This window comes from Sus scrofa, chromosome 5 (genome assembly GCF_054392235.1).
Source record: "Sus scrofa isolate SSC_HxYL_T2T_F1_AM1 chromosome 5, Sscrofa_HxYL_maternal_Yorkshire_Landrace_v2.0, whole genome shotgun sequence".
Lineage (NCBI taxonomy): Eukaryota > Metazoa > Chordata > Mammalia > Artiodactyla > Suidae > Sus > Sus scrofa.
The window spans coordinates 49,231,780-49,303,868 of NC_139387.1; the positions used below are offsets into that span (position 1 = coordinate 49,231,780).

Sequence of the window (72,089 nt, forward strand, 5' to 3'; positions counted from 1 at the left end):
CGGGTGGTAAAGCCGTGATTTTAAACTAGGAAATATGTAGTTTCAAGGTCACAACAAGAATTCTATGTTTATATTATATTTCAGTTCCCTTACCTGAAAACACACCTATTTCCAATTAAAAGGCAATGAGGGAGTTCCCGTCGTGGCGCAGTGGTTAACGAATCCGACTAGGAACCATGAGGTTGCGGGTTCGGTCCCTGCCCTTGCTCAGTGGGTTAACGATCCGGCGTTGCCGTGAGCTGTGGTGTAGGTTGCAGACGCGGCTCGGATCCCACGTTGCTGTGGCTCTGGCGTAGGCCGGTGGCTACAGCTCCGATTCGACCCCTAGCCTGGGAACCTCCATATGCCGCGGGAGCGGCCCAAGAAATAGCAACAACAACAACAACAACAACAACAACAAAAGACAAAAGACAAAATAAATAAATAAATAAAAGGCAATGAGGAGTTTCCATCATGGCACAGGGGAAACAAATCCGATTAGGAACCATGAGGTTGTGGGTTGGATTCCTGGCCTTGCTCTAGTGGGTTAAGGCATTACTGTGAGCTGTGGTCACAGACATAGCTTGGATCTGATGTTGCTGTGGCTGTGGCATAGGCCAGCAGCTGTAGCTCTGATTCGACTCCTAGACCAGGAACCTCCATATGCCACGAGTGCAGCTCTAAAAAAAAAAAAAAAAAAAAAAAAAAAAAGGCAGTGATCCCTTCTAGAGGAGAATGGTATTTAGAGACTACAATCTGGGCACTAGGTATGCTCAATGGCAGTGGAATATTATTGCTTCCAGGCCAATCCTGTGAACAAAATTTGGAAGTCATACAGTTTTTAAATCATTGTTCCCAAAGGTTAGGTTCTTGTTTTGTTGTGAAAGGAATTCAGAAATGAGAAGGAAATTGAGAAAGAAAAGTGAGGATTTATTTAAATGAGACACACCTCTTAAAGTGAGGTGGGCAGAGAAGTGAGCAGCTCCCCTGCATTTTTCTGGCACAGCAGTTATGAAGGGCAACTAACTGCATGGGCAGAATATTCACTGGGAAGGTGGGATTTCAGGGTCATATTCCCTTTTTTTTTTTTTTTTTTTTTTGTCTTTTTGCTATTTCTTTGGGCCACTTCTGCGGCATATGGAGGTTCCCAGGCTAGGGGTCCAGTTGGAGCTGTAGCCACCGGCCTACGCCAGAGCCACAGCAACTCGGGATCCGAGCCGCGTCTGCAACCTACACCGGCAACGCCGGATCGTTAACCCACTGAGCAAGGGCAGGGACCGAACCCGCAACCTCATGGTTCCTAGTTGGATTCGTTAACCACTGCACCACGACGGGAACTCCCATATTCCTTATTTTTCGTTTCAGTTCCACCTTTCCAAAAGGAGGAGGGATTTTTGTCTTTATTTAGCTTATATTGAAAGTGTCATGGCATCGGTGCATGATGGGTACTTCTTGTGAGCAAAGCTAATTTTATTATAATGAGGGCATAATAAGTAACAGGGTGCATTTGGCCACTGGAGATTGGTGCCCTTTTCCACCTTTCTTTGTCTGCCTCCAGGGCACTTATGCCCCCAAAATGTTTGGTTTCCTATCAGTCTGGAGGTTTCCTGCTTTTCTATGTCTGCTCATGGGCACCCACTGTTTGCATGATGTGTGGTTTCCTGCCATCTGGTCCCATGCTCCCCTTCTCTGCTCTTACCTAACCATCTGCCTGCTGAAACATCGTGAGCTGATATTGACATTGCCTGTTCAAATTTAACACTATGGGAGTTCCTGTTGTAGCACAGTGGAAACGAATCTGACTAGCATCCATGAGGATTCAGGGTCTATCCTTTGGCCTTGCTCGGTGGGTTTGGGATCCCAAGTTGCTGTGGCTGTGGTGTAGGCCAGCAGCTGTAGCTTAGATTCAACCCCTAGCCTGGGAACTTCCATGTGCCACAGGTGAAGCCCTAAGAAGAAAAGGAAAAAGAAAAAAAAAAAAAAAAAAAAAAAAAGACCGGGACACCAAACACAATGGATGAATTTTATTTGGATTCTGAGTAGGAGAAACAAACCAAAAAACAGCAGTAAAAGGCTGTGGGTACACTTGGGGGAAATTTGAATATAGTATTGTAGATTTAAAGTTAATATTCTTGGGAGTTCCCGTCGTGGCGCAGTGGTTAACGAATCCGACTAGGAACCATGAGGTTGCGGGTTCAGTCCCTGCCCTTGCTCAGTGGGTTAACGATCCAGCGTTGCCGTGAGCTGTGGTGTAGGTTGCAGACACAGCTCGGATTCCGTGTTGCTATGGCTCTGGCGTAGGCCGGTGGCTACAGCTCCGATTCGACCCCTAGCCTGGGAACCTCCATATGCCGCAGAAGTGGCCCAAAGAAATAGCAAAAAGACAAAAAAATAAATAAATAAAGTTAATTTTCTTGCCAGGGTAACAGATTATGTTTATGAGGGAGACTGCCCTTATTCCTTAGCAAAGCTTGCTAGGATATTTAGAGATGATGCATCATGGTATCTGCAACTTAGTTTCAAATAGTTAAATGGAAAAGCATTAAATACACCCAGATACAATAGAAAAGTAAATCATTTCCTTTTAAGTGGAAAATGGCTGATTTCAGGACTAAGGCAGGGAAATGTCCAATAAAAACAAATCTGGATTTAGAGAGGGAGGAGGGACTCAACTGAAAAGAAAATCTAGTGCAATGGGAGAACACTATGATATCAAAAATCTAAAAGCATTTTAAAATCAAATAGAAAAACCGTTTTCTTTTGTAGGGTGAAGGAATGGAAGCAAGATAAGCAGAATCTTTTAAGGGGAAGTTGGATAAGCAAGAGAAAAGACCAGTGAGGTCTAACAGGATGAGGGTCTGGCTGAGGTCAGCTGGTTCTCTGGAGAACTTGTGTGTGCTTGCTTAGGCTCAGGGCAAGCAGAGTTCAGGAGCCTGGAGGAGGAAGATGAAGCCTGAGCCAAGTCTGGTTGAGACAAAACAGAGGGTAAAAAATGGGCAATTGTCAGTATTTGGTCAGGAAGTACAAAATGTCCTTAGAATGTCTTATTGTGACCCTAAAGTTAGATATCCTAGTTTGGGGGTTATTTTTGGCCACATCCATGGCATGCAGAAATTCCGGGGTCAGGATTGAAACCTGTGCTGAAGCAGTGACCTAAGCCACAACAGTAACAACACCAGATCCTTGACCCACTGTGCCACAAGGGCAGCATACATCTTACTTATTCTAGAGTCCACCACTTGCAAAGCAAAGCCTGAGACAATGGTAGAACAAAAAAATTACACTCACAGACATTAAAACAAATATGGACAAAGTTAACAGTGAACAAATCCATGTGAATATAGATATTCATTGTATTATTTCAATTTTCCTGTGTGTTTGAAAGTTTTTTGTAACAAGACGTTGGGAGAAACACACCCCAAAAGACATACTTTGCAAAACAAAATTCAAGTGCTTAAAAATAAATCTAACAAAAGATATACACAGGGAGTTCCCGTCGTGGCGCAGTGGTTGGCGAGTCCGACTGGGAGCCATGGGGTTGCAGGTTCGGTCCCTGCCCGTGCTCAGTGGGTTGACGATCCGGCGTTGCCGTGAGCTGTGGTGTGGGTTGCGGATGCGGCTCTGGCGTAGGCTGGCGGCTTGGCTCCGGTGCGACCCCTAGCCTGGGGGCCTCCATGTGCCTCGGGAGCGGCCCAAAGAAATAGAAAAAAAAGGACAAAAAAAAAAAAAAAAGATATGCACATCTTTTCTGGAGAAAATTATAAGTGCTTTTTGAGGTACATGAGGGAAAACCTTAATAAGTGGAGACATACCATGATTTGGATAAGAAGGCTCAATATCTAGAACATGATGAAAGATAATATAGAAAGGGGATGTATGTATATATTTGACTGGGTCACTTTGCTGTACAGCAGAAATTGGCACAACACTGTAAATCAACTATACTTCAATAAAATATTTAAGCAAATTTTAAAAAGGATTGATATCTCTAAAGTCTTCTAAGATTAACTTATAACTTGACTAAATGATTCTAAAATTATTATTGAAGAACAAAAGGTCAACCACAGTCAAATATTCTGCTTTAAAAAAAAAAGTAGTATTAGCTATGAGATTGAAAAAAAAAATCAATGCAACGGAAATGAGAGCGCAGAAAAATTTCCTTGTGTGTATAGAAATATGACTTATGAGAAAACTACACATCAGTGGAGAAGGAATGACTCGAGTAAGTGGTATTGAAATAAAAAGGGATGAAAGGTAAAGTAAAGCCTTAAATATAAGAGACAAAACTACAAAACTTTTGGAAAACAAAAGAAAAAAATATTTTATGACTTTAAAGTAGGCAAACGTGGAGTTCCCATCATGGCGCAGTGGAAACGAATCTGACTAGGAACCATGAGGTTGGGAGTTCAATCCCTGGCCTCGCTCAGTGGGTTAAGGATCCGGTGTTGCCCTCGGCTGTGGTGTAGGTCACATATGCAGCTCAGATCTGGTGTTGCTGTGGTTCTGGCATAGGCCGGTGGCTACAGCTCCGATTTGACCCCTAGCCTGGGCACTTCTACATGCCGCAGGTGCAGCCCTAAAAAGGACAAAAGACAAAATAAATAAATAAATAAAATAGGCAAATGTTTCTTAATACATAGAAAGCATTTGACAGAGGAAACACTGACAAATTTGAAACATTAAAATTAAGAACCTCTTTATTGAAAGGCACTGTACAGTAAGTGAAAGATAATCCGTAAACAAAAACGAAATATTAGAAATCAATCTAACTGAAAAGATGAAATATCCAGAATACTTAAAACATTTCTACAAATAAAAAAGAAAAAAAATACATGAAAAAAAAACGGTAAAAGGCTTTTCATAGGATAGGAACAATAAATATGTAGGAAAAAAATACAACCTCATTAGAAGTGAAGGCATGCAAATTAAAGACACAGTGAGGGAGTTCCTGCTGTGGCGCAGGGGAAACAAATCCAACTAGGAACCATGAGGTTGTGAGTTCGATCCCTGGCCTCGCTCAGTGGGTTGGGGATCCGGCATTGCCGTGCTGTGGTGTAGGTTGCAGACGCGGCTCAGATCTGGCATTGCTATGGCTCTGGTGTAAGCCGGCAGCAACGCTCTGATTAGACTCCTAGCTTGGGAACCTCCACATGCTGCAGGTGCAGCCCTAAAAGGACAAAAAACAAAAACCACAGTGAGATAGTATTTCTTAGGCACTGGACTTGCAAAATAATTTTAAATTTGATGATACCCTGTGTTAACAAGGATGTAAAATAATGAGAACCTTCATTTAAAGCTGGTGGAAATTGGTACAAGCACTAAATGAATGGTTTTGCATCACAGAGTAAAGCTGAACATGGGCAAAAATTGGAGCCCAGTAACTCTCTACCTAGATCAGAACCTCAGGATGCCTGTATGGGCATCAGGAGACAATTCAAGAATACCTTTAGGGCCGCACCTGTGACATATGGAAGTTCCCAAGTTAGGGGTCAAATGGGAGCCACAGCTGCTAGCCTATGCTATCACCATGGCAATGCTGGATCCCTATTGCCATGGCAATGCTGGATCCCCAATGCCCTGAGTGAGGCCAGGGATCAAGCCTGGGTCCTCAAGGATACTAGTCAGTTTCAGTTTTGTTACCCACTGAGCTAAAATGGGAACTCCCAAGACAGGAATACTTTTAACAACCTGGTTTGTGATGATAGTCCCCATCTAAAAACTGCCTTATGTCAATACACAATTGTTAAATTGTGGTATATTCATCATTAAAATAAAGGAGAACATTCTGGAAGAACTGTAGATACTCACATCATAGATAAATCCCAGAAACATTGTTACATGAAAGAAACAGATCTCAGAATAATATATGTGGTATGATTCAGTTTATATTATGCTTAAAAACAGGTAAAAAGGAGCAACATAGTATATAGAAATGTGTACACATACTATAAAAAAATGAAAAATAAGGTAACATGAAATTCAAGGTAGAGGAGTATACAATCTGAATGAGACACAGAGGAGGCCTTTAAATAGAATGACCATGTGATCAATTTGCCTGGGAAAGTCTTTTTTTTTTTTTTGTCTTTTTAAGGCCACACCTGCGGCATATGGAGGTTCCTAGGTAAGGGGTCCAATCGGAGCTGGAGCTGCCGACCTGCACCACAGCCACAGCGACATCGAATTGAACCCATACCTTGAAGCAACCAGAGCTGCTGTGGTCAGATTCTTAACCCACTGCACCACAGTGAGAGCTCCCAAAATATTCTTTTCCATTATGGTTTATCATAGGATATTGAATATAGTTCTCTGCTCTATACAGTAGGACCTTGTTGTTTATCCCTAAGTTTATGAAGGTAGAATGGACAACACGCTTGGTTTTCTTTTCTCCATCAGGGCTTGGATAAAGGCTACTCAGGTGTAAGAAAAAAGAAAGTGGAGCACTGGGTTCATCTGGAGCTGGAGCCAGAAAGACGCAAAAGAGGACAGAGGGATGAGGAATTAAATACTTGCAAGAAGTCATAGCAGTGATTAATCATGGGGTCTCACCTAGATGGAAGTCAGTATAATCAGAAGAGGACATGAATAAGGGCAAAATATGGAATATTCGTATCAGTAGAGTATAGTTCCCAGTGAGCTGAAAATGTTTGAGTGAGAATACTTATGTGGTGAATATTTATCTTTTTGAATATGGACTCAGGCCTGTGGTAGATACTGAGCAATCAGTGTTGAGTCGAAATAGATACAGTTTACCCCCTTATGGATTTTATATTCTAGTGGAGGACCCAGTTAGTAATCAAATAGTCACATAAATAAACAGAAAATTGTACCTGAAATAAGGAATCAGATAAAAAGGACTGAGAATATGACATTAAGGAATGCTATAATAGGGCATCTGGCTTAAAGAAGTCAAGGAAGGCTTCTCTGAGGAAGTGACAACTGATTTGCTGCTAAAGGATGAATAGGAGGTTACTAAGTGAAATGATAGACTATGTGTATTTGTGCATGAGCTGAGAAGCTGAGTGAGATCATGTTAGGCGAAATGTAATAAAGAGATTGTGCTTGGCAAGTGAGATGTTTGAGATTTTGGAGGCGAGAAAATTACAGGTGATGACAAGCTCCCAAGCAGCATTGTCCAACAGAAATAGATGTGAACCACACATACAATTTTCAATTTTCTATGGAAAAAAAAAAGGTAAAAAGAAACAGGTGAAATTGATTGAAATTAATTTTAATAATTTATTTTGTTATTAAATATGTCCAAAACATTGTCATCTCAACAAATAATCTTTTTTTTTTTTCTCTTTAGGGCTGCACCTGCGGCATATGGAAGTTCCCAAGCTAGGGGTCAAATCGGAGCTGCAGCTACTGACCTATACCATAGCCACAGCAGCACAGGATCAGAGCTGGATCTGTAACCTACACCACAGTTCATGACAATGCCAGATCTGTAACCACCGATGGAGGCCAAGAATCAGACTCGCTTCCTCACCAACGCTATGTCAAGATCTTAACCCACTGAGCCACAATGGGAACTCCAGTAATCAATTTTTTGAAATGAGTATATCTCAGTAATTGTCAGCATGGACTCTAATAAAGCTGGGTTTAAATCTTTGCTTTCCTAGTTGCTATGTCTGTCTAGTGCCAGCCAAATAGATAATTTAGTCCTCACAACAACCCTACGAGGAATATAGTATTATCCACATTTCACAGATGAAGAAACTGAGGCATAGAGACTAAATAAGTGGCCAAGGGTCAATAGAGTGTCAAGCCAGGAATGAACAGGTCAGTCTGGCTTCTGGGCCCCTCCTAACAACTACTGTCTATGGTCTTCATACAGAATTCAGTGTGGCATCTAAGCAGAGATGCCCAGGAGGCTGTTAAGAATATGGATCCAGGGCAAGGGATGTAAATTGTGAAGTTATCAGCCAGTAACAAGTTTATATGAGTTTCAATTCAGTAGGTTGCCTATATGAAAAACATTTTTTTCCCTCTCATCAGTGCTTTCAGTCATGCCCTGTTGAATTCCCTTTTTAAAATCTTTTAACAACCATCCTGGAGGGATTCCATGATTTTCCATTTGGATTCCTCACTTTCAGTTATGAAAACAGTCCAGTTTGATTGAAAGCTGCAATCACTCGAAGTTCCCATTGTGGCTCAGTGGAAGTGAATCTGACTAGCATCCATGAGGACGAAGGTTTGATACCTGGCCTTGCTCAGTGGGTTGAGGATCCGGCATTGCTGTGAGCTGTGGTATTGGTTGCAGACATGGCTTGGATCCCGCGTTGCTGTGACTGTGGTGTAGACCAGCATCTACAGCTCCGATTGGACCCCTAGCCTGGGAACCTCCATATACTGCGGGCATGACCCTAGAAAGACCAAAAAAAAAAAAGAAAGGAAACTGCAACCATGTAACTAATTCAAAACTTACCTGTCCTTCATTTCTTGCCAGAGCTATGACTTAGGGAACTGAAGATGCTCCTGAAGGTGGTGGCAGTGTGGGCAAGGTTTAGCCAGCATGGTTATTGGGCCTCCACCACACAGACCTGAATCCTGGTTTTCCTCTGACCTCACCCACTCACCCCAGCCTGCTTCCACATAACCTGTCCTCTACCTTTTTACTGCTGGGATCCTCTCCCCTGAGCAACAGTCTTTGTGGCCGAGAAAACGTGTATCACAGCCATGCCAAACAGCGAGAGTTGTGACCACTTGAAGGCTGCCCTTCACTCTGGCACCGATGTCTCTAAGCAAAAGTTTAATTGAAGGGGAAATGCCAGCATCCGTGTTTCAGACACCCGTCTCTCAGTGTTTCTATTGGAGGCTTCTCCCTACACTTAGGTGTGTGAAGGATTAAAGCACCACATGGCTAAGTGTAACTCTGATTCCCCTCCCCTCACTTCACCCCTCCTCAGGTCTCTTTTCCATAGATTGGAGTGAGGGATGGGATGAAAGCTGGTATGAGTGAGGCTCATTCTGCTGTTCATAAGCCCAGGGGTGGAATCAAGCCCCAAAGATGGGTGGCTGTCTTTTTTTTTTTTTTTTTTTTTTGTCTTTTTGCCATTTCTTGAGCCACTCCCGCGGCATATGGAGGGTCCCGGGCTAGGGGTCGAATCAGAGCTGTAGCCGCCAGCCTATGCCAGAGCCACAGCAACGCAGGATCCGAGCCGCGTCTGCAACCTACACCACAGCTCATGGCAATGCTGGATCGTTAATCCACTGAGCATAGGGCAGGGATCGAACCCGCAACCTCATGGTTCCTAGTCGGATTCGTTAACCACTGCGCCACACAGGAACTCCCTGGGTGGCTGTCTTTAAAATATCTCTTTCTTGGTTTTCCTTTGTTTCAGCTTTCAATGCCAGTCCCTGATTCTTGATTAATCAGGAAAAGTCATTTTCAGCATTTTTTTGGGGGGGGGGTCATTTTTAGGGCCTCACCCTCAGCATATAGAGGTTCCCAGGTGAGGGGTTGAATTGGAGCTGCAGCTGCCAGCCTATGCCACAGCTCACAGCAGTGCCAGATCCTTAACCCACTGAGCAAGGCCAGGGATCGAACTTGAATCCTCATGGATACTGGTCGGATTTGTTTCCACTGAGCCACAACGGGAACACCTCAGCATCTTGTTATAGATGTACAGATGCTAAGTGAAGCCATGAGAGTTGGTCAAAACCTAAAAAATTGCAAAGAAAATTGAAAAGGAGCTTTACTTGTGGCCTTTATCAGGTCAGTTATTAATTGGATTAAGATTTTATTTTATTGTTTTTCTGTTTTTTTAAATTGAAGTCTAGTTGATTTACAATCTGGTGCCAATTTCTGTTGTACAGCAAAATAACTCAGTCATACATATATACATATTCTTTTTTCATCTTCTTCTAATATGGTTATACCCTAGGGGATTAGATGTAGTTCCCTATGCTATACGGTAGGACCACGTTGATGGATTAAGACTTCTAAAACGTGCTTATGCATTGGCAGGGATGGTGAAATATTAAATAGCTATTGTCGAGTCTTATCTCACAATATCCCATGCTGGCTAAATGTATCCAGAGTTGCCATGCAGCACGTGTCATTAAGTGTAAGAGGTCCTGTGTTGGGCTGATGTGTATGAGGAAGAAAGAAACAATTAGAAGATCTGTATTAACAAACACTAAAATGAAGGCATTCCAGCAGGGGAAAAAAAGTTGTCTTAAACAAACCAAACAAGCTGACACTTGTTTTTCATCTCTCAGAGGGGCATCAAAGGCAGGTAGGTGGGGCCAATGCACAGATGTCTTCCATCATGCCAGAAGACCCAACTGAGGAAAAGCCTGGTTTGTAAAGCCCTTCTCCTACTGGAATCTGGGTTCTTGTTCATGGAGTTGAAGGAAGATGAGCCTCAAGAATACACACAGGTGGCAAACAAGCAAAAGATTTCATTATAGAAAAGCAAACAGCTCTCAGCACAGACACTGAGTGGGGGAAGAAAGGAATTTCCCCCTCCTATTTTCTATAGAGGTGTTTATTTCTTAAGGATGGGGGTACCAATGTGGGGTCCAGACATCATTTCTTTTTCCCAATGGCCTTGTCCAGTCACCTGTATCAGGCCTTATCCAATAGAGATGGATATGCCCCATAAGTTTTATGGCTACTTTGTTCTTCTTTTCCCTTAGACTGGGAGTCGCCATTCCTCTCATTCCTTCCCTATCAGTCAAGGGGTGAGTGAGAGGTTAACGTCCACCTAGACGTAAAGCAGATATACTTTCTATAGAAAGCAAGGCCTGTGAGAATGTTATTTCCTGGAATTCCCAAATCATAGATATTAATCAACAACCACATCAAAGAATGCATCGAAGCCCATGTTTCTACCCTAACTACCTAAATCATTATTCATTACTCTGCCTCACTTCTAGGTTGAATAAAGCTTGAGAGTCAGCAAGAGCGACCCACTGAAATCCTTCTGGAAAGGGTCATGTTACCGTATTCACTGTTTCCTGTTTCAAAGGGTCTCCCAATGCAGCATGGCACCTCATTTCCAGTGGTCTTCAAACTGGGATATGGACCTGTGGGCACTTAAAGAATTCCCATTATGTTTATAGACCATGAATAGTTTTAAAAGAACCAATTTTTGAGTCTCAGCTTTCATGGGTACTCGCATAAAACTGACCTGCCTGGGAACATATCTGTGGTCTGCTAGTATTCCAATCGCCCTTCTTCCTGTGCAAAAATGCATCTCTCTCATCCACCCCAAAATGGGTGTGGCGTGTGGACTGTAGGAGAGGGAGGGGTGGGGACTGTAAAAACTCTCTCCGAAGCACAAAATAAAGGGACCATTCAGTCTTATTTCATCCAGATACCTAAATGACCAACTCTTGCCTCAACTGATTCGCTATTTATCAATGGTTGCATAGAAAATTTCCACAAAACTTAGTAGCTGAAAACAACAATAAACACAAGCTCCCCGGGTCCTTACTCAGTCATGATGAGATGGGACTCTACAACAGACTGCACCACCAAGCTTTGTGCAAGCACTCTTGGCTTCAGGAGAGACTGAAGCAGAAGTTCCCAGGAATGTTTCTTTCCCTCTGGTTATCTAATCAAGTGAGATGATCTAACTAGTTAAGGTAGTTGAAAATCATCAGTAAAGATACTGACCTTGGGGTTTGCCTGGGGAGATTTAGGTTTTAAACAGCACATCATAAATTCCACTGCCCTTATATTAGCTGAGTGGAAGAAAAAAAAAATCCAGTCCTCCTCAAAGCTATAAATCAACCCATTGTCTGTCCACACATTCCTAGGAAGTGGCCTTCCTTTCAAGAGTCCTTGGTGCAAATTCAATAAACTGAGGGGTTTATACACATTAGGAAAATATCCAGACACATGTGACTCAGGCTTATTTGGAGAACACTCATTAAAGACAGAAAGTGCTCTTAGTGCTTCTTATATAGGTATCCAGTAAGTTTGTTGAGAGAGAAGAGGAAGGAAGAAAAATAAAAAGCAATCATTGTGGGGCCCATTTCCCTTTTTGCTTCCACTCTTTTCCTCTACTAATCATTTTTACTTCCTCATCTATGTTGTGGTTCCACTCTCAGCTGTTTAAACTTCCCTTTCCTAAAAGGGCCAATGTAACCCTGGTATCTGGTCCAAACTTAACCTCCTGATAACTATAATTTTTGTTTCCTCATTCTGACCCTGATTAGATGTTTATGTTTTTTATTCCTGCATGTTTTAGATGACTTTCCTAATGAGTCATCTTTCAGGTCATCCCAAAGAGAAGTTGAACTCCCTGCTCTAGGCCATAGAATAGACTCGATATGTCATTTCCAATTAAAAATAAGGTTCTGGAGTTCCCGTCGTGGCGCAGTGGTTAACGAATCCGACTAGGAACCATGAGGTTGCGGGTTCGGTCCCTGCCCTTGCTCAGTGGGTTAACGATCCGGCGTTGCCGTGAGCTGTGATGTAGGTTGCAGACGCGGCTGGGATCCCGCTGATGTAGGTTGCAGACGCGGCTGGGATCCCGCGTTGCTGTGGCTCTGGCGTAGGCTGGTGGCTACAGCTCCGATTCAACCCCTAGCCTGGGAACCTCCATATGCCGCGGGAGCGGCCCAAGAAATAGCAACAATAACAACAACAACAACAACAACAACAAAAGACAAAAGACAAAAAAATAAAAAAATAAGGTTCCCTGGTGGCTCAACAGGTTAAGGATCCGACATTGTCATTGCTGTGGCTCATTGTCATCCCTGGTCCCAGAACTTCTGCATACTATGGGCAAGGCCAGAAAATAAATAAAGTAAAATAAAATAAAATAAAATAAAACACAATTTGTATCTAAGTTTTACTCATGACTATTTTTCCAAAGCAAATAGATTGAAACTTCTATGTAAACTTTACTATATGTGGTCTTTTTTTTTTTTTTCCCCTGCGCTTGTGGTATGTAGAAGTTTCAAACCCATGGCACAGCAGTGACCCAAGACACTGCAGTGACAATGCCAGATCCTTAACCCGCTGCACCATAAGAGAACTCCATTATGTTGTCCTTTTCATGATTAATTCTATTCACTTCCTTATTTTCTTTGCAGTCTGAGTTTTCTCCTCAATATGTCTCTCAATTTGAGGGCAAATTGCATTTTAGTGTGTAAATCTTATTGATATATAAGATTCTAGAATGATGGAGGAGTTCCCGCCGCGGCTCAGTGGTAACAAACCTGACTAGTATCCATGAGGACACAGATTCAACTCCTGGCCTCTCTCAGTGGGTTAAGGATCTGGTATTGCCGGGTGAGCGTGGTGTAGGTTGCAGACACAGCTCAGATCCCACTTCGCTGTGGCGGTGGTGTAGGCCGGCAGCTATAGCTCCTATTTGACTAGCAGCCCTAAAAAGACTAATAATAATAATAAAATAGAACGATGGAAATTCATGTTAAGGAGCCACCTTTGAGGTAACTCAACACATAAGGTCCAGTTGCTCAGTCCTCACATGGCCAAGGCCTCCTGGAACCATGATTGATTTTGGCCAATCTGTAGAATGTGGTCCTCAGAATGTTCTTTATGTCATTACTTTATGGATAATTTTATTGTTTATACCTGGTGCAATGGACCATGCCACGTGAGCTTATCAATTTTTTTTTGCACAAAATCCAGACTGACCAGGTGTAGAACTGATTTCATTGAAATGGTTTCATTGTTGAGGTCCCCCGAGTTATGGTTGCTGTTGCCAGTCACAGAGCAGGGTATGCCTATGTGACCAGTCCCTCATAAGAATCCTAAAGGGATTGCTCTGAGCAGAGACATTCTTTTTTTTTTTTTTTTTTTTTTTGTCTTTTGTCTTTTTGTTGTTGTTGTTGTTATTGTTGCTATTTCTTGGGCCGCTCCCGCGGCATATGGAGGTTCCCAGGCTAGGGGTCGAATCGGAGCTGTAGCCACCGGCCTACGCCAGAGCCACAGCAACGCGGGATCCGAGCCGTGTCTGCAACCTACACCACAGCTCACAGCAACGCCAGATCGTTAACCCATTGAGCAAGGGTATGGACCGAACCCGCAACCTCATGGTTCTCAGTCGGATTCGTTAACCACTGCGCCACGACGGGAACTCCAGAGCAGAGACATTCTACTTCTGTCCCAGTAGATTGCCTCTAGAGAAGAAGCATAGCTGATGCGGCTCCAGATGAGGAAGGACTCGGAATATGTCTTGGACCTCTCCAGACACCACCCGGGGATGACTTTTTCCTATGGCTTTTGCTCTATAGCTTATGCCGTAGTAAATTGCAGCTGTGAGTTTAACTTGTTAGCGAGTCTTGTAAGTCTTCTGGCAAATCAAAAACGTGGGCTGATCTTAGCACTCCCCCAAACACCCACCTATATATTGCCTTTTTAATGTCTCTGCGAACTAGTTATCCTATTTAAATAGGTTCAGTAATGGTGAATTCACTATTTCTTGGTGGCACATGAATTTAGAAATCATTTGATGTTAACAACCTTACAATGCAATATTACCAACTAAACAATGAAAAGTACAATGATAACCAAGAAGCTATTCTCTCAGAACCCAATTGTTTTGCAGAACTCAGAAAAGCCTCAAGTTGGTAATTGTGATTTTTCATCCGAGATTTTATCTGAAAATATGAAAGAGAAAAAGTCCACCTCATATAGCAATCATGAAAAGACAAATAAAAATGTGAAAAAAAAAAAAGCAGAAACTGACAGAACATTGTAAATCAGCTATAATAAAAAAAAATTTTTTTTAATGTGGAAAAAATAGAACTCTCACACAATGCTGGTGGGAATGTCAAATGGCCCAGCCACTGAAAACAGTTTGGTAGTTCTTCAAACAGTTCAGTTACCACATAACCCAGCAATTCCACTCCTAGATCTATACCCAAGAGAAATGAAAACATATGTCTAAACAAAACCCTGTGCACAAACATTCATAGCAGTATTATTCGTCATAGCCAATAAGTAGAAACAACTCAAATACCCATTAACTGATGAATGCATAAATGAGTATAGATGGTACAATGGAATATTAATCAGTAATAAAAAGAAATGAAATACTGATACATATTACAGCATGGATGGTCCTTGAAAACATGCTCAGTGAAAGAGGCCAATCACAAAGGATTGCATAGTATGATTCCATTTATATGAAATATCTAGAAGAGATAAACCTACAGAAATAGCAGATTGATGGTTGCCTAGGGCTTCGGGTAAGGGGGTGAGTGGGCAGAATAGGAGTGACTGCTAGTAGGTACAGGAAATCTATTTAAGGTGATGAAAATGTTCAGCTGTAGCAATGTCTTAACCCACTGTGCTGGGCTAGGGATCCAACATGCATCCCAGCACTCTAGAGATGCCACCAATCCTGTTGCATCAAAGTGGGAACTCCAAATGTTCTAAAATTAATTATAGTGATGCATACACAATTTTGTGAATATACTAAAAACCATTGAATTGTCCACTTTAAATGGGTGAGTTCTGTGGCATGTGAATCATATCTCAATAAAGATGTTATTTTTAAAAGGGCGATCATTGAAACTTTCAATTCATTATTTCTAGACTAGAAAATATTATTATTATGGAGTTCCCATAATGGTTCAGTGGTTAATGAATCTGACTAGCATCCATGAGGATGCAAGTTCAATTCCTGGCCTCGCTCAGTGGGTTAAAGATCTAGCGTTGCTGTGAGCTGTGGTGTAGGTCGAAGACAGGGCTCAGATCTTGCATTGCTGTGGCTGTGGTGTAGGCCAGCAGCTATAGCTCCGATTTGACCCCTAGCCTGGGAACCTCCATATGCCAGGGATGCAGCCCTTAAAAAAAAAATTATTATTGTACTGCACTGTGTATTATGAACAGTTTACAAGCATGAATTACTCTTGTAATAAAATATTTTTAAATTGTATGGTGCTAGAATTGCTTGCTAGTTGTTCATTTTAGCTAGATTAAGACTGATGGAGACACTTTTTAAAAATAAATCAGGAATTTCCGTCGCGGTGCAGTGGTTAACGAATCCAACTAAGAATCATGAGGTTGCAGGTTCGATCCCTGGCCTTGCTCAGTGGGTTAAGGATCCGGCGTTGCCGTGAGCTGTAGTGTAGGTCGCAGACACGGCTCGGATCCTGTGTTGCTGTGGCTCTGGCAAAGGCCTGTGGCTATAGCTCCGATTCGACTCCTAGCCTGGGAATCTCATATGCTGGGGGAGCGGCCCAAGAAATGGCAAAAAGACCGAAAAAAAAAAAAATTAAATAAAAATAAATCAAGCAAAGTCACAGGTTTTCCTCCCACAACATGTATGACAGAAAAGAGGAAAAAGTGAGCAGTTTGATAAGAATGTATATTTTTAAGCATGTAAAGAGGTCAGTTACAACGTTACCAACAGGGCAACAAATTATTAAGTAGAGCAACCAATCAGAATTATAAACTTCAAAGAGCTTGCATAGCACATCTGCATATTTCTAGGAGTATCTGGAGTCATGGCACCAACACTTGGCCAAGTTCTGGGAGCTAAACTCTTGGAGTTAACACAGTCACTGGTTAATGAGGTTGTCTTGTGTTCCTGAGGCACTGAGAGAGATATATCAGATTGTTAGTCTTGTTAACATATATATCAAAATTTATTATCATGTGCATCTGCCTCTAGGAGGTCTGCACCAAGGATGGTCATGTAGCATGTAGGAGGAATGTGTCTGCATAATCAGATTTCCTATAAGAACTCTGGGCCCTGAGACTGAAGCAGATTTGCCCAGGCAGAGACATCTTGTGGGCAGGCATTCCTGTAATTCACTACTAGACTGAAAGCACTTCTCTCTCTTTTTTTGGCCTCGCCCATGGCACATGGAAGTTCCTGGACCAGGGACCAAACCCACACCACAGCAGTGATCCGAGCTGCTGCAGGGACAATGCTTGTTCCTTAACCTGCTGAGCCACCAGGGAACTCCCAAAGATTATTTTTAAGGACATAGCAACTAAATTTCTAAGTCTCAGTAGTTTTACAAGACTCTTTTTTTTTAAATTGTACTTCTAAGGACAGATTTATAATAACAAGAAATAGAACATGTTGGAAATATTTATAAATATTCACACCATCTCCATATTGCACAGAAAAAAAAGACAGGTATTTTTGTGAATATCTACTATTTAATATTATACAAAAAACGGATATTTTAAACAAGTTTACATCAAAGAAATTTATCTCTTTGCCTGTGCTACTGGGGAGAGGGGCATGTTCTTTATATTTCTGAGACCACTTTTGTTATTTAGAATGGCTTTTATTAACAAAGCCAAACCATGGATCTCCATTAGTTAGCATTGTAAGCAAAAGGCAGGCCTAAAAACATTTATTGGCAAAATGCAGTAAAGAATTAATAAGATCTTACAGTAAGAATGAAATGAGTAGCAATTAACAATACTTTTCCACATTGTGTGATTACATGTTTAAAATATGACAATAAAAGAACTACCACTAGAATGTTACTCTATGCAAGTTTATAGCAATGTGCGTAAACATCTCCTAAAATCTGCTTTTTTTTTTTTTTTTTTTTTTTTTTTTTTAAGGGCTGCACAGACAGCATATGGAAGTTCCCAGGCTTGGAGTCGAATCAGAGCTGCAGCTGCCAGCCTAAGCCACAGCCACAGCAATGTGGGATCCGAGCCACACCTGTGACCTACACCACAGCTTATGGCAATACCAGCATTACTGAGATATAATTGACATTGTTCTTCGTATATATATATATATATATATATGTATTTGGTCTTTTTAGGGCTGCACCTGCAGCATATGGAGGTTCCCAGGCTAGGAGTCTAATCGGAGCTGTAGCTGCCAGCCTACACCACAGCCACAGCAATGCAGGATCCGAGCCACATCTGCTACCTACACCACAGCTCACTGCAACACCGGATCCTTAACCCACTGAGCAAGGCCAGGGATCGAACCTGCATCCTAGTGGTTATTAATCAGATTCATTTCCTGAATGGGAAACTTCTCTTCCTATTTATATTGAGGACATATGTTTTGTTACCAGGTCAACTAGCCTGCTCCTGTAGCACTGACTCAGGGTTGAAAGTTTTTCTTTAAAAATTTATTTCCAATAGCCAGAGGTCCTTGGCCTTTAAAATATCATACAAAACCTAGAAGAGAGCTTTTTAAATGATAAATTTGTCCACAAAGACAAGTTATTCATGGCATAAGGAAAGGACTTATTAACAAAGTCAAAAGACCAATGAAAAACACCTGTGAAATAAGAATACTTGGAAGAGTTCTCATTGTGGATCAGCAGAAAAAAATCTGACTAGCATCCATGAGGACACAGGTTCCATCCCTGGCCTCACTCAGTGGGTTAAGGATCTGGTGTCGCTGTGAGCTGTGGTGTAGTTTGCAAATGCAGCTCGGATCTGATGTTGCTGTGGCATAGGCCAGCAGCTACAGCTCTGATTCAATTCCTAGCCTGGGAAACTCCATCCATGGGCGCAGCCCTAAAAAGACAACAACAACGAAAAGAATACTTGGAAACACCAAGATACATTAAGGTGATGGGGTGTAATATCAGCAAGAAAAGACTAGAATATAATTGTACTCAAAATTGCTAATTTATAATTTTTTTTTTTGGCTTTTTGTCTTTTTAGGGCCACACCCATGGCATATGGAGTTTCCCAGACTAGGGGTCTAAACAGAGCTGTAGCCGCCGGCCTACGCCACAGCCACAGCAACTTGCGATCCGAGCCATGTCTTCGAACTACACTACAGCTCATGACAACACCGGATCCTTAACCCACTGCACAAGGCCAGGGATTGAACCCACAACCTCATGGTTCCTAGTCAGATTTGTTAACCACTGCGCCACGATGGGAACTCCTTAATTGATAAATTTTTTACCATCCAAAGAAATTTGGCAATAAAAACAAAGGTCAGAAGAGGTAAGTAAAGGATAGCAAGAGAGCAAGATTTTGGCACTGACTGTTCAGAGTCCCGAGAAACTGACTATGGTTGGGCCATAGTTAAATACTATTGTAGGATAAGGATAGTTTACGTTATTTTGGCACTGACTATTCATAGTCCCGAGAAACTGACTCTGGTTGGGCCATAGTTAAATACTATTGTAGGATAAGGATAGTTTACGTCATTATAGTTTGGAACAGCAATTTATTTGTTTGTATAACTATAAATTTCCCATTGCCCTAAATCCATTCTTCCCTAAGTAATTTCTGATTGTATAGATGCTTCCCAGTTATGTAAACAGAGGACACAAAAAAATATATGATTTTCACTCTGAATTTTTCTTTCTTGGATTTTCTGGTAAGTTTCAAGGTATTCATGGAGTTTGACCAATTCTGGATTTGTAAACTATTTAAAACTTCCACATCTGTGAGCTGAGGACCAAACTGTACGCCGATGACCCTAATTAGCAACTTTATGTTTTGAGTTCTGATACAAACTTGTTTCAATTAGCCTGTGTTTCATAACAAACCACCTCCCACAATTAGTAGCTTAAAACATCATCCATTTATTGCACACAATTCTGTTGGTCATAATTTGGTCTAGAATCATCTCAGTAGTTCTTCTACTGGTCTGGCTTGGAACCACTCATGTGGCTACAGGAATCTGTCCAAAACAGTCTCCTTCACGTAGCTGGCACTTGCATTGGCTGTCAACTGGTGCACCTCTGTACATGGCCTCATCCTCCAGTAAGCTAAGCTAGGCTTTTTTACATGGTAGTCTCAGGGCACAATTCTTAGAGAGCAAGAGCAGAAGTACAAGCCCTTTGGAGGCTGAAATTTGGAAGTCATAGATCATCACTTCTACATTTTATTGTGTAAAGTAAGTCATAAGATTAACCCAAGACTCAAGGAGTAGGCGTGATGGTTCATTTTCTAAGTCAGCTTGACTGGACTAAAGAATGCCCAGAAAGCTGGCAGAACTTAAATTCTGAGCGTGTCTGTAAGGATGTCTCCAGAAAAGATTAGCATTTGGATCAGTAAACTGAATGAAGATCATTCTCACCAACTGGGCATCATCCAATCCCTGGAGGGCCTGGCTAGAACAAAAACGAAGGATGAATTTACTCTGACTGTTTGAGCTGAGAGATCCAACTTTTCCTGCCCCAAGACATTGGCATTCCTGGTTCTTGGATGTTCAAACTTAGATAGGGATTTACACCATCAGCCTCCTGATTCTCAGGCCTTCAGACTTGGACTAAATTACACCACTGGCTTTCCTGGTTCTCCAGCTTGCGGATGGTGGACCCTGGGACTTCTTGATCTCTGTAGCATGTGAGCTATTTCATACCTATGTTTATTATCTATATTTATGTCTCTAATTATATTTATCTTATTGGTTCTGTTTCTTTGGAGAACCCTGACTAACATATTGGGGAAACAGACTCCACCACTTTTCAGGAGGATCTACAAATGATTTGTAACTCAATGAATTTTATTACATTTATAGTTGTACAATGATCAGCACAACCCAGTTTTATAGCATCTCCATCCCAAACCCCCAGTCCATCCCCTCCCTTCCCAACCTGACTCTTTTGTTAACCATAAATAAGTTTTTCAAAGTCTGTGAGTCAGTTTTTATTCTGTAAATAAGTTCACTGTATCCTTTTTTTTTTAGATTCTATATATAAGTGATAGCATATGATGTTGGTGTCTCACTGACTAACTTCACTCAGCATGATAATTTCTAGGTCCATCCATGTTGCTATAAATGCCATTATTTCATTCCTTTTAATGGCTGAGTAACATTCCATTGTGTATGTGTACCACATCTTCTTTATCTATTCCTTTGTCGATGGACATTTAGGTTGTTTCCATGTCTTGGCTATTGTATACAGTGCTGCCATGAACACTGGAGTACGCATATATTTTTGAGTCATGGTTTTCTCTGGATAGACGCCCAGGAGTGGGATTGCTGGATCAAATGGTAGTTCTATTCTTAGTTTTTTGAGGAATCTCCATACTGTTTTCCATAGTGGCTTCACCAATTTATATTGCCACAAATAGTGTAAGAGAGTTGCCTCTTCTCCACACCCTCTCAAGCATTTATTGAGTCTATTTCTGTTCTGTAGATAGGTTCATCTGTGCCATGTGTTAGATTGCACACATAAATTATATCATATTATATTTGTCTTTTTCTGACTTACTTCACTTAGTATGATAATCTCTAGTTGCACCATGTTGCTGCAAATAGCATTATTTCATTCTTTTTTATGGCTGAGTAATATTTCATTGCATTTATGTACCACATCTTAATCCATCCACTGTTGATGGTCATTTAAGTTGTTTCTATATCTTGGCTTTTGTGAATAGTGCTACTATAAACATTGGGTGTATGTATCTTTTTGAATTATAGTTTTGTCCAGATATATCCCCAGGAGTGAGATTGCCTTATCATATGGCAGTTCTGTTTTCAGTTTTCTGAGGAAACTCCATACTGTTTTCCATAGTGGTTGCACCAACTCATGTTCCCACTAATGGTGTGGGAGGATTCCCTTTTCTCTGCACCCTCTCCAGCATTTGTTATTTGTACACTTATTAATGATAGCCGTTTTTACCAGTGTGAGGTAGTACTCACTGTAATTTTGATTTGCATTTCTCTGATAATTAGGGATGTTGAGCATCTTTTTGTGGCCATCCATCTGTCTCTTTGGAGAAATGTCTCTGTAGGTCTTCTACCCTGAAGAGTTTTCATATCAATTTATCATTTCTCAATAAAATCTGTAGAAGAAAAATAGTTTACAACTTAATTCAAATATTGGTTTGCTACTTGTCAGCTATGTGATCTTAGGGTTAGGGTTTCCTCATCTATAAAGTGTAGAAAATACTACTTAGAATTTCCTGTGTGGTGCAGTGGGTTAAGGATCCATTAACGTTACAGCTGTGATGTCGGCATGGGTTTGATCCCTGGCCGAGGATCTTCCACATGTTGCTGGTGGGTCCAAAATGAAAAAAGAAAAAGAAAGAAAAAAAATACTGCTTATTGCATAAAATTGTTGTAAAGGCTAAAATATTTTATGTAAACTACTTAGCAGAGTGATTACCACTCATTTATGTAATCAGTTTTTATAGGAGTCCTTCAATTTTTTTAGTAGTGTGCTAGGAAGACATAAGCAAAACAGATAGTATCCCTAATCTAACAGAGATTACTGTCTAGTCTAGAGCAGATGTCAGTAAACTTTTTTTGGTAAAGGGCCAGAATGTAAATACTGTAGGGCCTATACCAGCAATACATAAATGATTGGGTGCTGATGTGTTCCAATGAAAGTTTATTTATAGACTTGAGCTACACTTGGCCCATGGGCCATAGTTTGCTGATCCCCAGTCTAGAGGAATCAGGCCAACAAATAAATTACAAATTTTTATAAGAGCTATAAAGGAAAAAATATAGGCACTAGGAAATTATATAACAGTGACCTCAACTTACCTAGAATATCAGGAATATTAAAGCTGAAGAAGTTACATTTACACTAAAACTCGAAAAAAAGAGAACTATTAACAAAATATAAGGTGGCAGGGAACTTTACAGGCAGAACAGATAGGATATGCTAAGGTACTGAAGAAGAAATTTACGTAGCAGTTTTTCTTTTCTTTTCTTTTTCTTTCTTCTTTTTTTTTTAATTTATTTTTATTTATTTATTTTTTGGCTGCCCAGCAGAATATGGGGGCCCCTGATCCTCAATTGCGACCTACACCACAGCTATGGCAACTTCAAATCCTATAACACACAGTGCTGGGCAAGGATCTAACCTGCATCCTGGTGCTGCAGAGATGCCACTGATCCCACAGCACCCCAGTGGGAACTCCATGCATAGCAATATTTAAGAGCTCAAATAAGAGTTCCCAAGTGGCTCAGTGGAAACAAACCCAACTAGTATCCATAAGGATACAGGTTTGATCCCTGGCCTCTCTCAGTGGGTTAAGGATCCAGTGTTGCCATGAGCTGTGGAGTAGGTCACAGACGAAGCTCAGATCCTTCGTTGTATTGCTGTGGCTGTGGCATAGCCAGCAGCTGCAACTCCGATTCAACCCCTGGCTTGGGAACTTCCACATGCTGAAGGTGCGGCCCTAAAGCAAAAAATAAAAAGTAAATTAATTAGTTAAATAAAAAATTAAAAATAATGGCCCAGGATTGAGGAAGGAAATCAAAGGATGCTGGAGGGATAATGCTTTGAAACATTTGGAGAGACAGCCAAAGTCCAGATCATGTAGCCTTAGAGTCCTTGATGAGAAATTTGGATTTTATTTGAAATCTACTGAAAATCCATTGCAAAGTTTGAAAGGAGTGCATTAAACTTATATGTTGAAAAGATTATTCTGGGTGCAGTGTGATCACTGCAATAGAGGAGATAGAGTTTGAAAGGCAAGTTGAAAGGCAAGTTAAAATGCACTAAACCAGGAGCGAGACTATGGCAGTAGCTAAAACAGTATGGCAACAATGCAGATGGAGGGAATGAACAGATCAGAGACACCTTTAAAAGTTAAAATGGGAGTTCCCTTGTGGCTCAATGATAACGAACCCTGACTAGTACCCATGAGGATGCAGGTTTGATCCTTGGCCTTGCTCAGTGGGTTAAGGGTCTGGATTTGCCATGACCTATGGTGTAGGTTGCAGACAAGGCTCATATCTGGCATTGCTGTGGCTGTGGGTGTAGCCCAGTGGCTACAGCTCCGATGTGACCCCTCGCCTAGGAACCTCCATATGCCACAGGGGTGTAGCCCAAGAAAGCAAAAATAAATAAATAAATAAATAAATAAACATTAAAATGGATTGGATTTGGTGATTGATTCGATATGAGCATTAAAGGGAAAAGATGATCCCCATTTTCCTGAAAGAGGAACTCAGGTGAATGGTGATGCCATTCACTGGGCTCTCCAAGCATAAATGTTAAATATGCTGTTGAAAATAGGAGCTCAGAGGAGGTGCCATAAAACTGGTGTTGTATTTGTCCATAGACCGACAGAAGGGGATAAACTGATTAAGGAGATGAAGAAGAAATGAATGACGAGGTAAGTAGAAACCCAGGAGAGCATAATGCCACAGACTGCTGCTGAGACACATTGACGATGAGGCTTGAAAAGCAACCACTTCATTTAAAGGCAAGGAGTCGCTGATGTCATGGATAATCTTGGTTGTGAGTCATTTTGGAGGAGAGGATGAAGCCAGATTGCAGCAGCAGAGGATTAAGTGGCAGAGGATTATGAGGTGATGGAGTATAGATTGTTGGGAGACATGTTTCTACAATCTTTTTGTAGCCTCTTTCCTTCTATTTTCTATGCTGAAAACTCCATCTTGTCCTGCTTTACTTTACCCCATATTCCTGCTTGAAAAAAAACAGTCGCAGTGCTGGCATATAACTTAAGCTTAAGAACAAAGACCAAAAGGCATAAATTATTTATGTGGTCAGCTGAATGAGGACATAATGCGTTGGTCTAGACATGCCAGACCTGTGCAGATTGGCACGCCACCATTTGCACAGCATGGTATGTCCTGTTAAAACAAGAGAAAGAGGAAACTCATGGCCCCAGGGGGTTTATGAGCAGTCATTAGCAGAATATGCATCAGCAAGGAGAACAAGGTGCAAATTTAGGCACACTGGGTTGCTGCAGATAGGCATGCCCTCTGCGGAAGCACAATGATGATTCTCTAGATGCTATGCATAGACAGCTGATGCCAAGCTTCCTCAAATGCTAATGATTTTTAAATGCCTAAAGGTCAGAATAAAAGCTTAACCAGCTACTAGCTATGTGAATTTTAAAATAATAAAAGAACTTTTAAAATAATAAAAGAACTATCTATATCTGGCACCTACAACCCCCTCCTCACTTGATGAAATCCTAAAGAGCACAATAAAAGCAGTGTGGTTTCTTGAGGCTGCGCTCTTGGTCTCTGAGACCTTGAGGTGTCGTGCCTCCCCCCCCCCACCCGCCCCGTTCCCACTTTAAATTAAGATAAATGTCTTTGTGTCTTGTTTTATGTTAACTTTTTCTTAAGTTTCACAGCACCCACTCTTCAGACCTCACCTGCTGAGCTGGTGTTGGCAATAGATGACTTTGAAAACTAGATATAAAAGAAGGCAGAGCCCACAGAGTAATCTCTTAGTAAATGTGACTATTTTTTAGAGTCATTTAATTGTATATGTACTGGGGGATTTTTCATTTAAGTATCAATTTCCTTGCTTAATCCACACTAATTTTTAATGTTAATTCTACTTTAAAAATATGCAATACAACCAAATTGTTCCAGCTACAAAAAGAACAAATGGTGCAGTGAAATACATACTTCCCACCTGTCCTTCAACCCCCAGTTTCTTTCCCAGAGGAACCAATGGTGTGAGTTTAGCTACCTTAATTCTTTTTTTTTGTTTTCTTTAATTTTTCAAAAAGTTTTATTGAAGTATAGTTGATTTTACAAGGTGGTAGTAATTGCTGTACAACAAAGTGATTCAGTTATACACATATCCAGTCTCTTTCAGATTCTTTTCCCACATAGAATATCACAGAATATCGGGCAGAGTTCTCTGTGCTATACGGCAGGTCCCTATTGGACATTCATTCTATATACCTCAGTGTGCAGATACCAATTCCAAACCCCCAGGCCATCCCTCGCCCCCTACCTTATTCTTTTTAACAGCTTACATGGCAAGTATTCAATTTTTTGCTCTCTTTTTTTTTTTTTTTTTTGCTCTTTTTTTGCTCTTTCTTGGTCTTGGGCCGCTCCCGCAGCATATGGAGGTTCCCAGGCTAGGGGTCCAATCGGAGCTGTAGCCACCGGCCTACACCAGAGCCACAGAAACTCGGGATCCGAGCCGCGTCTGCAACCTACACCACAGCTCACGGCAACGCCAGATCGTTAACCCACTGAGCAAGGGCAGGGATCGAACCCGCAACCTCATGGTTCCTAGTCGGATTCGTTAACCACTGCGCCACGACGGGAACTCCCAAGTATTCAATTTTATATGTTATGGCACTTTATTTAACCAGTATCCTAGTGGTGGACATTTAGCATGCTAGCTCTTTTCCTGTTACAAATAATGAAGCAATGTTGTCACTGTAAGGCGAGTGCAGAGGAAAGGAGAATGAGCCGGGTGGGCAGGCAAAGAGAAGGAAATTTATTAAGGGAAAGGAGAGGGTGACTGACCCTTGAGAAGAGCCAGCCACTTGCCTTTCTAACAGGTCCTTCTTATACCCTTCTGACAGATCCTTCTTATACCCTGCGGATAGGAAATTGGATCCCCTGAAGGGAGAGTGGTTAGTTTATCTTTAGCTGCAGCTGGACTCTGGTGGTCAGGTAGTCATGAGAAAGTTGGAGGTGTCCCATGGTAGGGGGACATAATCTTTCTCATCATCTTGAGAAAGCTGGAGGTGTGCAGGGTCCCACGGTAGGCGGGTCTTGTAGTCTTGGGAAAGTAGGTACCAGCGGTGAAAACAGGGTGTCGCTTGAGCAAGGCGGTCAGTCTCACGGGTCACTGTGACCTCATATTTTATTTGTGAGGTCAGCACAATAAGCCATTTTAACAATGAGCCCCCATGTAGGCCCTAACAGTCATCTCATGCATGTGTGTCTTGGGTCTGTCTCCCTAGAAGTAGAGATGCTGATGGAGATTCTTGTGCAAAGGACTTGTTAGGAGAACATTCTTAGGGAAAAACCTATGAAAGTGAGGGAAGCAGGACATAGAAGGGGAAGAAGTGAAGCAAGAATGTGGTTTCAGGGGGTCTAGATATACCTGTTCTTACAGGGAGCTCTGGAGCATAAACTCAAGCAGAATCTTTCTGCCTTTAGGCTAGGGATCAGAACAAAGTACCCCAACATAGATAGTCACTGGCTCTGGGCTACCCTGGGGTTGGGGGAGTATGGAAGCAGCACAGGACTCCAGGCATGTCAGGTCCAGGTGGCTCTCATATCTCAGGGCAGCCTTAAGGGGATGGGCCCAGCAAAATGGTAACAAAGATTCCCCAGGGAACTAGGTGGAGGCACCAACAGGTTCTGCAAGGAGAGGTGAGTATAATTGTAGGATAAATTACTAGAGGTAAAATTGCTAGATGGGGGCAAACATTGCTAGTTGTCTGCTCAAACAATATCTACTCCCTACCCCCAACCCAATCCTTCTTCCTAATAGAACCCTGATTTTATTTGAAGTTGCTCTGTGCCCAATTAAAAACACTTTCTGGAATTCTCACTGTGGTACAGTGGGTTAAGAATCTACTGTAGCAGCTCCAGTGGTTGTGGAGGCACAGGTTTGTTCCTTGGCTTGGCTCGGTGGGTTAAAGGATCAGGCATTGCTGCAGTTGCAGTATAGGTTACACCTGTGGCTCAGATTCAGTCCCTGGCCCAGGAACTTCCATATGCCACAGATGTGGCCATAAAAAGATTAAACAAAACAAAACAAAAAACACTTTTCCATCCTCCTTGGCATCTAGGCTGGTCATGTGACATGTTTTTACACACTAAGATGAAGGTAGTAGTTTCTGAGGACAGTGTCCCTTCCTGAATAAAAGAAATCCTTTACTTCACATCCTTCTTTCTATGAGGAGTGTATATAAATGTGAGTCTGGAGGTGCAGCAGCCATCTTGTGACCATGAGACAGAAAACAGGAAAGTAAAGGCCTGTGTACTAAATGTCAACACAAGCCGTGAACAAAAATACGATGCTGCCCTGTACCCAGGCCTCAGTGTAGTAGTATCGGTAATAATTATTATACAAATTGAGATTCATGTATATGGTATTTTACAAATTACAATAAACTTTACCTCACTTCATTCTTTAAGTCCCTTCACCTCTGTGGGATAGATATTTGTACTCTTAAAAGTCTACCACACTATTAAGATCATGTAATTCATCGATAGCTAATTTTAAGTTAATTTGCTCTCTTTCTAATGATTCTTTGCCCTAAATATATGGGACTTTAAAATTTGGGGACATGGGATATGTCTTGCAGCATAGAATATTTGCAGAATGTGCTTCATACCCCCAAATTGAAGTTATAGAGTCTCAGAGAAGTCCCAAAAGTCAAAGAAAAGATGCATTAAAAGGGAGGAGTTATCTTATTGTGCAGCTGGTTAAGGATCTGGCATTGTCATTGCAGTGGCTCTGGTCACTGCTGTGATTTGGATTTGAATCATGGCCCAGGAAACGTCCACATACCACAGGCCCGGTCATTAAAAAAAAAAAAAAGGAAATGGTGAAGAAAGGATGTCCATGTTTGCCCATTCTGAAATTTTGCACTGTTGTCTTTCAGAAAATAAGTGTTCCCTGAATTTCTGTGTTCCTGAAAAATCCTAGTGTCTTGAACATGGATACTGGTCTACTGTGAAGATGAGAAGTTTTGCTTTTATGTCCTCCAGGAATATTTGTTCTTTACAGCCTTGATTGCCAAGCCTTTTGCTGCCATTAATAGGGTAATAAAACTTCTATATCTTACCTAGAGTCAAAGCCTTGCATTCCAGGATAGGGGAATTTTCCTCCTCCCTAGAGAGACCTTGGGAAGGATTTCGAGAACTAGCTCCTTACGTGTGTACATATTAAAAGACGCAAAAATTCTGGTTGTAATTTCAGAGAGGTTGATTTTATCTTCTCTATACAATTTAGAGAATTTAGTTTCCAAAGAGTAAGATTCCAATACTCTTGCCCTTCCATTCCTAAGGAAAATTAGTTTACATCAGGACAAAGATTTCTCCCTTTCTTCAGGAAAAGGAACAAGAAATGGTTTTCTCTTTTTATATAAACCCCTAGATTCATATTTCAGAGTCTTTCAATTACAGTTTGATCCCTCCATACATGTAGGCTTAGCCCCCAAGCTCTCACTGTGTCACCTGAGGGGTGTTATGCCTGAGGGACAAAAAGTGCAATGTTTTTCTGGCCCTGTGAATAAATAAAGTTCTGATCTCTGATCCAGAGACCTGGTGTTTCTACTAGGGTCTCTCTCTCCACCTCTCCCCAGTCCTCCTCCCCTTTCTAGCTCTCTGCAAGTAGGGGATTATCTCAGACCCCTCAGTTTCTGACTTGACATCTTCCTATAAGAAACTAGTTAATTACTTTAAGAGGGATTTCAACCAATATTAAGTTTCTAATTTGCATATAATATCACTTATGTATTAACTGCCTAAAATGGAGCAAATCTAAAAACTTGGAATCATTGAGAAAATCCTACTCTAAAAACCTATTGGTTTGTATACTTAAAAAAAATGTCAGTGCTGGACTTCCCATTGTGGCTCAGTGGGTTAAGAAACTGACATAGTGTCCATGAGGTTGTGGGTTCAATCCCTGACCTTGCTCAGTGGGTTAAGGATCCGGTATTGCCCTGAGCTGTGGCATAGGTCACAGATGCAGCTTGGATCCAGCATTGCTGAGGTTGTGGCGTAGGTCTCAGCTGCAGCTCTGATTGACCCCTAGCCTGGGAACTTCTATATGCAGTCATAATAAAAGAAATATATATGTATATCAAGCCATAGAAGACAAAATCTGAGGAACTGTTCCAGATTAAACAAGACTGAAGAGACACAGGGACTAGAACTACACGAAATGTGTGAAAAGGAAGTATTGTTATAGGGGCTATTGGAACAATTGGCAAGATTTGCATATGGACTATGTACTGATAATAATAGTGTATCAATGTTAGATTTCCTGCACTTGGTAAGCACTGTGGTTTTGTAAGAGAATATTTTTTTCTTAAACAATAGATGCTAAATTATTTAGGTGTAATAATAGGTCAGGATATCTGTAACTGAGTTTCAAAGGGAGAGAAAAAGAGGAAAGCAAATAGTGGAGTTACCGCTGTGGCACAAGTAGTTAAGGATCTAAATGCAATGACTTGGGTTGCTATGGAGTTGTGGGTTCTATCCCCAGCTTGGCACAGAGGATTAAAGGATCTGGTGTGGCTGCAGCTGTGGTTCAGATTTGATCCCTGGCTGGGGACATGCATATGCTGTGTGCATGGTCAAAGAAAAGAAAATAGGATCATATTTACTGATAACTGATGATTTAGGTTAAGGGGGTTCCAGGGTTCATGGTACTTTTCTTTCAACTTTTCTCTAATTAAATTTTTTTTCAAAATTTTTATTCTGAAAAAAATAAAAGGAAGAGTATTCCCATGAAGAAAAATTGAAGTGTGGTAGGTCTTGAGCTAACTATAGCCCTGGAGATAGAGTAATGGACATGATGTATTCCTAGGCCTCAAAAATACAACAGTCTAGGGAAAGAGATAAGCAAGTACATTTACATCATGTAACAAAGTAAAAAAGTGTATTATTTTAGAGTGTGATTATGACCATTTTCTTTCCTTAGCTTGGATGTCATCACTCTTTTGATTCCCCTCTTATCTCACTGGCTGCTACTTCTCTGTATTCTTTGCTAATTCCTATATATCTCCCAAGACTCTAAGTTCTCCTTGTGCCACAAAACTCACTCTTTGGACCTCGTCCCATCTCTGTCTTCTCTTCTCCTTAGATGGGCTTAACTAGTTGTAAGGTTTTAAAGTTCCTCTACAAGCTGATAATCCCCCAGTTGATACATCCAACCCTGAGCCTTCCTCTGAAATCCTGCGTATTCAACATATCCACTTGAACATCAGCTTGGCATCAAAATCTCAACTTATCTAAAAATAAACTTCCAGTTTCCTCCCAAACCTCTTCCTTCTCTTCCCATCTCAGTGAAGAACATCTTTTTCTTATGTGTTTAGAGCAGAAATTCTAGAGTGGCCTTTGACATCTCTCTTCCAAACTATATCTGAATCCTTTAACAAGTTTTATTGGCTTTAAATTAAAAATGTAATATATCCATAATCTGACCATTTTGTATCACTTCACTGCTACCAGTCTGTTTCCAGTCATCACCATTTCCTGTGCAGATTATTGCAATAACTTCCCAGCTAACCTCTCTGCAACTATTCTTCCTACTATTATAATGCAAACCAGATCATGTTACACTTTGCCTCCAAACCTCCCATGACATTCTATTTCACTCAGGATCTTAAAACCAAAACCTAGGTCTAATCATCCTGACCTCATCTCCTTATAGTCTTCCCCTTGGTCCCTCAGCTCCAGCCACACTGGCTTGCTTTCTGTTCCCTGAATGCAAGCATGCTTCCACCTCAGGACATTTGCCCTTACTCTTCCTTCTGTTTGGAAGACTCTTCATACGGCTTCCTCCCTCACATTCTTCAGGTCTTTATTCAGATGTCACCTTCATTGTGAAGTTTCTCTGACCACCCTATATACTATTTTGTATTTCTGCCTCCCATCACCAGACTGCCTATTCCCTTTGTTCTATCGTATTCTTTCTCCAAGGCACCTATTACCATTTGATATATTATTTATTTATTTGCAGTCCTTTGTGTTTCCCAACTGAATATAAATTTCTTGAGAGCAAAAATTGAGTTTTATTCAATATTTATCCCTAGACCTAGTCCAATGACTGCCATTTGCTAGGTGCTCAATGAACACTTGTCAAATACATGAATAAATGTATGTAGTAAACACACATAGAATTGAAAATAATAACTTTATCTGGTTAAAAGATTTGGAAAATTGAGAACAAGGTCATGTAGATGTTGGTATTTGGAGGACCTTCAGTTCTATGGGGAAATTGCCCTGCTCAGCAATGTGGAGGAAGGAAGTTGAATAGCTGGCTCTCAGACCATGAGACAAGAGAATGGAAACCAAGTTGTGTTTCAGACTTGATACTACCAGATCTCCACTAAGCCAAGGATACACTGGCTAATTGGCTACAAGTGTTCTAATTGATCTAAGGGGTGCATGAATTCCACAAAACAGATCCCCAGGCATGTACTGGTTGTTATAGAATTGGGCTTCCTCATGCCCATGGCATGCAGAAGTTTCTGGGGGGAAGAAATCAAACCACATCACAGCAGTGACGTCACTGGATCTTTAACCGCTAGGCCACTGAAGAACTTCATAAAAATAATATTAAAATGAGAAATGAACAGTCAACAAAGGCTGAAAAACATTGATCTAATTAGTGCCACCCTGGAGGAAGATCTGGAGATGTTTGAGTTGTAGCCAAAGGATAAGATAACCTGAGTGCAGAGTTTAGGTAAACTGAGGCTTGGGCTCCAGGACTGGGGACTGAATACCAGGGAACTTTTCTCTGACTGGCTTGGCGATTGGGGTTTGTGTTTATGAATTTGATGTTTCACTCACCAACACTGATTCATTTTATTAAACAAAGTGTTACTGAACTAGTTTCATTTGACTCCCAGCAAGCTGATCACTGAGATGTTGACATTTGCAGCAAAGAAAAGATTTACTTACAAGGCAGCCAAGCAATGAGACAGGAGAACAAGTCTCAAGCCCACCTCCATCAAGATAAGGTTTAGGGATATTTGTAGGATAAAAAGGCAGCATGGTCTGAGGCATCGGGTAAGGTGGTGAGATAGGTGGTGGTCTGCACAAGTATAGTTGAACTTCATGGCTCTTATTAGGATGCATGTTCAGAAAGTGGCTGCATCACTATGTTCTGAGGGTAGAGTTTTGACCTTCTGATGTCAAAAAGTCATCGATCGAACACTCACGTAAGCTCAGTTGACTGGTCAGTGGTCTTGACTGGTCTGAATCAGGTAAGAACTAGCTCTAAGTTGCTGAAAAACGACTTAGGCAACTGTTGCCATAGTGACCCATATGTCAGAGGTGTTATCTAGCAGGGGTGGTTAAGAGTCTTAAGATATATTGTCTAAGCTAAGTGAAGCTTGAGGGGTATGCAGATTGTAAGAACAACCAAAGGGAGCTTGATCAGTGCAGGCAGGTTACAACTTACGTTTATTAGACAAGCAAATTATTATTCTCATTATAGAATATTAGATTAATGGATCTAGCATTCAGTTTCAAGAAAGAAAAAATTTTTGGAAGGAAGTAGAGTTTATTCTCTAAGTAGTTGGTGTGCCCTGGCGAGGGGATGGAGTGCCCATGGCCTCTTACTGTTTGGTTTGCTTTCTTGGCCTCTCACCACAGTTGAAAAGAGACTACCTTAATAGGGAGAGCAACATAAATTCACAATTAATACACAGTGCAACAGTGTTCTAATGTACCAAAAAACCTCAGGTTGGTATAGTAGCAATTTTTAGTATTAAAAATGTATATTTCTATGGTACTTTACAAATTCAGGTGTGCACCATACATTCTCAATTCTCACAACCACCCCATTAGCTAGTGTCAATTCTCCCATTTTGCAATGAAGAAATTGAGACTCAAGCAGGTTAGGATGACTTGCTCAAAGTCATTCAATTTTGATCTAAACCTAGAGAGAAGATGTGTCCTAGTGTGTCCAGGAGAGTCCCAGTTTATACCTGTAGTCCTCATATAATTATTATTATAATTTTTTGCCACACCTACAGCATGCAGAAAAGTTCCCGGGCCAGGAATCGAACCTGCACCACAGCAGTGACAACACCAGATCTTTAACCCACTGCACCACCAGGGAATTCCGTTGTATAATTATTAATAGCTCTTCTTTCACTCTACAATGTCTCTTAGTTGAACAAGAAATTATACGGTCATTCTGCTAAAACTTACTTATTTCATTTACTCAATTCCAATCTTTCACTTCATTACTGATTTATTTCTCTACTTCTGGCAATTCAGAGTGGTTATAACAGCCTAAAGGGCTGGCTTCAGACTATGAAATCAATTCCATGAAAAAGGGCATTTCAAATTGCAAACAAGTCAATGAGTCATTTTTAAAATGAAAATTACCAGTATAGTAGTTCTATTACTTCCTAGGCATGTGGCTTTTGGAAAGTTAATGTGGAAAAAAACAGCCAGAGCAACATTAGCATGAAAGTTTACTTTCAAAATGTCAGGCCTTGGAGTTCCCACTGTGGTATGGTAGGTTAAGAATCTGACAGCTCTGGTCACTTTGGAGGCTCGGGTTCTATCCTTTGCCCAGCATAGTGGGTTAAAGGATCTGATGTGGCCACAGCTGGGGCTCAGATTCAATCCCCAGCATAGAACTTTCCATATGCCATGAGTGTGGCCATATAAATTAATTAATTAATTAATTAATTAATAAGTCAGGCCTGAGAAGGCTCTTGAAAGAGCTAAGGAATGGTCCATCTTGGAGAAAGAAGGAGCAAGAGTTTTATAGAATTTTAGCTAGGATGGAGGAGGGGATTGTCAGCCAAAATTCAGCTAGTTTGGGGACTATTTGGTCAGAAAAGCTTCTTAGAAGTGGAGAGAACTGTTGCAGATTAGTAGCTCTTGTTTTGGAGACTTGGATTTATCAAGATGAGTGGGAGGAACAGTTAGCAACTAAGATGCCATGCAAGAACCAATGGGAGGCATGACTTTAGGCAGAGACATGGTGGGGCCATGTGGAAAATTCTCAGGACTTCAGGGTTCTTTACATTAATTAGCCTCTACGTGCCTCATTAGCAGATGAGGATGCTAATAGTCTAGAGGGTGGTTCTGAGGATTGAATGTACTCAATACATAAATGTTCAATAAATTGCAGCAGTTATTATTTCTTTAAGTTCCCTCCTCCACCCCACTCATGTTCCTAAGGTAATAGCTAAGGGCATGGATTCTGAAGCCTAGCTGGCTGAGTTAGATTCCTGCCTCTACCATTTATTAGCTTTGTGACAACTAACCAAAAGGACCCTCAAATTATAAAAGACAAAAAGGCAGATTTCCTGGGGTCTTAGAATTGCAATTCAAGGATCACAGATTCAAGAGGAACCCATAATAGTTCCTCCCACTGGCGGGAAATGGGTAAACATTTTTATGGGAAAAAAGGCAAAGTTCATACAGGTTTATATGTTGTTTACCAAGAGTTTGGATCAGAAGGTAAACTCATTCCATACATACAGTTGGGTTATGGATCACATCTCGTCCTTAGTTCAAAGTAGTTCTCAGCAGAAGTTCCTGTCATGGCTCAGTGGTTAACGAATCTGACTAGGAACCACGAGGTTGTGGGTTCGATCCCTGGCCTTGCTCAGTGGGTTAAAGATCCAGCATTGCCGTGAGCTGTGGTGAAGGTCGAAGACACGGCTCGGATCCTGCATTGCTGTGGCTCTGTTGTTGGCCGGCAGCTATAGCTCCAAGTTAGGCCCCTAGCCTGGGAACCTCCATATGCTGTGGGAGCGGGCCTAGAAAGGGCAAAAAAAAAAAGAAAGACAAAGTAGTTCTCAGCATTATTCTTTCCAGTTCAAAGTCTAGTTCCCAGCATTATTCTTTCCTTTTGGCAACTCAGGAACTATTTAGCAGCTAATTCAGAGTGTTCAGCAAAAGTCCAGCACAGGTGCAAATGTGGAGGTCCTCAGGTCACGTTTCAGTCATTCCTGACATAGTTTTTTTTTTTTTACAGTTTTTTGTTTGTTTGGTTTTTGTTTTTGTTTTTGTCATGTCCATGGCATGTGGAAGTTCCAGGACCAGGGATCAAACCCTTGTCACAGCTGTAACCAAAGCCAGAGCAGTGGCAATGCCAGATCCTTATCCCGCTGAGCCACGAGGAAACTCTTGACATAGCTCTTTTGACAGTGACTTTAAGCAGGCTACTTAGCTAGTCTGTACCTCAGTTTCCTCATCTGCAAAATGAAACCATGATAGTACATACCTATCAAATCACTGAGAAGAATAAATGTGTTATTAAAGATAGGAGTTTCTCCTGTTGTGGCTCAGAAGTTAATGAACCCGACTAGTATCCATGAGGATGCGGGTTCGATCCCTGACCTCGCTCAGTGGGTTAAGGATCCGGCGTTGCTGTGAGCTGTGGTGTAGATCGCAGATGCAGCTCACATCCCATATTGCTGTGGCTGTGGTGTAGCCCGGCACCTGCAGTTCTGATTTGACCCCTAGCCTGGGAATCTCCGTATGCCATGGGTGCAGCCCTAAAAAGCAAAAAAAAAAAAAAAAAAAAAAAAGTAGATATGATAGCATCTGACACATGTCAAGTGCTTAATAAATGTTATTATTTTCTTCCTTCACTTACCTCTGGCTTTTAAAAGAGGGTAGAATGGAAATTAGGATGAAGATAAATATTTCCTGGAAAAGTTTATGGCAGTGCCATCTCCAGAATTTTTATGTAGTTGGACTTGGGCTGACAATTTGTTTGGAAAGGGGACAAGAAGGGCTTGGATTAGCATTAGTGCCTGTGTAATTTTAATGAAATTTCCCACTTACATCCTTTGATGTGGACAAAAGACTTTTTTCTCAAAGAATTAGCACAACCTCAGTTCCCATCACGTTGTGCTGTTCACCACTTCTCTCACCCCAACCAAGCTTCCATCCCTAACCACCAGCTTTCTCAATGCTTTCTTATATTTGCATTGCAAGGTCACCATTTTCTACTGTGATTACTATAGATCAATAAACATAACACAGTGTGCTAAAGAAGCGTTTCTTTGTACTTTACATAAGTTTGAGAAAATATCAATTGTTTACGACCAAGGATGAAAACTCCAACAGACATTCAGGGTGAAAGCTAGACAGGGTGCAGAGAGATTACAGAAGCAAGGAACCTCCCAAACTGTACTTGGCTCTCACCCACTCAACAGATTGGAACATAGAGTGGCAACGTGGTAGTTTGAAGGAGCTTTATATATTACAAATTATTCAGAGATGTTACTATATTTTCCCTAGGAAGGGAAAAATCTTCCTTTTCTGGCTTTTTGAAAGTAATGTAGATTTCTTCACATGTCATAAGTATTAATGACCAGTCCAACAGCTTTTCTTTAGGTCTAAGACTAAAAGAATAGTGATGACCTCCCATCTACTGTTTAGTAGTTTCATTCCCTGCATTCCCAAAATTTCCATTATTTTCTTGTAGGAACTGTTCAGATTCTGTTTAAAGCAAAGGCTCTAGCAATACTGACATTTTCTATCATACATATCAATGCTCTACCCATTTTTACTTTCTCTTTGCAACAGCAAAAGTGCTTTGTAGAGATATGTGATGCTAATAATCACGGTCTGCAGAGGCTGGCCATTTTCCCCTATGCTATGGACAAGGAAATCGGCCCCTTCTGAAATCAACAGAACTGACACATTTCTAAAAGTTGAAAAGTCACCTAACAAAAAAATATTCTTCATGTTTTTACTCCATGGAACAAATATTTGGTGCCGAGGCCAGCTCAGCAGGATGGGGCTGAAGAATGGGTGCTGTGGAACTTAAGGAAAAAACCAACCCAAAACAAAATGCGAACACAAAGCAAAACACAGAGATAGTAAAGGTGGGAACCTGGGGGACTCAAGGTCTCTAGGACCAAGAGCCCCACCTCAAGAAACCACACCACTTTCATATTACTCTTTTGATGAGATCACGTGAGGAGGGGCTATGGGTGGATGATCAAGCAAGAAGATTGGAAAAACATGTCTCGCAACAACTTGGAAATCTAACACTTCTACAAAGTTAAATTATCATTTCTAAATTTAAGGTTTATACCTTACATTCATCAGATTAAAGGACCCTTTTGCATCCCGAGATAATGTACATAATTCATTTAGTTTATTTCTTGTATTTATTGTCGTATTGCAAGCGTTTTAACATTTCATTTTGCTCCTCTATATTTGTGTATCTTAAATTGAACGTGTTACTCTTACACTATGAAAAGAAGATAATTAAAAATGAGTGAGAAAAATAAATATACATGTAGGATGTACACAGTGTCAAATAAATAATGATGTAGACAATAAGGGCAGAAAGAGGGGTAAAAAAGGATGAAACCAAAAAGGGCTTCATGAACGAGGTAGGATCAACACAGGCCTTAAAGAACAGAAGGGATGTAGGTTAAGAGGAGAGGGAAAGGAGAGCAGAAGGACCAGATGAAGGAGGAATGCAACAAAGAATTGAGAAGATTATCTTAAGAGGAAAATAAGTTTGCCTCAAATACAATGTTTAGGCAAAGAAGAAAACTTTAGGGTTACAGGATCCACATTATAAAGGGCTCGGAATTGGTATTTAAGGAAGTTTACACTTTATTCTGCAAAACTCAGAGACAAAAAACTCAAAGAACTGACTAGAGTTTTAACTTACATTTGCAAAGGAGACACCTAATCAAGAAAAAAATCATTTGTGTAGGAAGCCACAAGGTCGGGTGATAACTCAGATGGTTTTATGGTAGGAGACAATTCTGATTGGGTAACTTTTGGGTCCATTTTGTTAAAAAGAGAAACAAGATGTTTCTGTCTTTTGAATTAAAAAAAAAAAAACACTTTATGGCTAATCTTGGAATTCATGGCTTTTAGAATATTCTTGTCTTTCATGGCTTAGCACGTAAGGCTTTTAGGAAAGTCAGCCTTTTCCAGGCTCTGGTACAAGATGGGCTTGATTAGCTATTATGGTGGACAGGGTTAGATGAGTTATTGGTTTTCTTTCTCAAATTGTACAGTCTAGAGGGTAGAACCTCAAATGTCCATAAGCTTTAGCAGGACTGCTAGCTAGAATAGTGGTGATTGTAGAGGTTGTATGTTGTACAATTCTAGGGGGTGCTATGGGCACAGTGCCCCTGGAGTTATACAATGTAAAATCAGTTCAACCATACTTAAAAACCTAGAGGCCAAGCAGGTAACACAAATCAGTAAAGCATATGGCCCATCTAAATGTTTCCAGCTAATTAAAAATCATTGTTCAGAACACTGGAGAGTTGTAACACAACACATTTGGAGACTGCATCCAGCATTGGAGCTCCAGTTTGGGACCTCTGCTACAGACTATAGAGTTAGTATTTTTGAGAAGAGTAATGATGCATTAAAGATGTTTGTAAAATAGATTTTGGAGAAAAAGGACTAGAAAGAAGGAGACTAGTCAAAAACCTACTTCAGTAATCTAGGGAGTTCCCATCAAGTCTCAGCAGAAACGAATCTGACTAGCATCCATGAGGACGTGGGTTTGATCCCTGGCCGTTCTCAGTGGGTTAAGGATCCGGCATTGCCATGAGCTGTGGTGTTCATAGCAGATATGGCTTGGATCCCAAGTTGCTGTGGCTGTGGCATAAGCCAGTGGCTACAGCTCCGATTCAACCCCTAGCCTGGGAACTTCAATATGCCATGGCTGCAGCCCTGAAAAAATAATAGTAATAATCTAGAGATGAGGAAACAGGGGCCTGGGCCATGGCCATGGTAATAGGAATAGAAAGGAAAGAATTAGTATGATTTGATTCAGAATCAAATCAATTCAGATAATTTCCAAAAATAAAAAGAGAGAAGGGGTTCCAAGTAGTGCAAAGTTTTGAACTTGAGTCCTTAGAAATATACTTGGAAGGGGAGTTCCTGCTGTGACACAGTGGGTTAATGATCTGGCTCATCTCTGTGGAGGTGCCAGTTTGATTCCCAGATGGTGAGGTGAGTTGAGGATCCAGCATTGCTGCAGCTCTGGCGTGTGGCTTAGATTCATTCCCTGGTCAGGGAACTTCCACATGCCACAGGTGTGATTGAAAAAGAAAAGAGAAGAAAGAGAAAGAAAGAAAGAAGGAAAAGAAAAAAGGAAGAAGGAAAGAAAGAAAGAAAGAAAGAAAGAAAGAAAGAAAGAAAGAAAGAAGGAAGGAAGAAAGGAAAGAAGGAAGGAAGGAAGGAAAGAAAGAAAGAAAGAAAGAAAGAAAGAAAGAAAGAAAGAAAGAAAGAAAGAAAGAAAGAAAAGGAAGGAAGGAAGGAAAAAAAAGAAAGAAAGAAAGAAAGAAAGAAGGAAGGAAGGAAGGAAAAAAAATAAAGAAAGAAAGAAAGAGAAGGAAAGAAGGAAAGAAAGAAGGAAAGAAGGAAAGAAAGAAGGAAGGAAAGAAAGAAAGAAAGAAAGAAAGAAAGAAAGAAAGAAAGAAAGAAAGAAAGAAAGGAAAAAGAAAGAAAAATATACTTGGAGGAAAAATATTTACTTCTGAAACAAATTCAGATGTTTTCTAAAAAGATTTTTAGATTTTTAGATCCGAAGTATATTTTTACATCCAAAAAATTGTTTTGAAAGATTGTATGTTATAGTATTGCTTATAATTTAAAATGTGGAAAAAGGCAGACAAGAGGGAGAAGAAAATTGGAAAAACTATGCAAAATAACAGCAATTATTTATGATTACAAGCTATAAAATTCTCCTCTTTATACATATATAGACTATCCAAAATTTCTACAATGAATTTATTATGCTTATAATCAGAAAAAAAAAAAAAACTTGTTCACAGATTGTTCATAGAACAAATAATCCAAAATTTTGTATGAAAACATAAAAGACCCGGAATTGCTAAAGCAATCCTAAGGAAAAAAAAAAAAAAAAAAAAAGCAAAGCAAGAGGCATAACTCTCCTACACTTCAGACAATACTACAAAGCCACAGTAATCAAAACATTTTGGTATTTGGTGCAAAACCAGACAAATGGGTCAATGGAACAGCATAGAGAGCCCAGAAATAAACCTACACGTCTACTGTCAATTAATCTTCAGCAAAGGAGGCAAGAACATAAAATGGGAAAAAGAGACTCTTCAGCAAGTGGTGCTAGGAAAATTGGACAGCTTCATGTAAATCAATGAAATTAGAACACACCCTTACATCGTGCACAAAAATAAACTCACAATGGCTTAAAAATTTAAACATAAGACATGACAAAAGAAAACTCCCAGAAGAGAACATAGGCAAGACATTCTTTGATATAAATTGTACAAATGTTTTATTAGGTCAGTCTCCCAAGGCAGTAGAAATAAAAACAAAAACAAATACAAACAAGTGGGACCTAATCAAACTTATAAGCTTTTGCACAGCAAAGGATGCCATAAAAAAAAAAAATTGGAAAGACAAACTTCAGAATGGGAGTATCTGCAAATTATGCACCTGAAAAGGGCTTAATCTCCAAAATATGCAAACAGCTCATACACCTCATACAGGTCAGAATGGTCATCATTAATAAGTCTACAAATAACAAACGCTGGAGAGCATGTAGAGGAAAGGGAACCCTCCTACGCTGCTGGTGGGAACATAAGTTGGTACAACCACTATGGAAAACAGAATGCAAGTTCCTCAGAAAACTAAAAATAGAACTACCATATGATCCAGCAGTTTCATTCCTGGGCATATATACAAATAAAACTATAATTCAAAAAGATACATGCACTACAATGGTCATAGCAGCAGAATTCACAATGGCCAAGACATGGAAACAACCTAAATGTCCATTGACAAATGAATGGATTAAGAAGATGTCATACATAAATACAATGAAATACTACTCAGCCATAAAAGAGAATGAAATAATGCTATTTACAGCAGCATGGATGTAACCAGAGGTTCTCATACTACATGAAGTAAATCAGAAAGGGAAACACAAATACCGTATGATATCACTTATATGTGGAATCTAAAATATGGCATAGGAGTTCCCATCATGGCTCAGCAGTAACAAACCCAACTGGTATCCATGAGAATGCAGGATCAATCCCTGGCCTCACTTAGTGGATCCGGTGTTGTCGTGATCGGTGGTGTAGGCCAGCAGCTGCAGTTCCAGTTTGACCCCTAGCTTAGGAATTTCCATAAGCCATGGGTGCAGCCCTAAAAAGACATAAAATAAAATATGGCACAAATGAATCTATCTACAAAACAGACTCACAGGCATAGAGAACAGACTTGTGGTTGCCAAAGGGAGAGGCGGCAGGGAGAGGGATGGACTGGGAGTTTGGGGTTAGTAGATACAAAGGATTTAGAAAGGATAAACAACAAGATCCTACTGTATAGCACAGGGAGATATCCAATCTCCTGGGAAAGTTTATGTTGGAAAATAATATAAAAAAAGAATGTGTATGTATACACACACACATAAATACACATATGTATGACTGGATCACTTTGCTGTACAGCAGAGATTGGAACAGCATTGTAAATCAACTATACTTTAAATAAATAAATGAAAAACACTTGTAAATATCCTAAGAGACTTGCCTTTCTATAAATTAAACCTCCTTAATTTTGTTTTTGTGGTAACCATTTGCAATAGCAAATGCTAATAAGTCACTTTTTGGTATTGAAAAAATACCAAATACCATTGTTCTAGGGTGCTGGATACAGTCCTTGCTGTCTCAAGGAGATAAATATTTAATGTTTTTCAGTAATGTTGATTTGTTTTAGGCATTATTTTCGGTATCAAAAATTAATTTCAAATCTGTTAATAATTTTTAAGAAGATGTACTTTTTCTTTTTTTCAGCATTAGGTATTAGCCTTTCTCAAATTACATTCAGGACCAAAAGCCTATCATAACTTTTGCCAAGAACAGAAAGATTCAAGGTAAGAAGAAATGATAATTGTATCAACAATAAAAATAGTATGTGTATAGTACATTATTTTTTTCTTTTTTTTTATTACTCAAATGAATTTATCCCATCTGTAGATGTACAGTACTTTAAAGTTGAAAAAATGGTTTCACATATATTTAATGCAAGGCTCATTTGACCTTTGAGAAAAGAGCAGAATGCGATAATGGTAGGATATTTTTAGCTCTATTTTGTGGAAGAGACATTGAAACTCAGAGAGGTAAAATCTCTTGCTCAGCATCACTACTAAATAGTAAAATGGAATTCAAATCAAGTCCCTTCTACTCAATAGTTTGTAATAAAGTATATGGGGAAAAAATGTTAGGGGGTCCTGCTGTGGCACATCAGGATCAGCAGCGACTTGGGAGTGCTGAGATGCAGGTTCGATTCTTGGCCCAGCACAATGGGCTAAGGATCCATGTGTTGCCACAGCTTTGGCCTAGTTCGAAGTTTGGCTTGGATATGATCCCTGGCCCAGGAACGCCATATGCCTCTGGATGGCCAACAAGAAAAAAGAAAAAAATGTTACAACTAAAAACCAGTTAAAACAGTCTCCATTATGCTTTGCCCTGCCTTGGTCCTCTAGCTTAGTCTAACCAGCTTTTCACAAATGCTTTCTTCCTTGCTTAATTGCTTTCTTTTACAAATGATTACTTTCCAGTTAGAGTTATATTGCACTTGGTGTTTCTTTTCCTTTGAAACATTTCTTTTTTCTTTTTTCATCTTTTGTCTTTTTTTAGGGCCGCACCCAAGGCATATGGAGGTTCCCAGACTACAGTCTAATCAGAGCTGTAGCCGCCGGCTACAGCGACACAGGATCCGAGCCGCGTCTGCAACCTACACCACAGCTCACGGCAACGCCAGAACCTTGACCCACTGAGCGAGGCCAGGGATTGAACCCACAACCTCATGGTTCCTAGTCAGATTCGTTTCTGCTGCACCACAATGGGAACTCCTTGAAACATTTCTTAATATCCTTTCCCCGTTGTAAGCCATCTCCATTCCAGAGAGAAGGTCAAGGTGGCATAACACCAAAGACCACCAGCAACCATCACTGGACCACCTGATGCTGGCCCAGATGACTTTGAAATGCTCTATAGAGGGAGAAGAATGCAGCACCCTAGTCCTTATCAACAGTCCTATTTTTCATTCTAGACCTGTAAGACCCCTTGCTATCCCCTCTCAAGAGAGGACGCAGTTTAGAGGGCGTTAAGCCTGCGGTGGCCTCCTTTGCCTGGCAAAGCAATAAAGCTATTCTTTCTATTTCACCCAAAACTCTGTTTCTGAGACTTAATTGGTGCCAGTGTTCAGAGGCGAGATACAAAAAGAATGGTTATATTTATATGTATGACTGATTCACTTTGCTGTGCACCTGAAACTAATACAACATTGAAAGTCAACCATACTCCAATAAAGTTGTTAAAAAAAAAAACAAGGTCTTCTAAGTACTGTAACTTTTCCTATAGATTTTATTTTTTTATATAATGATTTTTATTTTTATATTCATTATAGCTGGTTTACTGTGTTCTGTACAGTTTTCTACTGTACAGTATGGTGTACCAATTACACATACATGTATAGAATATTTTTTCTCACATTATCATGCTCCATCCTAAGTGACTAGATGTAGTGGGAAATCATGAAAACCATGCCTTGCCCGCGGGTTAGACCTTTCTCTGAAATGACAATTGGCCCTGTTAATCTTGCCATGTTTGCCTAGACCCATGACTTGGTCAAGTTCCAAGCACTCACCATGGTCCAGCCTGCTCCAACCTAGTGAAATCCAAAATACAATAAAGGGCAATAGAAAGTGGTTAAAAACTCTGGTTAAGGAAAAACCCACTTTCTTTAAATGTTTAAAGGCTAATTTGGCATTTTAATCTTTGTACAATGGTTTGCACATAAGTCCTTACTAAAATGAATACGAGTAAAGGTTAAGATAAATAATGGAAATGATTGAAAACTTTACAAGTTTATTACTGCAATGTCACATCCACCAGCAGAATAATTTTTTTATGCTTGACACTTAACATTTAATCATAAATGGTTAAAAAGGGAGCACAACTCTCTAGGATAACTTGAAGCAGAACTTCAAGAATCAGCTTTAGGAATTCCCAAAGTGGCTCAGCAGAAACTAATCAGACTAATATCAATGAGGATGCAGGCTTGATCCCAGGCCTTGCTCAGTGGGTTAAGGATCCCATGTTGCCATGAGCTGTTGTGTAGGTTACAGACACGGCTCGGATCTGGTGTGGCAGTGGCTGAGGTTATGGCCAGCCACTGTAGCTCTGATTCAATCCCTAGCCTGGGAACATCCGTATGAGGCGGGTGTGGCCCTAAAAAGACAAAAAAAAAAAAAAAAAAAAAAAAAAAAATCAATTTCAGTTCCACCTGGTTATATTCTCAAAATTAGTTTTCCCTTCATTCATTAAAAAAAATATATGATCCCATTTGGCAGTTACACTCACTTGCTGGAAGAATTTCTCATTGCTCTGTGATCAAGAGTATTCAATTTGTCTTAACTGGTACTCTACTGTTGGTCATGCAAGCATGATTTTTGCTTTGAACAAATTTTGATTTGATACGTTCTCAGATGTCATTTTTCTCTGCCTGGGTAATTCTCACGTATTTTTTCACACTAATACCCATACTGCTTTGTTCAGTAAAGGCTTGTTGCTGGATAATTTGAATAGTAAATAGTTCATCTATCACTCAAAAAGTTGCTACTTTAAAAGCAACATTGCTTTCTCTAAAATTTATTATAATAATGTCACATAGTAAATCTTTATCAAACTAATTATTGAATAAATATTGGCTGAGAAAAAAGATATCATGTCCAACTTTGGGATGTTACAAAAAGTAGAAGATTCTAGTGTTTTAAATATGTTTTGATGAGCAATAAAAATGGATTAAGACCATGCCCCAAGCTATACCTAAGCTATAAAGGGTGAACTTAAAGAACAAGAAATTTTAAGAAGTGCCAGACTTGGTAGCTTCTCAGAGGAAATGGAGTCTATCCTCCTGCCCAAAGCCAATTCCTCTTGTATTATTTATATATTTCTGCTTATCAGGACATGCTATCCCCAAATATGGTATCTTTGTATGTTGACATTTTTTTTTTCTTTACCAGCTACCCCCTGGGTATTTGGAAGTTCCCAGGCCAGGGATGGAATCTGAGCAGCAGCTGTGACCTGAGCTGCTGCAGTTGGACCCTTAACCACTGCACCGCAGCAGGATCTCCTATATGTTGACAATTTTATGCTGAAGAATTTTGAGAAAACAAGAGAAGCAAGGTCACTTTGTCCTTCTCTCTTGAAACAGATCATAAAACCCTCATGTGAAAGTTGCCCTCCTTATAACCAAAGGAAAGGAACATTCTTATTTCTAAAGATGAAGGGAAACCAAGAAGAACCCCAACAAATAGCCCTTGCTAAGTGGCCCTCAGTTTACTGCAATTACTTTATATTCCTTAACCAGTCATATTTTTCTTTCTTTCTTTTTCTTTCTTTCTTTCTTTCTTTCTTTCTTTCTTTCTTTCTTTCTTTCTTTCTTTCTTTCTTTCTTTCTTTCTTCCTTTTTCTTTTTTCTTTTTGATTTTTAGGGCTTTACACTCACAGCATATGGAAGTTCTCAGGCTAGGGGTCAAATTAGAGCAGCAGCTGCCAGCCTACGCCACCACCACAGCAACATGGGATCTGAGCCACATCTGTGACCTACACCACAGCTCATAGCAATGCTGGATCCTTAACCCATTGAACGATGCCAGGGTTCAAACTTGAATCCTCATGGAAACTAGTCAGATTTGTTTCTGCTATGCCACAACAGGAACTCCAACCTGTCATATTTCTATAGGACTGCCACACACTTCACCAAACCTTGCATAAAATACACAAGACTAACTGTTTCTTTGGGTCTTCTTTTCCTTATGAAGGCTTCTGTGTCACAGAAAATGTATATGAAATCAATGTGTATGCTTTTCTCCTGCTAGTCTGTCTCTGTCAGCTTAATTTTCAGAACCAGCCAGGGATCTCAAGAGGATTGACAAAACCCCTTTCCTCCCTTACACTACCTAACAAATTACTTGAGACTTAAAACAATAAACATGTATTAGCTCACACTGTTTTAGATGGTGAAGTCTGGAAGCCAAGCTTAGCTGAGTGGTTCAACGTATCTCATGTGGTTAGAGCCAAAATGTCAGCCAGGCTGCCACCATCTGAAGCCTTCACTGAGTTGGAGAATTCACCCTCAAGCTCTCTCACATGGCTGTTGACAAAAGGCCTCACTTCTTCATCATGTGTGCCTCTCCATAGGGTTGCTTGTGAAATGGCAGCTGCCTTCCTCCAAAGCAAATGATGAGAGGGAGGGGGCAAGGGGAAGGAATGCCACCGGCAGAAGCTACATGGTCTTTGATAACCTCTTCTAAGAAGCAGCGTAGCACCATTTATTCAAGAGATCTCGCAGACCACCCCTGGTACAAGGCGGGTGACAGAGTGGTGAATACCAGGAGGTAGGGATCATGGAGTCTGGCCACCACACGCCTCCCATCTCTATCAGTCACCCGCTTTCTCTTACACCTTGAACTCTTCATTAGCTCTTTCCTCATCTTGGTTCTAGATGCTGTGAAGTTATACTCCTGTAGCTTCACTTATATACCTTCTTGTGAAAAAAGAGAGAACAAAACCTTTCCTAGACTACAGGTTCTATTCCAGTTATCACTCTATCTGCAAGGCTGAGCTCTTGAAAGAAGAGTCCACACACACCTTCACCTCCTCACTTCCCATTTCCTGGGTCCACAGCAATTTGACCGGCATTCCAACCTCTCTAAAGGAACTGAGATCCCAAGCTCACTGGGATATTGCAAGGACTTCTTGGTTGAAAATTCCAATACATTTGTGGGCCTTCCTTAATCTCTGTAGCATTTGTTTTTCATGAATCTCTTCCCATGGCTGCATTGACACCATTCTTCCCTGGCTTTTCTCCTCACCCTTTCATGACCATTTCTCGGCCTCCATTGCTGAGCTTCTTTTACCTCTCTTTAACTATTGGCATCCTCCATAGTTCAAAACTTACCTCTCAGGGGTGCCCTTCATGGCTCAGTGGAAACGAATCTGATTAGCATCCATGAGGACACAGGTTCAATCCCTGGCCTCACTAGGTGGGTTAAGGATCTGGTGTTGCTGCGAGCTATGGTGTAGGTCTCAGACTCGGCTCAGATCTGACGTTGCTGCGGCTGTGGTGTAGGCCAGTGGTGACAGCTCTGATTTGACCCCTAGCCCGGGAACTGCCATATGCCTCGTGGGCAGCCCTAAAAAAGCAAAAAAACAAAACAAAACAAAACAAAACACAACAAAGAGGGAAAACCTCACCTCTCTTTTCTTATTATTTTAAACACTCTCTCTTTAGTTCTTCTATACCAGTGGCTTTAGCTCCATCGATACGCTGCTAACTGCCAACTGGTAATCCCCAGATTAGTTCTCTAGCTTGAATGCCACACCAATATAACAAGCCCTGTTATTATAAAAAGCCCTGCAAGTTTCTCAACTGATAGATATGTTGGCTCAATTTGAGAGGATTGATTAATTCTGAGAACTTCTGATTGGGAGGAAGAATCTTTTTTTTTTTCCTTTAAGTAGCCTAAAGGGAATCTTATCTCCAAAAAAAGTTTTATGCATTTGGTATAACCCCTACTGCAAAGGCATAATGGAATATGGACCCAGCAAAGAATTTTACTCTCTTCTTTAGGAAACTACCAATATGTTCACCGAGCCATTGCTTATAGCTTTAGCGCAACATAAAAAGAGCAGAAAGTTCACCCTGATAATTAGTTTTTGTAGAGAAGGGTAAAAGTTAGAGGTGTACCCAGCCTCACATCAATTCCTATGTGCCAGCACCTCTTTCAGACACTTGCTGGTGGCAAGACTTCCAGAACCTTGCTGAATTCTCTCCTCTGAGAAAGAAGGTCAGCTTATGAGTTCCCGTTGTGGCTCAGTGGGTTAAGAATCCTGCATAGTGTCCATGAGGATTCGGATTCAATCCCTGGCCTTGCTCAGTGGGTTAAGGATCCATCCTTGCCATGAGCTGTGGTGTAGGTCTCAGATGCGGCGCAGATCCTGCATTGCTGTGGCCGTGGTGTAGGCTGGCAGCTGCAGCTCCGATTTGACTGTTAGCTAGGGAAGTTCCTGAAATTAGGCCTGAAATTCTAGTCATTCCAGCGAGAAGCTGTGCTTCTTCCTTCCTCCCTCCCTCTTCCTTTCTTCCTTCTTCCTTTTTTTTTTTTTTTTAATCTTCCATTGGATTACTTTATTTTTTTTATTTTTTTATCACTCAATGAATTTTATTACATTTATAGTTGTCTCTTCTTTTCTTTTTTTTTTTTTTTTTTTTTTTTTTTGTCTTTTTGCCATTTCTTGAGCCGCTCCCGTGGCATATGGAGATTCTCAGGCTAGGGGTCGAATCGGAGCTTTAGCCTCCAGCCTACGCCACAGCCCACAATGTGGGATCTGCGACCTACACCACAGCTCACAGCAATGACGGATCCTTAACTCACTGAGCAAGGCCAGGGATCAAACCCACAACCTCATGGTTCCTAGTTGGATTCGTTAACCACTGCGCCACGATGGGAACTCCAATAGTTGTCTTTCTTTCTTTTTAACGGCTGCACCTGCAGCATATGGAAATTCCAGGGCTAGGGGTCAAGGTGAAGTTGCAGCTGAGGCCTACGCCACAGCCACGGAAGCACCAGATCTGAGCCACATCTGCGACCAAACCCACAGCTTGCAGCAACACTGGAAATTGAGTCTGCATCCTGCAGCTGTTACTACTGCAGTTACTCCTATTGTCCCTGCATTTCTACTATATAAACGTGCTGTAAGCAAGAGGTCACAATAATAATGCTCAATATTACCATAATGCCTAGTCACAGGGTTCCAGGCGGCGTGTTCATAGACATACAAGATCAGAAAGTTTTTTTAACATTTCCATGTTGGTATATGCCCTTCCTCAAGAGCAAAACCACAGGTTAGGTGGATAGGTATTTCCCCTTATTCAAGCCACGAACTTTATTCTAGCCAGTGAAATCACTGCCATCGAAGCCAAAGACTTAGAACGTCTCCTTAAAGAAGAAAGAGAGCCTCCATTCTAAGACTGATGAAATCGTCTCTGCCCTTCAAGTCTATCTATTCGTAGAGACAGCCCAGAAAACTAGTCAGCAGTGCTACTGCTGTCCTAAGGTTTAAAGCTAATCAGGATGAACAAGAAGAAACTCATATTTCATTCAAGAAAAACAACTAAACATTGAAAAACTTCAGTAGTGTGTCTATGGGGGGAGGGAGTGATTGCAAAATACAATGAAACTTAAGTAGGAAATAAATTGAAACATATGTAAGAAAATGAGAAACATGAGAAAATGTCATGTCTAGCAAACTGAATGCTGGTCCTAGATTATTTACAGAGCTTTAAAAAGGCCAAGAGGAAGGAAGAAAGGGGTTGGGGGAGGGAAAGGAAAAATATATAAAGGGAGCCTCTTTATCAATGAAATCAATGAGAAAAGCACAAGTCTTGGTTTAGATATTCTGAAATTACCTTTTCAAGTAATTTAACATTCCTTTATGCCACTTTTTATTTATCTCTGGGACTGCATCCATTTATAGCTGGTGTTGTTTCATACTAACATGTTTGTATTTTTGTTATGAGAATGATTTATAGACTCTTGTAATGAAGCTATAATTCACCTTCTTCACTACAGAAATTATTTCTAGACATATGTAACCTTGATGTCTGCTGACCGACTGGGAAAAAGGCACCAATAATTTCAAAGAGTATCTCTGGTGCCAGGATAAACTAGGAGCATTCTGATCCTAACAGTTGATCAAAGACTGAATAGCACTGACTTCCACAGCATACCAGAAGCCCACAATAAGAAGAAAAGCAACCAGATATGACCTTCAAGTCTGACATCCTTAAATTAAGAGGAAGACTTTCAGCAGCAGAGCAAATTACAACTTCACTCCATTCATCTACCCAATTAACCCTGCATATTACAGAGGGGTACATATGTGCAAAAGGAACCACTGCATGTAAATAGAGGTAAGAAGACTCTGATGTAAATTTGGGATGGCTTTAATTATATAGGTTTTTTCCAAAAATTTATTCTTATGAGCAGGGCTTAAGACATCATGACTCTGGCATGAATCACAAGATCAACAAAACCTTCCAAGATTCTGCAAATCTGGTACCTCTGTCTCCTTGACATTCTCCTGTTACACTTGAGACTGGCTGTTTAGCTCGAGGGGGAGGCTGAATGGGCAGCCTGAAGTTGTAAATGTTTGTTAATATCTGCTGAGGGAATTCTGGAGAAGCAGATGGCTCAGAACAAATAAAAAGATTGCTAAGCCGTGTTGGAAGTTCACCTGAGCTTAGCGGTCACAGATTTATAGCGGCTATTGCATGCCAGAGCACTTAAGTTTGTTTTCACATTTAATCCTCATGACATCTGTATATGTAAATATATTGTGGTAATCATTTTATAATGTATTTACCTTAATAATTATGCTGTACACCTTAAATTTAAACAGTACCGTATGTCAATAATACCTCAACAGAACTGGAAGAAAAGAGAAAAAAAGAAAAGAGGTTGGATGATAGTGAACAAAAATTAGTAAATGCCCACTGAAGATAAAATAGCAGACTTAATGTGAATCTATATTTGTCAGTCATAAAACCTTATGTTGTATCTTCTTTACTAAGTTGCCTCCCAGTAGGAATAGAGAAGGTACATTGTCATTTGTGAGGTTAGAGCACAAGTGAAACAGAAGAGTAAGAATGTGAGAGCAGGAGTTCCTGTCGTGGCACAGGGGAAACAAATCTGACTAGGAACCATGAGGTTGCAGGTTTGATCCCTGGCCGAGCTCAGTGGGTTAAGGATTCAGCATTGCCTTGGGCTGTGGTGTAGGTCAAAGACATGGCTTGGATCTGATGTGGCTGTGGTGTAGCCCGGTAGTTGTAGCTCCAATTGGACCCCTAGCCTGGGAACCTCCATATGCCACAGGTGCAGCCCTAAAAAACAAAAACAAAGGAACAAAAAAGAGTGAGAGCATTGAGAGTGCTGGAAATGACAATGGGTAATGGGGGCTCTGGGAGAGAGAAGAGGGTGAGGCCAGGAGGGGACTCGAAAACCAGGAGAATTGGAGAGACAAGGTGGTAAGACAAACTCCATATTTTTCAGTTTTTGGTACAGTCAGACACACACTATTTGTTTATTGAGAAGTTAAGGATGTTCCCATTGTGGCTCAGTGGTAATAAATCCAACTAGTATCCATGAGGGCTTGGGTTCCATCCCTGGTCTCACTCAGTGGGTTAAGGATCTGGCATTGCTGTGAGCTGTGGTGTACGTCACAGATGTGGCTCAGCTCCCGAGTTGCTGTGGCTGTGGTACAGGCCTGCAGCTGTAGCTCTGATTTAACCCCTAGCCTGGGAACTTGCATAAGCCATGGGTGTGGCCCTAAGACAAAATGAAAACAAAAAAAAGAAAGAGAGAGAGAGAAAGAAAGAAAGAGGAAGAAAGAGAGAAAGAAAGATGAAGAAAGAAAGAAAGAAAAGCTAAGCAGGAGGGAGACAGTTAATTACTATAGCAATCTTAAAAATAAAAGCTTTAAAAAATGAAAAAAGAAATCGTACATCAACTATACTTCCATAAAACGTTAAAAATGAAAAAACTGCTTTTATGGCTTTGCATTAAACAACAAAAAAATAAAACTATATTAATCATGGTATTTACAAACTAAGTGAAGAATGTCTGAAAAATATTTTATGAATGAACTTATTTTTCTACCCACCCCCCTCGCCCAAAAAACTGTTTTATGATTCCAGGTAATTCTCTCAAACTACAAGAGTGTCAACAGCCTAGAGGCAACAGGGTTTAGGTGCCTAAAGATACTCTTACCAGTAATAAAAAGAAGAAGAAGAAGAAACAGGTGGCTTTGCTTTGTATAAAAGAAAGGAAAATATACAAAGCAAAGAAATTCCTTTCTTTGTATAAAAAAAAGGAAAATGTATTTTTCTTACTTTTATACAAAGCTAGTAAACATAAACATAAACCTGCTGTTTATGAAAAAGCAGAGCATGAGTAAAATGGATCTTCCTAGAGAGTAGAGAAACAGGTGTGGCTATAAAAGGGCCACAGGAAGGATCCCTGTGGGAATGGAAACCTTCTGTGTCTTGTGTGTCTCAATGTCGATATCCTAGTTGTGATGTTGTACTACAGTTTCACAAGATGTCACCACTGGGGAAAACTAGGTTAAGACTATATGGGTTCTTCTCTCTGTACTATTTCTTATAACGGCATGAAAACCTCTAATTATCACAAAATAAAAAGTGTAATTAAAAAGGAAAACCAGGAGTTCCTGTTGTGGCTCAGTGGGTTAAGAACTCGACACAGAGGATGAAGGTTTGATCCCTGGCCTCACTCAGCAGATTAAGGATTCAGTGTTGTCTCACAGGTGCAGCTTGGATCTGACATTGCCATGGCTCCGGTGTAGGCTGACAGTTGCAGCTCCACTTCAACCCTTAGCCTGTGAACTTCCGTATTCCGCAGGTTCAGCCCTAAAAAGAAAAAAAAAAAAAAAAAAAAAAAAGAGGAGTTCCCGTCGTGGTGCAGTGGTTAATGAATCCGACTAGACTAGGAACCATGAAGTTTCGGGTTGGATCCCTGGCCTTGCTCAGTTGGTTAAGGATCCAGCATTGCCGTGAGCTGTGCAGATGAGGCTCGGATCCCGCATTGCTGTGGCTCTGGTGTAGGCCAGTGGCTACAGCTCTGATTCAACCCCTAGCCTGGGAACCTCCATATGCCGTGGGAGCGGGCCTAGAAAAGGCAAAAAGCCAAAAAGAAAAAAGAAAAAAAAAGAAAACCACACACACACACACACACACACACACACAGAACTTTCTTTCTGGCTACACATTTGTTCCCCTTATGACGTCAAACTGCCAGAAGGGTTGAGAAGCACTGACCTTCTCCCACCCCTCCTTTTCTCTTCCCCAGGGGACTAGGAAGGACTAGTTGGACATATTCAGCCCTTCTCCCACCCTTTCTAGACCTGTGTCTCATAGAGTGGGTCTGCTCTCCTCACACAGGCCTCTATTGTTGTTCTGGGAAGCCTGTGTTTTTCATCTGTGCCAGTGCATAAGTCTGGGAAAAGTGTGAGCATGCCACAGGCCCAGTAAGTTTTACTAAGGTGCTATTTTGACCTTCCTTTGTCCGACTCCTACATCTTATTTGTTTCCGAATTCAATATTTATTAGGTGCCTGGTACTTGCAAGGAAAGGGTTTTCAGCTGGTCTAAACTCTGATGTCAGACCCAGGGACCCTGGGGATATGACCTTAGATTTGCCTACTTGCTACTCTGCTCTTCAGAAGGTAGCGATGTAAGATAAATGCAGGATGTTAGCGGGTCAGATTGCACGTGGTTTACAGACGCATTCACTGGGAGGTCTGATAGATGAGTTGCAGCTGCACTTCGAGGCCTGTGACTTGGCACTTACTCCTAGAGAGACGGTTCAGCAAGTTCCGGACACACACAGGCAGGGAATGGGAAGGCAGCTGCCCTAAGGTGAAGCTGTCCACGAAGGCCTCCACCTGTTCCTTGGAACTGAGCTCTGGAGAGTGGAGAAGTATAGAAACTGCACATAACTTTGTTGCCAGATGTCAGAAGGCCTCTGCTGTTTGGCTCTGGGCATCTATGTTAACTGTGCATCTTTCAAAGCTAAGTAAACTGGTGCGGGTGTGGGGAAAATGTCTTCTGAGTCTTTTTATCAATTTTGAACATAGAACCAACCAATATGAAGTAATACTTGTAGCAAGTAGTCCATTAAAATCAATACCTGATACCTGTTCTTCAATAACTGGATAAAATTCTTTGTTAAGTTCATTTGGTTGTTGCAGTCATTCTATAGGTCAGCACAGCTATCGCTCATTCCAACCCTTATTTCAATTTTCCTTCCTTTTGTAGAGAAGCAGGAAAATTAAAAACTTACCTTCTCAGATTTCCTAGCTATTAGAGGTGATCCCGTGACTCAATTCTGACTAATAAAATGTAACCTGAATTTTTCTCATGCTACCTCTTCCACTTCTTTATTCTTCCCTGGAACACTTGTGTGATGCTGAAAGCTTGGCAATCATTGCCAAGTATGATAGAGAGCAAAGCAAAAAGGCCAGCTTCCTTCATGGCATTATTGACTATCATACCAGTCTTAGTTTTGTTTGTGTTTCTCCTACAGCTGTGCCTGTGGCGATATGGAATTTCATGGGCTAGAAATTGGAGCTGCAGCTGCCAGCCTACAACCACAGCCATAGCACCCCAAATCCGAGCCGAATCTATGACCTATACCACAGCTCATGGCAACGCTGGATCCTTGACCCATTGAGTGTGCCAGGGATGGAACCTGCATGCTCACAGACTCTATGTTGGGTTCTTTACCCACTGAACCATAACAGGAATTTCTACCACACCGGTCTTGATGTCCTGTCTCCCAGACTTCCTGGTACATGAGACAAAACGATCCTTTACTTTTTAAGCAGTCAAGTACACTCTTAACTGATGTATTCCTCAATTCAATTTCCATTTCCATTTCTGTGTGGTAGGCAGAATAATGGTCCCCTAAAGACGTCTGGAACTTGTGAATGTTAGGATGGCTGAGCGGAGAGAAACAGAGACTGGAGCAGCGCGATCGTAAGCAGGTTTACTGACCAACAGAGCAGCTGCGAGTACTGAGCAGAGGTTACTCAGGCTCTACCAGTAGGGCAAGGGCATCTTTTCTAGGCAAGGGTCTGTGTGTTGGGTATATCGTCCTAAGGAAAAAAGGGGAAGGGGCTTGGGAAACAGGGAAAGACGTTTTAGGTCATCCTGTAAAATTTTACCCATCCCTTTGACTCTGCTTATCTTGAGATTTGACAGTTCTTAAGTTTTGTCCTGGGGCCTTCATCCATGCCCTGTTTGCTGTTGGTGTGGTCAGCTGAAACTCCATCTAGAGCCTGGGTTGAATTCTGATGATATGGCAGATTTCAAAGTCCTCCTTTTTGAACTTTCTCTCCACATGGCAGATACCACCTAACAGTGAATATATCATGTTACACAGCAAAAGGGACTTTGCAGTCAAGATCAAGTTACAGACGTCCAGGTAGGTAAAGCATCTTAGACTCTCCAGGTGGACCCAACGTGATCGTAAAAGTCCTTATAAATGAAAGAGAGTGGCAGAAGGAAGGAAGAGAAGGAGAGGGAATGTGACAACAGAAACAAGGTTGGAGGGGAAGTTTCTCTCGTGGCTCAATGGTAAAGAACCCAGCTGGTATCCATGAGGATAAAGGTTCGATCCCTGGCCTCTATCAGCAGGTTCAGGATCTGGCGTTGCTATGAGCTGTGGTGTAGGTCACAGACCCAGCTCGGATCCTGTGTTGCTGTGGCTGTGGCTGTATAGGTAAGCAGCTGTATCTCCAATTCCACCCCTAGCCTGGGAATTTCCATATGTTGCAGGTTCGGCCCTAAAAAGCAAAAAAGAAACAAGGTCAGAGGAATGCTATGTCGCTGGCTTTGAAGAAGGGGGCCATAAACCAAGGAATGTGGGCTTCCCATAGAAGCTGAAAAAAGAAATGAAATATTTTTCCCCACAGCCCTTTAGAACCCTGATTTAGTAAGGGTTAGTCAGACTTCTAACCCACCAACATATGAGATAATAAATCTTTGTTGTTTAAGTCATTTAATTTGTGGTAACCTGTTGCGGCAGCAATAGAAAATGAATACCCTTGGTTAAGGTCTTTTAATAATCAATTATGCTAAGTCCAAGGAAATTGCTTCTTCTCTGTGAAAGACTCTACTTTTTAAAATCAAGGGCAGGCAAGAGGAGACATAACTTATTTTTTAAGAATTAAAAAAAAAATTCCCCACAAACCTAGGAAAAGACGGAAATTTTTATAGTCATGGTATACTGGTTTTAAACCTGTTGGATCAGCAACAACTCGCTTCAGTAAACATGTCTCAGTAACAGGAAATGGGCTTTTGTAACCCATGCTTCTAAGGCTGATTTTTCAACTACTTTTGCCCTAGTAAACAGTATTTCCCAAAATAATACTTCCCATAAACCCTATATTTGCTTTGCTCAACAAAGGACTTTGATCATCATAACTTTCACTTATTTAGGTAAGAGGTAAATTCAATTCCTAGGTTTCAGATATGGGGTGATGATCTCATCTTTTGATACACTGTACATTCTTCTTCAGAGACTTGTTCTAATTTAACAAAGGTCAAGAAAAACACCAGGTTTTGGTACTATTAAGTGAAGGGAGTGGGAAATATAAGAATTCGTTGTAGTAGTATGAAGAAATAACTGTATATGTTTGTTGTTTAAAACAACACATTATCAAAGATATTTCTTTGCTAATTCAATAGTTGAAGATGATCTCAATGGCATATTAATTTTAATTCTGCTGTGTGTAAAGTTAATAGTTTTTTCATAGCCATCCGTATTACCTTTCCCATGAATTGTCTAGTCATATGAATTCCACTTTTCCACTGGGTTGTTTTTTTCTGTGGTTATTTTAGGTACTCTAAAGAAAAAAAATTTTTTTTTTTTTTTGGCCCACACCTGAGGCTTGAGGAAGTTTCTGGGCCTGAGATTGAATCGAAGCCACAACAGTAACAACCGGAATCCTTAATTCCTAGACCACCAGAGAACAACTAGGTGATTTTTTGTTTTTCTTTTGGGGCTGCCCCATGGAAATTCCTGGGCCAGGGATCCAATCCAAGCCACAGCTGCAGCAACTAGGGATACTTCACCCACTGCATCACAGTGGGAACCACCTACAACCTCTTTCATATGAGGAAAATTAGCCCTTTGTGATACTAGTATCAAATGATTTCCTCAATTTTCTATTTTGACTTAGTTTACGGTAAATTTTCCTCTGCAGAATTTTTTTTTTTTTTTTTTCGTCTTTTTAGGGCCACACCCGCAGCATATGTAAATTCCCAGGCTAGAGGTCAAATCAGAGCTGTAGCTGCCAGCCTACGCCACAGCCACAGCAAAGCCAGATTCAAGCTGCATCTGCGACCTACACTACAGCTCATGGCAACACAGGATCCTTAACCCACTGAGCAAGGCCAGGGATTGAACCTGCTTCCTCATGGATACTAGTTGGGTTCATTTCTGCTGAGCCATGACAGGAACTCCTCCTAGGCAGAATTTTTAAAAATATGCAATTACATTTCTCAAGCTTTTCTTTAGCATCTTTCAAGTTTGTAGGAAATTAAATTATTCCAGTGATTTATCCTAGTATTTGGATAATTACATTTTTCCATTTTAATCTTCGCTTACCTGAGCTCTGTCTTTGTTATAGTGTTAGGTATGGATCCAACTTCTTCTTGTATTTTTCTTTTTTTTTTTTTAACCGCTTATTCTCAAATATCCATTAAATAGTCCATTTTTACCCTAAGGCTTTAAAGTATCACTTTATCATATACTGATTCATTCATGCAATTTCATCTATTTCTAGACTCCATTCTACTATTGATATGCCTGGCTATTTACCCACTAGCCCACACTGCTGTAATTACAACTTTAAATCAGGCTTTACTTTCCGGCTTGATTGCTCTTGTCATTTCTTTTCTTCATCAGACATGTTATTTACATTTTTTCTATATAAACTTTAAAATTTGTCTTTAATTTTTTTCTTAGAATGGGGGGTGGGTTTATAGATTAATTTAGAAATAATTTTAAGTTTTATGATATTGAATCATCCTATGCTATGTTGTTGGCATTTTTCTTTTTTTTTTTTTTTGGCCCCAGCATGTAGAAATTCCCAGGCCAGGGATTGAACCTCAAGCTACAGGAGTGATGGATCCTTAACCCACTAAACCACTAGGGAACTCCTGGTATGTTAAATTAGGCCTTTCCATTTGTTTAAATCTTCGTTTGTTTCCCTTAGTAGTGAGTTAAAAGTTTTCTTTGTTTATTGCACATTTTTGATTAGGTTATTCCCAGGAATTCTTTCTTGTTGCTATTGTAAATAGACTTTTTTTGAATTGCTTGTTTGTGTGTATGAAAATGAGTGATTTCTGAGTATTAATTTCATACTAACCCCAGAATTGTCTTATAATCTATAAAATTTTGTGTTTTTCTCTCAGATTTTCTGAGTATAGAATCATATTATCTGCAAATAATACAAATTTACCACTTCCTTTCCGTCAAAATTATTTGTTTTTCTTTTTTGAAAAGTTCACTACTATACAATAACTTAAAGCTAGGCAATATTTTTGAGATATAATCAAAATACAAAAAATTTACCATTTACAAAATTTAAATTGTGTAAGTTAGAGATATTTAGGGTATTTACAAAGTTATGCAACTATTACCACTAATTCCATGACATTTTTGTCATCCCCAAATAAACCCCATAGTCAAACAGTCATTTCCCATTCCTCCCTCCCCCAAACCTCTGGCAACAATTTTTTTTGCATTTTGTCTCAATGGATTTTGCCTATTCTGGACATTTCATATAAATGGAATCATACAGTATGTGGCCATTTGTCAGTTGCTTCTTTTTCTTAGCATATTGTCAAGGTTCATTACTTGTTATGACTTAATAATACTCCATTTTATAGATATGCCACTTTTTTATCCATCCATCAGTTGATGAACATTTGAGTTACTTCTACTTTTTGCCTACTATGGATAATGCTGTTATGAATATCTGTGTTGAAGAGTCTGTATGGATATATGTTTTCATTTCCCTAAGGTACATACCTAGAATTCCTTGGTTATATAGTAACTCAAGATTTAACTTTTAAAAGAACTGCTAGCCTGTTTTCCACAGCTGCCGAACTGTTTTTTATTTCCACCGGCAATGTATGAGAGTTCCTATTTCTTCCCTTCCTTGCCAACACTTGTTATTGTCCTTTTTAAAAATTACTATAGCCATGCTACTGGGTATGAGGTGATCTCTCCTTTTAGTTTTGACTTGCATTTCCCTAATAATTAGTGGTTCAAGCATATCTTCATGTGTTTATTGGCCATTTGTATTTGGAGAAATGCCTATTCAAATCCTTCACCCACTGGAAGTGAATCCTTCAGCTTTAACTTATTTTTCCAAGATTGTTTTGACCATTCAGGACTCTCTGCAATTCTATTCAAATTTGAGGACCAGCTTTTCCATTTCTCCAAAAAAAAAAAAAAAATGGCAGGGATTGTATTGAATTGGTAGATTAATTTGAATGAATATCATCAATATTAGGTCTTCCATCCTTGGAACATAGATATCTTTTCAATTTCCAGTTTTCTTTAATTTACTTTCAATGCTGTTTTGTTTTTTGAGTATAAACCATCCATCTCGGAGTTCCCATCATGGCACAGTGGTTAACAAATCCGACTAGGAACCATGAGGTTGCAGGTTCCATCCCCGGCCTTGCTCAGTGGGTTAAGGATCCGGCATTGCGGTGAGCTGTGGTGTAGTTTGCAGACGCAGCTCAGATCCTGAGTTGCTGTGGCTCTGGCCTAGGTCAGCGGCTACAGCTCCAATTAGACCCTTAGCCTGGGAACCTCCATATGCCATGGGAGCGGCCCTAGGCAAGGCAAAAAAATAAAATAAAATAAAATAAACCATCCATCTCTTTTGTTAAATTTAAATATTTATTCTTTCTGATGCTATTGTAAGTGAAATTGTTGTCAATTTCATTTTGGGATTGTTATTACTAGTGTATACACCTATTTTTGTATGTTGATCTTATAGCTCTGCAACACTGCTGATCTCATTTATTAGCCCTAACAGATTTGTAGATTCTTTAGGATTTTATATAAATAAGACCATGCCACCTGCAAAAAGAGATAATTTTACTGCTTCTTTTTCAATCTAGATATCATCTATTTCATTTTCTTGCCTAATTGCCCTGACTAGAATCTCCAGTACAATGTTAAATAAAAGTGACAGGAGCAGGTGACCTTGTGTCCAGTTTTTTGTTTTTGTTTTTGTTTCTTTTCTGGCCACATCCATGGCATATGGAAATTCACAGGTCAGGGATCAAATCTGAGCTGGAGCTGTGACCTATGTCACAGCTGCAGAAATGCCAGATCCTTAACCCACTGCACCAGGCCAGGGATTGAACCTGTGCCACCACAGAGACAACACTGGATCCTTATCCCACTGTACCACAGTGGAAACTCCCATGCCCAGTATTTTTGGTTTTTATTATTATTTTATTTTTATTATTTATTATTTTTAATTTTATTTATTATTATTATATTTTATTTTATTTTCCTTAAACTATAAAGATAATTACATTAGCTAGAAAAAAGTGAAAATAGTAGCCATCATTTTTTTACCTTTTTAAAAAAATATAGAATACTGATAGTTTATTTTATTTTATTTCATTATTATTTTTTTTTTTTTTGTCTTTTTTTTTGCCTTTTCCAGGGCTGCTCCCACGGCATATGGAGGTTCCCAGGCTAGGGGTCAAATCGGAGCTGTAGCTGCCCGCCTACGCCAGAGCCACAGCAACGCAGGATCCGAGCCGCGTCTGCAACCTACACCACAGCTCACGGGCAACGCCAGATCCTTAACCCACTGAGTAAAGCCAGGGATCGAACCTGCAACCTCATGGTCCCTAGTCAGATTCGTTAACCGCTGCGCCACGACGGGAACTCCTGATAGTTTATTTTAAATGAAGATGCCATATTTAACCTTTTTGTTAATGAGAATGTCTCTAATATTTTCCTATTGAACATAAATTTGGAGGTTAAAATGGATTCATGTTAAGGAAGTATCCTATATTTTTATCCTTTCATGGATAGTTTTGATTCAAAAGTAGATGTTAAATGTTTTCATCAAATTCTTTTGGAAGTCTGCAGAGTTGATCTTTCTCAGTTCTATTCATAAAATATGTCCTAATACATAATTATCCTTGTATTATTGAAATAAACCCTTTTTTGTCATGTTATTCTTTTAAGATATTGTGGGACTCCTTTTCCTAATACTTTACTTAGTATTATTTCATCAATATTTACAAGTGAGATTAACAACCAGTTTTTTTCCCCTATAGTCTTTGTCAGATTAGTATTGAAATTATTCTTGCTTTGTATAAAGAATTAGGAAAGTTTCTTTATGTGATGGGATAGATTAAATAATTTTGGCATTATGTGTTTCTTAAAGGTGCAGCAAAACCACCCATGAAAAGAACCTAGGGCGCTTTGGTTTGGTTTTGTTTTTTCTTTTATAGTAATTAAATTGTGTAAACTTTTTTTTTTTTTTTTGGCCATGCCTTGGCATGCCGAAGTTCCTGGGCCAGTTTTCCCAGGAAACTACTGTTTAGGCTTTCTTCTGAGATCAGTTTTGATAAATTATAGTTTCTTTAGAAAGAATCCATTTTATCTGGAATTTCCAAATTACTGCACTAAGTATATTTTTGCTTTTTTTCCTTTTCTTTTTTTTAATTAATGTATAGTTCATTTACAATGTTGTGCAAATACCACAAAACTGCTTTTTTTTTTCTTCATTAACTTAGCCAAAAGTTTAATTTTTCAAGCAACCAGCTCTTAGATTATTCTTTTCTGGCAGCACCTACAGCATGTGGAAGTTTCTGGGCCAGGGATTGAACCCACACCACAGCTATCACTATGCAGGATCCTTAACCTGCTGAGCCACCAGGGAACTCCCTCTTTCTGCTTTCTTAGATTAATTTTGCTGATCTTTAACTTCATTTGGATATTTGCTTCATTCGTTTTCAATCTTTCTTATTAGTTAATATAGGGAAGACTTCTAGCTGCTTTGTGATTTATTCATCTGTGAATACGACCTTGTTTGGAATATTTGTAGAGCTAGATTCTAGGCTTTGTGTCAGCATTACCTGGAATATATGCAATTTATATCTGCTTAAAAACCAAAATCATTTAAGCAGGCACTGATAGCCAATGATAAGACTGGTCAAACTTAGCATCTGACATGACTTTAGTCTGATAAAGGAAGGCAAGGCCCTGAATTTTATGCAAACTTCCACACGGTAATTTGTTTGTTCTTTCTCAGACCCAAACTCCAGCCTATACACCTAACCACCAACAAATATTTCCTGCCTTGCCCTTTCTGTTTTTGCAATATTTGACGTAGTTCATTAAGGTCAGGACTTTTCTTACCAGTTTTAATACACCACTTCCTCTTTCCACAGCCACGTATCCCACAGTCTCTGAGTATAAAAGCTATGCCTGGGCACTCCATCTCAGAGATATTTCTCACTTAGGTTTTGAGTATCTTCCTATTGTAGCTGTCTCCCTTAATAAAATCACAGACCGAGGGAATGAATTAAAGCGTCCTGCCACTGTGTTTCTGTCTATTTCTCTGTATAGGTTTTAACTTTTCTTTAAGGGCTATGCTTATACTAATGCTCTATTATTTGTACAGAGATATCCATAAACATACTCTCTCTGAATTGGGCTTTTTAGCTTGTGAAGTGCCCTTCTTTTTCTTATTTAATACTTCTTGTCTCAAACTCAGTTGTATTTGAAATGAAGATCATGGCCACTTTTGTTTGTATTAGCCTAGTCAAATCTGTCCCTTCATTTATCATTTTGTTCTTTTCATTTTCTATACTTTCGATGGTTTTAAGTTTCCCTTTGTTTACAATGTTGAATTATTCTGGGTATGTATACCAACCTGACTTTTCCCTTTTCACTGGGTGAGTTTAACTCATTTATAATTATCATAAGTATTGAAATGAAAGATATGTTTATTCATGTTTATGTCATGTTATTTCGTTATGACTCATGTTTTCAAGGTTAAAAAATCATTTCCCGTGTGAAATTTTTGCATGGTTACATATGCATGCCATGTCTTCTGATCTCTATGAATGTTTGTATTTTTGTGTAATGTCTAATCTTCTCTTTCTTTAGGCAGTATTATCAATGCCCTCTTCTGAACAACAGTTAAAGTAGTAGTAGCTTTCTTCAATATAGTGCCTTTTTGGGGACTTCGGATCTTTTCAGTTTTTTGTACAATGATTCATCTTTTTGTTTTATTATAACCACAATTCATAAGATCTGTATTTGAACTAAAGTGACACTTATCTTTATTTTGTAGCAAACGTGACTAATTTTAAATAAATGATATATGAAAAAAAATTTAGTAGCTTTCTTCTTGCTTCTCCCCTTTCTCCCCATGACTTCCCAATTTTATTTAATTATATTATCTTTCCTAATGTTTATCATTCATAAATATCATTCATTATCGTTCTTTTTTTTTTTTAAGGCCACACCCAGGGCATATGGAGGTTCCCAGGCTAGGGGTCAAATAAGAGCTGGAACTGCGGGCCACAGCCACAGCCACAGCCAAGCCAAATCGGAGCTGCATCTGACACCTACACCACAGCTCAAGGCAACGCCGCATCCTTAACCCACTGAGCGAGGGCAGGGATCGAACCTGCAACCTCATGGTTCCTAGTTGAATTCATTTCCACTCTGCCACGATGGGAACCCCCATCATTCATTATTAGTAACAATAATCCCCACACTTGTTTTAGTTTTACTCTTACTTATCTTGAAATCCTTGTGCTATCTACCTGTGCTTTCTAGTCATCTCTTGTTTAATAAAATGTGTCCACTGGCAGATTGTTCAAATGAGTTCATGGAAGCAATATCCCTAAGATCATTTGCCTTTATTTATTTTATTTTATTTTTTGTCTTTTTAGGGCTGCATCCACAGCATATTGAGGTTCCCAGGCTAGGGGTCGAATCGGAGCTGCAGTTGCCAGCCTACACCACAGCCACAGCAACGTCAGATCCAAGCCACGTCTGTGACCTACACTACAGATCATGGCAATGCCAGATCTTTAACCCACTGAGCAAGGCCAGGGATTGAACCTGCATTCTCATGGATACTAGTCAGATTCGTTTCCGCTGAGCCACGACGGGAACTCCCTCATTTGCCTTTATACGAAAGGAACAGTATGACTGGATATAGACTTTCTGGGCCACACTGCTTTCCTTGAGGGTTTTTTTTTTGTTTTTTTGTTTGTTTGTTTGTTTGTTTGTTTTTGGTCTTTTTAGGGCCACACCCGCAGCATATGGAGGTTCCCAGACTAGGGGTCAAATCAGAGCTGTAGCCTCTGGCCTACACCACAGCTCACAGCAATGCCAGATCCTTAACCCACTGGGTTAAGGATGCAACCTGCATTCTCATGGATGCTAGTCAGATTTGTTTCCACTGAGCCACGATGGGAACTCCTTCCTTGAGGATTTTATCTGTATTGCTTTACTTGCCATGTCTTCCAGGAATGAATGTTGTGATGAAGTACAAAGCCTGTTTTCCTCATTAGAAGTAATTTGTTTTCTTTAACTTTCAAAGAATGCTTTATATTTGAAATCCAGTTGAAGGACATAAGCCTGGGCCTTGTTAACATTCCATAGTGCCGGTGTAAAGCAATCAACCCGGCACCTAGGTCTCCTCCACAGCCCCCTTCCTTAGAAGAACAAAGTTAGCTGATAAGAAGGACTGAAGATGCTACAAGGTTGCCCATCTAATTACCTCTTTGGCGCTGGCATAAGCTGCCTGCTTTAAGTCAGGAAAAACAGCCCTTACCATAAATCATTATTACTAACCTATACACTATTATTAGTTAAGGTTTAAAGTAATTTAACCGCCACTTTGCTTTTGTACCCCTACTTATGCATGTGCACCCCCTCCCAACATGGATGTAAGTTTGCCTTTATAAACGGTGGTTCGTGGAGTTCCCGTCATGGCCCAGTGGTTAACGAATCTGACTAGGAACCATGAGGTTGCAGGTTTGATCCCTGGCTCTCTTCAGAGGGTTAAGGATCCGGCATTGCCATGAGCTGTGGTGAAGGTCGCAGACACGGCTCAGATCCTGCGTTGCTGTGGCTCTGGCGTAAGCCAGTGGCTACAGCTCCAATTAGACCCATAGCCTGGGAATCTCCATATGCAGCGGGAGTGGCCCTAGAAAAGGCAAAAAGACTAAAAAAATAAATAAATAAATAAACGCGGTTCGTTTCTTTGTTTGGGGCTTCACACTCAAGCCGCTTTTAAGCAGTGTGTGGCCCTGGCCAGTATTAAAGACTCCTAATTTGTTTCTTCTCAGTTGGAGTGGTCTCTGTTCTTACGCAGCACAACACAATTATTCTATAAGGTCATATATTGGCATTGACCACTTGGGATCATTTTGTAAAATAATATATGTCCTTTACATTTTCAGACTCATCTCCTTTTATTTCTGCAGTTTTTTTCTTGAATTTTTTTTTTTTCTATTTCATTGATTTTTTTCTTCTTTGCTTTTAAGATCTGGATTTATGTTGTTCAGCTGTTCTCTCAAATTCATGGCCATTTGCTCAATATATCCCTCTCTTCCTTTCTCATTGTTCTATTTGGAATGCCATCAAATTGTTAGATCTTGTCTATCTTCGATGTCCTTTAATCTTTTGGGTTTTGTTTTTTTTTTTCATAGTTTTTGGTTGTTTCTCTTTACTGCATTCTGGGTCAGTATTTCAGGTATATCTTTTGGTTCACAAATTCACACTTGAGTTATCCAATCTAGTTAATCTCTCCACTGAGGTTTTTTGCTGCCAACAATAATGTTTTTCTATTTCTGATTTCTTTTGGATTTTTTGCAAACTATATCTGTTCATTCCTGAGTGTTTCTAGTTGAATGTTCAACTTTTTATTATTTATTTATTTTTAGGGCTGCACCCAAGACATATGGAAGTTCCCAGGCTAGGGGTCAAATTGAAGCCATGTGTGCCAGCCTAAGCCACAGCCACAGCAACTTGGGATCCTAGGCATCTGCGAAATACACCACAGCTCACAGCAACACCGGATCCTTAACCCACTGAGTGAGGCCAGGGATCGAACCCAAGTCCTCAGAGATACTAGTCGGTTCATTACTTACTGCTGAGCCATGACAGGAACTCCGAATATTCACTTTTTAAACTGTATGCTTTATTTAAAACACTTCTCACAGGAGTTCCTGCTGTGGCACAGTGGGTTAAGGATCCAGTGTTGTCACTGTAGCAGCTTGGGTCCCTGCTGTGGCCTAGGTTAGATTCCTGGCCCAGGAACTTCCACATGCCATGGGGGCAACCAAAAAAAACCCCCAACCACTTCTCACATCTGTGTTTTATGTTACATGTGTGTAATTATAACTCCAATATTTGAAATCCTTGGGAAATTTAAATCTTTGTTTCTTGTTTCTGCTAATTGTTACTCAAGGTTATTGACTTCTTGTGTGTTTGGTAATCCAGTTTGTGAGTTCATTGCTGATCAGACTCTGCGGGAGTGCTCTGAACCAAACTTGGAGAGCTCTCCTCCAAACAAGGTTTGTTTCTCTTTTTATCAGTAACCAAGCCCACTTTGGTCCTTTTGGGGTTGTGGCTTAGCTCCAGGTTCAGTTTGTCCATACAGATGCCATTCCAAGGCTTGGTGCTCACAACAATAGGAAGACTTCCTTAAGCCCACAGTGCAGTTTCTGGCTTCCTGCCCATCCAGGCAGCTTCCTGCTACTCCAGCTCTCTACTGTTTTCCAAGCCATCAGGAATTTGGCTTCAGATCCAGAACTTTCTGTATGAGTTTATTTGACCCCAACATCTCCCCAGCCAATAGAGATAGGCCATTACAGCATTGTTTACAATGCAAGGTTTCTCCCTCACTTTCACAGGTTCAGACTGTTTTCTGCAAATACAACTTGTCCACATGATACATATGTTGCTACATTTTCTCTGTTTCTTAGAACCCTAGGGAGTCTAGAGAAGCTCCTTCAACACACCTGAGAATCTCATTCCTGCCTTTGAAATAAAAGATTTAGCCTCAAACAAGAGATTTAAGTCAAGTCCTTAACCTTAAAGCAGTATATTGGGTCTAACCTTGACCCAATCCCAAACCCTAAATCTAACAACATCTTTCTAAAATCTGTACTCTTAATATCCTCATCCTCAGCCTTCTACTTATTTGTAATTTAGGGATTTGCCTCATAATTTCTTCTTCTCATTCTACTTGTTACTTTTGATTGGTACTTCCTCAAAAAGGAAAAATGTGAACTTTATACTACTGTCTTCAAATCTTTTTATTTATTTATTTATTTATTTATTTTGATTTTTAGAGCCACACCTGTGGCATATAGAGTTCCCAGGCAAGGGGTCCAATCAGAGCCCTCACCACAGCAACAGCAGCTCAGGATCCAAGCCAAGTCTGCAACCTACACCACAGCTCATGGCAACGCCGGATCCCTAACCCACTGAGTGAGGCCTGGGATCAAACCCACATCCTCAGGCATCCTAGTTGGGTTCGTTAACCACTGAGCCACAAAGGGAACTCCTGCTGTCTTCAAACCTTAAGTGCCTCTACATCCTTTGTGATAATTTCATTTTTGAAGATATAAGACACACTTTAAAAACAGTGTTTGGCAGCTTGTTTCCACTAACATTCAGTTACCCAGGTGCAACTCATTTTAGTTTAAAATATTTTCACAACACTTTAATTTTTTATGATGAAGTAAGAACTAGAGAAACAACCCCCAGCTGAAAGGGCAGCTACGTGAGCAGACTTGCTTGCCACATACCACCCTTCCTGTAATCATGTAGCAACTACAAGCCTTATGTCCTTGCTAACAGCCCTGCTATTGTGCTCCAGGCATTGCTTATCAGCTTCTTAGGCAGGAACTCTGCTCGGGGAAGGGGGAGGGCCGGGGCTGCTTGGCCAGGAAAACCTTAAGACCCAGAAGTCTGTATTGTATAAAAGTTACCCAGAACTGGAGTTCCCATGGTGGCGCAAAGGAAACGAATCTGACTAGGAACCATGAGGTTTCGGGTTCGATCCTTGGCCTTGCTCAGTGGGTTAAGAATCCAGCATTGCCGTGAGCTGTGGTGTAGGTGTCAGATGCAGCTCAGATCTGGCGTTGCTGTTGCTCTGGCATAGGCTGGCAGCTACAGCTCCGATTAGACCCCTAGCCTGGGAACCGCCATGTGCGAGTCTGCCCCTAAAAAGACAAAAAAAAAAAAAAAAAAAAACAGAAAAGTTACCCAGAACAAAGACCTGGGGCTCAGACTCTGGAGGAGATTCCTCTGAGCCCACACTGTGCTGAATAAACCTGGCTATTCCGCATCTCCAAGCATCGCTTGTCTTTTTCCACTTGCACGGTTTCTGCAACAATGAGGTTACTATTTATGTGGCCTTATATCTTCAGTGTTTAAAAAAATGTTATCAAAGGCTTTGCAAGTGCTTTACCAAAGTAAAAGCATAATGATGAAAATAATAATATAATTATATAAAAATAATATAATAATATAAAGTTCAGAATGCAAAAACTGAACAGACCCTCCATTTTAGATAAAAAGCAAATGTGATAATTTCATAAAAAACAAGTGAAAAAATTATAAACAAATATGAGAATGGATATCTAAAAATTGTCAATTCTTGGAAGTTCTCGTCTTAGCTCAGTAGAAATGAATCTGACTAGTATCCATGAGGATACAGGTTCCATCTGTGGCCTCACTCAGTGGATTAAGTGCCGGAGTCCTGCTCCAGCTGCACCAGGGTTTCCCGAAGGATGGGCAGCGTTGGCGAAGGAGTAGACACAGGCCTGGCATTTATGCAGGACACAGGCTTAGCTTATATACAATTTTTGTTTCCTTATATCATGCATCATACATCCTTTGACATTTTTTAACTTTCCAATCCGTCGAATATTTCCCCATGATTTTACGTATTAGGGGGACATACACAATGTTCCTGTTTCTTGTACTTCCCTCTTGACTATTTAAAATCAGATGTATTCATGACTATGACCTAGTTATCATGGAGCAGAAAAGTGCAAACTTATCAACTACCTTACTATAGAATCTCTTTGTTAGGTCTTAACTACTTTCCATTAGCAAAGGTAAGCTATATTTATAAAGGTTATTTTGATTCTTATAGAACTAGAAACCATAGCATTGACACTCCTTAGGGTTGGGCCAATAGCCCTGACATATCAGTTCACAATTGGTTGGCCTTCCGAGGCAGCCCCCTATTTCCCTAACTTGTTTCCAGTTGCTAGGTACAAACCGGACCAACTTTCCTCGTCTCAATGCCCAGTAACAATTTGTAATTATCGACCATTCCCTGGCAAGGAAAATGAGATTCTCTTTGTAAATTGAATGGCGTATGCCCTGGCCTATTATTAAACTTCCATGAGTCATACAAATTGTACTCCAGGTCTGTAAGCATTCTATTAGGGACTTTTTTAGAAAAACAGGTGTGGGGGGTACTCAGAAATGGATGATGATCATAGAACAAGGGGACAGCAGGAATTTGTAGGTAAGTACTAGGCCCCAACGTGTACCCTCCCTGGGGTCTTTTTCCTGGGAAATTTTGACAGCAATTCCCCCAGCTCCCGCAGTTTTTATCAATAGCATAAGCAGGCAGAGAAGAAGCAGCAGGACCGTCGCTTTCCCAGACACACTGTGCAGTCTGGGGTCCTTAGTCTCCTGGACTTTGTCAGCAGGCAGACCTTCACGAACGGCTCCTGGCAGTTAAGGACCCAGTGTTGCTGTGAGCTGTGGTGTAGGTCACAGACAGAGCTCGGATCTGGAGTTGCTATGGCTGTGGTGTAGGCTGCCAGTTTTAGCTCCGATTTGACCCCTAGCCTGGGAACCTCCATATGACATGGGTGTGGCCCTAAAAAAAAAAAAAAAAAAAAAAGGCAATCCAGCTATTTTTTTCTCACTGTATCATCTTCTAAGAAATTTTGTTGTTTTGGTATGAAGTTAATACTTTCATTTCTATTTCTTTCTCTTTTTTTAATTTTTTTTTTCCTTGCACTCACAGCACATGGAAGTTCCCAGGCCTGGGATCAAATCCAAGCCACAGCAATGACAACACTGAATTGTTAACCATTAGGCCACCAGGGAATTCATTTCAGTTTGCAACAAAGGACTGTAGTCTATAATAACACATGAAATTATTCATTGCTCAAACAATTGTTCTTAAAATTTTGTAAAAATCAGCTGTACCAAATATAATAATTTTTTTTTGCTAAATTCAGAAAGAAGCCAAAACCACAGATATTTTATTCAAAGTCGTGTAATAGGGAAGAACAAATCTGACTTCATATTAGATCTGTTCCTTTTCCTTTAACTTTATTTTAACCTTTGTCATTTGTGCTTAATTATCTTGGTTCTGCACCTCCTGCAAAAGGATGCTGCTTATGGCCTGAAATATACAGGATAGCCAATTCTTAATGTTAAGACTTTTAAGAGTATTACATTTTTAGACGCAGAACAGAGAATAACATTTATATTTTTGGAGGTTTACGGTAACACTGTGACAGAGACCTGACAGCTACAAGAACAAAGAATTTCTGCGCCAAGAAGTTTGCAAAAACTAACCACTCTCCCCTTTCTTGTATAAAAGGAGACTGAATTTTTTTTTTTTTTTTTTTTTTTTTTTTTTTTCTTTTTAAGGCCTCGCCTGTGGCATATGGAACTTTTCAAGCTAGGGGTAGAATGAGAGTTTCAGCAGAGATCTATGCCACAGCCATAGCAACACTGGATTCAAGCTGCATCTGCAGCTTGCAGCAATGCCAGTCCTTAACCCACTGAGCCACAATGGGAACTCCAAAAAGATCCTGAAATCTGACTAGAGGGAGATGGTTCTTTCTTACATTTGAATCTGCCTTCTTCTCAGTCTGCTGGCTTTCCAAAAAAAGTTGTTGTTCCTTGCCCCAACAACAAGTCTCCCCATGTATTGGCCTGTTCTTTGGCTAGCAGAACAAACTCAGACTCGGTAACTGTTGCATTCCTTATGTACTAAAATAGGTTGTTCTCAGTGTTCTTAAAATTTTGTAAAAATCAGCTGCAATGTGATTGAAAGTAACCTCAGAGAGAAAACAAGAAACAAGCCACTGGCAAAATTCCATTGTGACTGTAACATCAGTGCCACTCAATGTGAAAGAGTAATTATGGTCCTGTGTGTATGCTAGCAAATACCCTGTCTAGAGTTGGATGAAGTCACTACTAATATGCAGAAATGAATCAGTTCTTGGCATATATATGGTAATATATGGTATACGAAGGAGAGGTGCTAAAGTACATTATGTTCTGCTCATACGAAAATCTAATGCTTCAGGAGAAAATTTTTTTAGATAATCACTACTTTTAAGCCATAACACAGACTGCAAAGAGTATGCTGGATTCAGTTCTGATACTATTATCACCTAACTACACGTAACAATGAAGCGTGCATTTTAAAGCCAACACATGCATTGCTTTGTAAAGAATATGCCTCCTGATCTTATTTAAAGGAAATTGTAAAAAGAAAAAAGCGAATAAACCAAAAGTTGGTCACTAGTTTAACTCCCCAGTGTGTTATGTAAAGCCAATCAGGCTTTGACCTGCATCCCCTACCTTGTCAAAGTTGTCAAGCATCTTCATCTTGCCAAATCTAATGATTAATGCTTTCTTCACATCATTGTTGATGTCTTAGCAGTATTTGACTATTCCTTTCTCTTTGAAACGTTTTTCTCTCTATGCCACATTTTTTCTCTAAACCACATTTTCCCAAATTCTTCTTCACTGGCTGTTCCTTCACAGTCTCCTTTCTAGTATCTACCCCTTTCTCTGCTCATCTTCTAAATATTAGCACACTCTAGAGCTGCATCCATGATACTCTCATCTTCTTTGTCTATTTTCTTTCTCTATCTCAACCACTCCCGCAGCTTTATGACGACAAAATACTATATATTCCCAAATGTGTACCTTTAGCTCTGCTTCCCTTCCTAAACTCCAGATTCATTTATCCAATTGCCTTTTTGACTTCTCTACTTGGATGCTGAAAAAAAATAAATAAATAAAACACTCAAAATTAACATATGCTGAAGATAATTTATTTCTTCTCAGTTAATGGCACCACCATCCACT

The 72,089-nt window shown here is 40.2% G+C and overlaps 1 long non-coding RNA gene across 5 annotated transcripts; it reads left to right on the forward strand.

The window, feature by feature from the left end:
- The first annotated feature begins 19,496 nt into the window (after positions 1-19,496).
- Positions 19,497-52,557, forward strand: LOC110260712 (uncharacterized). 5 transcript variants are annotated; one of them, XR_002344056.2, is made up of 5 exons: positions 19,802-20,215; positions 23,897-23,950; positions 28,181-28,340; positions 42,062-42,141; positions 49,912-52,557. It is a non-coding gene; the product is annotated as an uncharacterized LOC110260712 (long non-coding RNA). The 5 variants fall into 5 exon arrangements; XR_014803665.1 differs by lacking the exon at positions 23,897-23,950 and having other exon boundaries at positions 19,791-20,215; XR_002344055.2 differs by lacking the exon at positions 28,181-28,340.
- The last annotated feature ends 19,532 nt before the right edge of the window (positions 52,558-72,089 follow it).